Raw genomic sequence first — 72089 nt, 5'->3', positions numbered from 1 at the left:
GAGAAGAGGTCTGGGTTGGCTCTGGTCTAGACCTGGCCTCCTTGCTCCTCGCGTCCAGCTAGACGTAAATTTTAAATAACTCTGTAATCCTGTGCTACCCCAGCACAGGTTAATATTGATACTGCAGCAGGTCTTTTTCGGAACGATACCATTATTTGCTCAAACAAAGAAGTCGATCATTCAACAAATGCACCAATCACTTTGACCTTTTGGAAAGCTAAAGCTTAAAAACAAAATACTTTGTACTACGCCTCAAATGCAAAGGAAAATTGACAGCTTAACCCTGTCCACTCTGCCCCCTCATGGTTGAGTCATCAACGTCTCAAATTATTGTTGCGTTCATATTTATATCATAAAAAAAACATATGTTATGTGACATAACAAAACCATAATAAACCACAAAACAGTGATGCCAGATTGTTAAAAACACTCTCCACTAGTGAGAACAGCAACTTAGATGCTTATCAGCCTGTTATTTGCAAAACTCAACCCTGACCTCGCCACAGACTCAGACAATAAAAGGCATATTCTAACAATCCTTGATACCATTTCTCTACATTCCAATATAAGAACAAAAATTCAGAAGTTGCATGAATTATATTGTTCTCTTTTCTCTTAGCTCGCTTTTATTCCACATCTGGCCTACATATTTCCCATTTGGTAGAAATATGAGTTTGTTTAGCAAATTATTCAATTCATACATACTTATGGAACCAAACATTTTGGGCATGCTCTATAAGAACATACTCACATGTATATGAATAAAACACACATGAAGGTCTTTACATTTTGCAAATCTGTTTTAATAGAAAAATAAGATTTTCTGATCATTCATGTGTCTGGAAAAAACGATATGCAGATGTATTTGGAGAGATTTGGGGACACTTTCGGCACATCTGCTGGAAGTTTTGGGAAAGCTCATGTGGAATTTGAAAGCCTGTTGATATTTTTACCATCTTTTGTACACACGTTCATATTTGCGCACAAATATAAAGTTGGTACATCTGAATGGTAAAAGCCTCTTCTATAAGTTGTTAACCATGTATGTGTGTGCAGTAAATAGTTTTTGAGATATTGACACTTTTATAGGACTAGTAATAGGTGGAAATTGGCATCTAGGGGGGAAAAGTGGAAAGGGTTAAAGCATTAAAAGTTATATTTTACTCTCCTGAGAGGTGAGATTGGACAAAGAGACCTCAGCTTCACATGCAGGATCAAACAAATATGGAAAAAAAGGAAAAAGTCATTGTGACATTATACGGGCTTCATAAGGGCTTCTTTCACATCAATAAGCTCTGGTCCTCATGTTAACAAACACCAATAGTAATAGACTCCAAAGGCATTCATAAGCCTTGAATCAAGACTAGATGCTGAGAGTTTTAATATATCTGGGGGGACTATGTATAAAATGTTCTATATGGTGAACCCAAAGTGTATAAAAACACCCTTAATTAACTTAAAGCTGAGAATGAGCACTTTAACCACATGTCAACTGTTTGAGTGCAAACTGTGGAGTATGAAGCCAAATCAAGAAAGAATGTATTTGCCCCAAACATTTGGGGGCCCCTTGTGTAAGTATACTGTTAATCACAAAATATGGCTTTTAAGTGAAATGTTGCATTTGCAGAAAGCCACAAAAGACAGGCAATTAAATAAATCTTAACCAGTGCTCCTAGACCTCTGGAATTAAAACAGTCCCGAAACATCACTGACCCACCACCATATATGACTGTGGGTATAGGCCTTTCTTCTTTTATGCATCTCTGTTTTGACGCCAAACATGCCAATGCTGTATCAGACCAAAATGTTACATTTTGTTTGCTTAATATCAATGGTATACTGGATTCCAACAAGTATTAAGCAATAGGTGGACTGTAGGTGGACTTTCCACCAGGACCTGACATTCAAGATCCTCAATACAGTGCTAGCAAGGCAGTTCAGTGAAGCAACCTCCAATATTCCACTCAAAAAGCAGCTGCACACCAGCTGCACACCAAGGAGATATGATATGAGGAAAAACTGGGCCTCTACATGGCCCATGCTTTGTAGAACACTGTACATTCACACAGCTCACAGGCCTAGCTAGGTTTAGCCTAAACCTTTGAAGGCTTCACCCTACACACCTCCAGCAGCAGGTCTGCATCACTTGCTCAAGCAATCTGAACGAAGTGTTGGCCCACAAGAGGACAGTCCAGAAGGACCAGACACCATGCTGGTAGTGTGGGAAGAAGGGACAAAAGTGCAAGTGACGCGAGAGTGCAAACGGTTTGCTGGCTACAAGCAGACAAGTAGCAGGAAGCTGCTATCAGGAAATGGGAACAGCGGGGCACTGCCTGTCGGAGGGCAGATGCAGCCCGAAACAAGAAGGGTGGGGCACTTGGGGAGCAACAGTGAAAGCCTCTATGAGCAAGCTGAAGTGGCTAGGACCCCAGTGACACTCATAAATAAAAGTTCCACAATTACACCCCTTTATGCCTGGGTCCGGTCACCATCAAGCAAGAATTATTCCAAACTGACATCACTGACATCTTGTGCCTGGACACCCTGGCTAGAGCAGGTATGATTACCAACACTGATACATGGCTTGGCTTCCACGTAGGGGTCACAGCCTGCCCCAGCCCTCCCCCCGGCCACAACTGGTGTAACACTGGCATTGGTCCTGGGATGCACAGGCTGCAATAGAAGAGCTGGCATAACACAGTATTATGGGTTTGGGTGAGTACAGCCAGCTACACACTCTCCTGACTGATTTCTAAGATGACATTGTGGACAAAATGGCAACCCCCATCCGGAGGCTGCTTGTGCCATCTACCTGGATGGCATCTTGGCCCATGCCTCCACCTTTTATGCAACGCTGGCTAACCTTGCCTGATCTTAGCTTAAACTCAACTCTGTCCAGTGCCAGCTGTTTTAGAGGCAGACCTGCTTCTTGGGCCACATCATGGGGAGGGACACCAGGAACCCAGGCAAGGTAGAAGCAGTGAGGACCTGGCCCACACCATCCTACAGGAGGGAGGTCTGTAGCTTCCTTAGGCTGCCTTCTTACTATCGGCAGGTAATTAAGGGCGTCACCACCACAGCTGTACCTCTGCATACCGTCGTAGTTCCAATAGGCACAGGCGGGTGACCTGGGGATTGGCCCCATACTCCAAAAAGTGACAGGGTGTCAGAGGCCCCCCATCATTGATAGATCTCCTATCTCCAAATGAACAAAAGCATTGATGAGCCCATGGGACTGCCTAGCGGTGCACCAGGGGATGCTGTGTCAAAGGAGGAGGAAATCCTAGGGTGGGCATGGACTTCCTACAGCTTATTGTGCTCACCAGTTTCCAGCTCTGGGTCCTGTAATTGGTCCATGGTGCTCCAAGCTCCAGGCACTGCCTCCAGCAGAACTTCTACTGGGGGTGGTGCAGATGGGACATGGAAAGATACTGCCATCACTGGGATGCCTGCACTGCCCCAAGAAAGGACTGTGGGACCAGGCTACCCGCACCATTCCAGCAGTTGTGCAGTGGGGTACTGATGGAGAGGGTGGCAGTGTACATCATGGCCCCAATAAACAAGCAAATTGTAATCATGTTGTCCCCCACCCAAATGCACTGTCAACAACTCATGGGTTATGAGTTGTTGACTTTAATTTCATTGGGTGTGAGCCAATTACCCGAGGCCAGATGTTAGTAGTATAAGTACAGTTACAAGCTAATGTTTCGTTTTTCATGGATAAACATGTAGTTAGCTGAACTAAATTTTAAATAGGTGGCATACCCACAATATATTGCTTATAGATTGCATTGAAGGATACTAGTTTGGTGAAGACAATATGCAAGTTATCACTGGTTTAGGCAGATTCGCCATACAAAATAAATAAATATGTAAACATGATATAAATAAATGACTTGGTAACTACCGGTAACTTAGATTTGCAATGGAGACTCAATACTGAAAACAATTAGCTGTATGTCAAACCAAAACCACAAACCGAGTAATAAAAGCTTTATCGTCAGTTTGTGTCTGAAAAATAATGAAGTGAACAATCTGAGAGAAACTGGTCCATGGTTCCTGAAATCATTTATTCAAATCACATAATTGTTTAAACAGTACATGTACAGGATATACATGCACATGCATTGGGGTTTGCATGATATGAAAAAAAGAAAATTACATACAGTACTGTGCAGAACTCTTAGGCACCCTAGACTTTATCATATACATTTTTTTGTGTGTTAGTATAAAAGAACACATTTGAGATTTCCAAATATTCATTTTCCAAAAGATTTAATTTTACAGAGATATTTTTGTATTTAATTAAAAAAGTAACATATTACTGTAAGAAATTAACTACTTTTTTCATAAAAACTTAATCAAGGCTGTCTGAGATCAGAAGCAAGGAGCCAACCAAAGTCTGCAGAAGAACTGTGGCATGTTCTCCAACATGCTTGGAACAACCTCCCTGCTGATTGTCTTATAGAACTGCAGGACAGCTTTGGCTATCTCAGAGAAGTGATGCAGTTGTAATGCTGAAAAATATTGATTTGATTTAGCTTTTAACTATTCAGCAAAATTACTAAAATGTAATGTAAAATGTATAGTACGTTTATTTAGGACCTTTCATTGAAATATTTTTGAATGAATCTTATCTCTACAGGTGCCTAAGACTTTTGTACTGTACATCTGAGGTTCCTCAGTCCAGTAGCTCACTTTATTGAAAATTATCAACCACATCCCTTAGGGATGTAGCTGTTGAAACAAAAAGATCAGGAAAAGGGAATAAAAACCTTTCAACCATAGGATATCCCTTTGAGCATCGTCAAGTCAATAACTATGAGTTGGGGAGGTGTTTTGCACTACCCAGATACTGCCTACATTAGACTTTAAAACTGAGCAGCTGGAAAGGACAAAGCTGGTTAGGGAACCTGAGGACAATGGCTACTTTGACAGAGGTGGGTAAAAATATCCAGGTGGCAGCTACATCCTGTCACTACATAAAACTAAGCTGGTCCTGATGTATGTACTGGTCCTCGTGTACGTACTGAAATTGAGTGAAAGATTACATTTTGGCAAAAAACACATCTACTTCTGCTAGCAACCCCAGGGACTCATTCAGGCCTACAAAGACATGGTTCAGTAAACACCACATCAGTGTTTTTCACTGGCCATCCAAATCCCCGGGCCACAATGATGTCCGCCATTTCATAAAAGAAGTACATCATGTAAAATCAAGTGCTCAGAAGGGCCTGGAAGAATCCTGATGAGTAGTTAAAAACCTTCCTCAGAAACGCCTGAAAGGCACAAGAACCTCAGGCCACTGAAGAATCTGATGTCGCCTCAATTAAAAAAAAAACTGATTCTAGTCGTATGCATGAATATATTCAGCATGTTGTCTGGGAGGAAGAACATTACAATAACTCATACAATGAGCTGTTTGTACTGTTTATTATTAATGAGAAATACAGTACGTACTGGAGGTCAATCGAGTACTGTATGTATGCTATGATATTCATGTCTATTTGCTTTATAAACCCATTTCATTGTCCTCTAAATTTTTAAGACTGCAAGAATGATGCCCCTCAATTTAAATACCAATTTGCATATTTTCAGACCCAAGATGCAGAGTCAAGTAATTATGTTAAGAATCTGTATTTTTTTCAAGACTGATTTGCTTACTCGTCTGCTTTTATCACCCCTAAACATCTTTCATCGAATGCAGATGAGACAGGAAGTGACACAACTCCAGAATGTTCCAACATATCTACAGGAACCATCATAAATAAGGGCCTTCCTGACTTTGTTGCATAGACATGTGATTTATTCACAGAGATTAGAGCACAATACTTTAGGTTACAGTCTCTTTTAGGTTAATCTATAAATGGCAGGCTAAATATTCACAAAACATATTCCAAAAGAAAGAAAGACACATCATTTAATAGGTTATTAATATCACAATGTCATGCATTAAAGATGTCGTCCACTTTGCATATATTATGATAATGTATTTCATAATTTGCATGGAAAGATATGTGTCTGAACAAACCAGAATAGCAACAAAAGCATCACTTTACATAATAAAGACCTCTAATGTTCACTTAAAGATGTAGCTGGGAGTTCAGATTTTAACATTAAGTAGTACGATATCACACATTACTGCACTACTTCTTATTGCTAAACATTTACACATTATTTTTTTCATGAAGACTATAATTGCGGGTGAGATCCATTCACCATTTCGTCAACGATTTTCCAGTTTCTTCAGAGACATGAACCACGGTTGCTACATAATGTTGATATGACAGGACTGTGTGGTTCACATATTTTGAACAGCAGTATGGTGAGGTCAAAGGTCAATTCCTGCAGGATTTCCTGCTCAATATTAATTTCTTAAACATTAATGGCATTAAAATATTTAGGATATTTTATGCATAGGACTAAAATTATTTAACATGTTACATTTATTTATAATAAAATATTATGCACAATCTATATATCAATACTTGTGATACTATGCTTTACCAAGATAATAAAAGACAGACTGCACATTGCACCCATATTGCATTGGGGTAGACAATAGTGGGAATGTTAAAAAAAATAGCACATTTCTTTGTTCTGATTCATTTGTCTGGGGTAAAACAATGGAGATGTCATAAATAAGAACAACACAATGGGAAACAGAATTGGCAACCTTGATAAATATGCATAAAAAATGCTGTGAAGTAAAAAACTAATTCAGCTATTGACATAAGCTTTATTTTTATTTTTCATTTTCATTTTTCAAATAAAACGATGATTTCCCAAAAAAACAGGTTCCACAATTATTGGCACCCCTGGGTTAATACTTAGTGCAAACACCCCTGGCAAAGATGACAGCAATAAGTCTTTTCCTATAAATTGTGATAAGGCGAGAGAACACATTTGGAGGGATTTTTGCACATTCCTCCATGTAGAACTTTTCAGAATCATTTATATCCTTGAGATACACCCCTCTTCAGTTCAGACCACAGGTTTTTCATGGCCATTGCAAAACGTGGTTATTGTTTTTACTTAACCTTTTCTGTGTGGATTTCACGGTATGCTTGGAGTCATTATCCTGCTGGACAATCTACCTTCCCAACAGAGGCAACCTGATTTTCTGCCAAGATTTCCTGGTACTTTGTTGAATTAATTGTGCCATTTATCTTGTGCACCGCTGTCAGCAAAACATCTTCAAAACATCAATGACCCACCGTCATATTTGACAGTAGGTATGAGGTGCTTCTCCAGGTATGCATTCAATTTTTCCATGAAACATGTGATCAGGTGTGTTCACTTTTCGTCTCATCTGACCATAGTACTCTCTTCATAATTTCAACGAGGTTTGGCAAACTCAAGAAGTTTTGTTTATTGTGTCAGCCTTCCAAAGTGTGTTGGTATGGGGCTCTCATCCTCTTCCTCGCAAGTTTTCAACCATTCCATATGCTTTATGCCTTATTATTATTGCCCTCACAGTGCTATGCGGTATGTTTAACCATTTATGTATTTTTTTTTCTTATACACATACCCGACTTGTGATGGTCAATTATCATCTGTGTCTTCCGAATTGACAGTTCTTTGGCTTTTCCCATGCTGATGGTTGACAGGGATTTTGCATAACTTTTACCTCATTTCTATACTATAAGTGAAACAGCAAGTGATGGAATGACACAATATATTTTAGACTCAGATTAACTAAATTAAAGTGAAATTGTATTTATATCAGTTTGATTTTATTTTCAATCATTTTTAGGGGTGCCAATTTTGGCACCTGCGGTTTTCTGAAATAATGAGATAACTAAATAAAAAACATTGAAACGCAAATGAGTAAATGTATTGAAATAAAAGAGGAGTTTTCCCTATGATTAAGCATACCATATAGATCATTATTCACATTGTTTATTATATGCAGCTTTTATTTTTAGTTTATTTTTCTCCATTTTCATAAAGGGTGCCAATAATTCTGGAGCTCACTGTACACGTTCACACCAATGTGCACTGACTAGCATCAGTCAGGATTCACTAATAGACGCGTAAAATTACAAAAGATGTAGGTGTAGACATGAAGGCCCTTAGTCCACTTTCTGGCTCTGCTTTCAGGCACTTTAAATGGAGGGCCCCAACAGCTTTCCCGTCAGCTGACTAATGCTGCTTTTGTTTTTGTAGCGCACAACAGAGACCCAGGTATAATCAAGGGTGTTATTTTAATATATGGTTGAGATCGACTTGATAATGAGACACCCTGGTTATCATCTACCTCACGGAGCTGTAAAAAGGGAACATTAATAAATGGGTCTGCCGGACACACAGCACCGGCCACACATTTCAATTAATGAAGATGTAATTTTGTCCCGAGTCCCCCAGGATACGGATTAAATATGACTGGAGAGCCCAATCGCGCAGCACCACAGTGCAGGCAGCATTTCCCATTCTGGGCATGTCCGTTTCTCTCCCTGCTAGCCGTGCATTACTTATGCAGGGGTTTGTCAGCACGGAACATTATTAGCGCTCGGAGAGATAAAACTTTAAGTGTTGCACCCAATTAGCACAATAGTGACCATGCGCTGTGTTCTCCGCTTAATGCTCGCTCCTTCAGTGGAGATAGTTACGAAGGTCTGAGGAAGAGAGAGAGAGAAAGAGAGAGAGAGAGAGCAGGCAAAATGGCTTAAGCATTCATTGTGAGTAGAGAGACAGGTCCTATTAACATTTAACAGCATTTGTGCAACTTGGTGCGGAGGTTATGATGCAAATGAGGAAGAATTAAAAGTGGCCAGGGGTTTGTCATTGATGGATTGCAGTCTGGCAGTGCTCACACTTCCCTGTGTCCATCAGAGGCGATTACTGTGTAATTAAACCTTATTTCTGGACTCTCCAGCGCATAATTACTTTGTGAATGTAACCATCATCTAAAAGCTACCAAAATGCTTTAGCATTTCGTCTAGCAGTCATTTCCCGGGCTTGTGTCTGATACAGCCATCAGACCACGCAAAAATAACTGTCACGTTTAATAAGAGGCAAAAAAAAAAGGGGAAAAGAGAGAAAAAAAATTAAATGAAACAGTATGCTTATTACAGAAAAATTAGGCTTTAAAGTGGAAGAGTCATTCTGTTATTTGCATAATTTATTCTTTTTTTTTTTTTTTTCCCTTTCCCGCCGCAAGCTTTAGGCAATTTCCCTCACATTTAAATAGATCGCACATTTAAGGCTACTTAAGGAAAATTATCACTTTGCATATTTTAATTGTTGTGAAGAAAGTGGATGGAGAGAGGTCCGCGGCTCATCCTCTCCAAGCGGCGCGGATGCGTCGCCGTCTGGTTCGGCCGCGCGTTTCTGCGGTGCCGCAGATAACCCCGGAGTTCACACGCATCCACTCCAATTTCATCAGAATGCAAATGGAGCTCACAGCGCCGGAACAAGTGGATCTTTGATATTTACAAAATAGGCACTAATAACTTGAATGTAATTTGTTTGACATAACTTAAGTTCGCCTTATCTGCATTATTTCCCCCCCCCCCTCCCCCCCGAGCCGAACATTTCATCGCTGCGTTCAAAATAAAAGCGCAGGGGAAAATTTGTGCGGAAATTATACATTTCAGAGAGTGTGTATACGTGCGACTGTACGGACAGAAGCAAATGCAGGACAAACACGGGGGAAAATAGAAAATATGCATAAATATACAATATCCAGAATCTATAGAATATGTTAGGAGTAAACGTGGGAAGATTTTTTTGTTTTTGTTTATTGTGGCCCCTCAGTTTCCACACACATATGCACAAAACACACACGCACACATGCTCACACATGGTGTCTGATGGGAGTGGGCATGTTATGTGAAATCTGGGAGATTGCTGACACAGGCATTGCATCAGATATGGCACGGATGACCTGGGAAAAAAAGGCGTGAGGAGAAGAGCGTACAGTGGAGAAGAATACTTCACTGTAAATGTTTGTCTTGGAGTACTGGGTGATTTTTCACACTGAAGTCAACATCTACAACTGCAAATGTAGAAGTGAACTGCTTTAGAAAGGAAAATGAATAGGAAGTAACCGTGACACTCGTTGTGGACATATGAACATGGTGGTGTGTATGTTTATGCACACTTCGAACATAATTCCTGAACATGAAATACTACTGTATTTTGCATTTAAACAGTGGAAGTATAAACCAAAAATAAATGCCTTGTTGAGCTGTTAAACCAACATGTTTACAGTCAATTGCCCTTCATATTGAATAAGTGTTAAATTACTGACAGGACACCACAGTGCTGTATTTATACTTGACTCTAAAAAGTACAGAAATATTCAAAACCTAACAAATTCTAAAGTTCCTGTAACATCACATCAGAAGTGCTCTGCAACAAAACCAATATCGATAAACCATGCCGGAAATAAATACCACAGGATAATACTGGCTTGCACCAGATTGCAGAATTATTAAACACATCTTAACAATGCACATGATATCAGAATCTCTCCACCAGGTTCATATACAGCAGTTAAACTTCATCCCTGGTCTTGAGTTCATGAAGATGCAATTTGTGGTGTGACCAGGTTTAGCCACTAAGTGCCTACATAAGGTTCCTAAAAGTTAGCATAATACCAACATCAAGCCAGTAATGTGTTCATGCCATGTCTTGCAAGTAACCACCTTTGTGTAATAAAAATGCATTGAAATATAGGAAAAAAACAAAAAAAGTTACATGCAAAAAGTACATGCAAAAACCGCCGTATGTAGAATGTTCCAGTTCAGATCATAATCACTCGTTAATTCAAGCATTTCTATGCCATTTATGGGTCAAGATTGAATATTGTTGAAGGAAAATTGCATCTCTCTGTATTGCATAGTACACACACAGGACTCCAAAAATAGCATTTCTCCAATTTCAAAATCATGACATCCTAGTGTCTCATCGCCAAATGAACTCGAGATGAAAAATGACCAGTCAATTACATTCTCTTTATTCCTCTTGATTAGGAACTAAAAATCTATCAACAGATACAGGATTCTGCAAATACTGCGTTGTTGGCGTGGCAACCGAATCGTGCAAAGCTTCGAAGGGATAGGGCCTTTCAAACACTGGCTGGTGTGCAGTAAATCATTAATTAATTGCATTTTAATGAACCCTGAGAAGATGCTCTAAAAACATTTAGGCTGCAAGAAAAACAGGAACAATATAATGGATAATTAAGAAATGTCTTATGCATACACACATTTGTCGCAAGGAATATGCATGTCCCCATTTGTGTGTGCGCATGTGCAACACACACTCCACACTCGTAGAGTGTAAAATCCCTTCCACACACTCCACACACTCCACACACTCCACACACTCCACACACTCCACACACTCCACACACTCCACACACTCCACACACTCCACACACTCCACACACTCCACACACTCCACACACTCCACACACTCCACACACTCATCAAATGTAAATGCCTTGTTTTTGAAAGTGCAGTTTAATAACAGAAAATTTTAGGCTTCAGCTTTCAATTTTGAACATTTATTTGAGGTACACTTGTTCTGTAGATCCTCCATCTGTAACTCTGGAGACAACAGTTCATAAAAATACTTCAGAATATCTGTGAATGGTTTCCGCTTTAATTTTTTTTTTTTTTTTATTCTGAAATTTCAACCAAGTCAGTGCCCAAAGACAAGTTATTGTGTAAAGGAAAACAATTTAAAAATAAAAAAAACACAGAAAAACAAACAAAATAAATCCCCAATGGAGGTGCTTACATGAGGACTGATCTGATAGAACATTACAACACACACCAGAGGATGATGCAACAGAGTACAGCTGAGACTGCCATGAGAACCAAACATTCAGCGATGTTCTCACATGTCAAATTTCATCGTACAACAGCTTCCTATGCATATACCATCAACCATATAATAGTACCATGGAAAAAAAAAAAAAAAAAAAGAAAGGGAAAAAAAAAAAAAAAAAAGTCCAAAGTAGAAATATCTAATTTACATTAACAATGCTCACAAATTATGAGAGTTCATTATGTGAGTGATGGGTAATTTAAGCCTTCATAATTTGATGCTTGTCATTTTTTTTCAAAGGGAAATGGATTTTTATACTTTGAGTGCAGTAAAGCATTTGTCTTTTCAAAATGCAAAAAAAGCATAAATATTATTTTTAAGTTAAGTAGATATTCAACCAAAAGATAAAAGAAAGTGAAGAGCAAAATAATGAGGGACAAAGGTTTATATGTATTGTGCATTGTATAGGTCTTTTGATGCAACAATTTTTAAACAGTACACATTATTATTTTGTAGCATGCCACTTTGGCTAAGCTCCCAGCAATCATCTTTGGGAACACTGAAATTCAGTGTACAGGCACAGTAAACGTTGTACATAGGTGCCTATGCACCTCAGACCTAATGAAGTATTTGAACGGAAATACAAAAGAGATTCAGAGAGTTAAAGATTTCAAGAAAATGTCTTTAATGGATCTTTTGCTGTATTTTGTACCTCCGAATACATGAAAATACATTTAAGTTGACTGCAAGTATGGCGATATATACACACATATAAACATGGATGTGGTGCATTTAGTATGTATATATCAATAACAAATGTACATTAAGTAGGTTTGTGCAAGTGCGTTTTATATATATCATTTGTATATAAAATCCCACACATACACAATTAATTCTATATATTATATATGTGCACACACATACACATTCACACGCGCACTACTACAATTCACAAAAGAATAAAGCAACGCATTATATTTTCAAACTGAATTTGCATTAAGAGACCTTGCAGAAGACCTATACAGTCCACAATTTTCTTGCAGAAATTTTAGCATTGTGAGTATATCAAGAAGTTGGTAAATATCTGTAGTAAGTGTGAATTATCTTCACAGCCACACTCACTAATGTGTCATCAATTCTGCTGCTAATACTGTTCAGTGTAAAGACAGTCTGTGTGAGGTAGACTGTTCGAGTTCAAGGACAAGTCTTTTTTCATGTTTTTTTTTTTGTTTTTGTTACAAATGCATGACATTCAAAAAGACATAAAATAAATACTACATGTACAATATGTAGCAATGAGGTAGAAATGTTTATAAAGAACAATGCTTGAATATAAACATAAGATACAGACGTGAAAACATCATCCTTAGCAGTTTTGTATAAAACTGGAAGAAAAAAAAAAGAAAAAGGGCTAAATGTTAAAAAATAATTTTCAAGTGATTTGGTTGAATTGTATGAGAAGTTATGAATGTGCTTATAACCTTGGTGTACTGCCGGTGGATTTTTTTCTAGTTCTTTACTTTTGGACAGGCAGCAGTTAGCTACTCTCTGCTGTGCAGACCCATTGTGGTGTCTCTCAAATGTAAAACAGAAGAGCAATTTCTTGCTTGAGTGCCTACTCTCTTCTATGAAGTGATATACAGAATAAATATAGAACTACAATGGGAGATGAAGATGAATTAGCAAAGCACACATACCATTGCACCTAATTTAGGCAACATTCCTTGTTTTCTGGAATAATTACGTGTCCTCGGGTTTTTAAGAAAACTGGGCTTAGTTAATGAACAGACTGATAGCTATACGCATCTCCAATTTTGAGCTGAGTGTAAAGGAGTAAATAACCAAAAGGTGGGAGAAAAATAAACTGCCCTTAGTTAAGCCTGTCCATTGCCATCAAAGACTTGAAACACACAGACAGAAAAAGGAAAAAATGTGCATAGTCCCTGTCAGATAAACACCCAGCAGCATGGCTTAACATTTTCTAATTAAAGAAAAAGATTTCCAGTTTGAGCAAAATGAACTCATGTGGAAACAAAACGTATTGTTAAATTTGCCGTTCCTTCAAGGGTGATTGAAAATAGAGATTAGCATCAGATAAATCAAATATTTTAGAGAACATTTGATTAATTGCTCATTAGATTCAGGGGAGTTTTAAGCGATGTGATGAAACTGGTATTTCAAAAGTGGTTAAATAACAAGGGCAACAAATGTTAAATAACACTAATTCTTTTCACGCAGTAATGCATTTAAGTGCATATTCTCCAGTAGTTTACAGTGTTAATGTATAATGATTTCTGGAGAAGGCAGTATATATTTGAAAAGAAACCTCAGTGAAAGTTTTTAATTGGATGGAACAAACACATCAAGTTCATGAGCCAAACCAGGCGGATTTATGAATTCCCAATGAACACTTTTGCCGGGATTAGTTATTCTCTTTTTCAATCACCCAAATTATAAATTATTTGTGTGTGGCATCATAGCATATGACCTCTCAGGCAAATTTAAATGAGTGAGCTGTCATGAGGACATCATATTTCTTACCAGTTTAAGGCCGATTGAATGTCATATTGTGGGTCAAACAAGGGTAGTAGTCTTCAGGAACATGTTACATCAAAGGAAAAATAAATATGCTTTCCATTGTGAATATACATTCAAAAGAAGATAACTATCTCAATGGATGCTATAATGGCATGGGAAAAGCAATGGAAAACATAAAAGTTGAAAAGTAGTCACTTCATGAAAAATGAATATCAACAATTAAATAGCAACTGAAAAAAGCAATAAATATGACTTCTGAATTACTCGACGTCTCACACAATGAAAGGAAAAGAACCAAAACAAACTGGTGTGAGAAAGAAAACGATTAACGTTCAGTGCACCCGTTATAAACTGTTCTTAAAACCTTAAGTGGTATGACTATATACCACTGGACTAGTGCTTCGCAACAGTTTTCATAATGATACAAGATAAAAGAAAATGAAAATAAAAATACATTCAAATGCAAGGCTTCATTTTTCTCATGCAGGTAATGGACTTCCCCATATTTCCAAAGCTCTTACTTGCTCAAACCTGTTACCCAGTGCTCATTCATGACATTGCAAGGAGCTGCACTTTAAGCATAGCATCATTAAACAGAGAGAGCCAAACAGAGTGGCACGCAGACAGTGTGTCCAGATGGGAAAACTTCCCTTTGCCTGGGATTTGGAGAAGCAGAAGTATGAAAGAGCCCAAGAGGACTGCTTGGGGCCTGTGACTGACTTTAATCAAAGGCAACTTCCTTCATTCTTTTTGCTGAAAAAAGACAGATTTCGTTTACCAAAGGGTTTCTGATATCTAGCCATCCTAAAATGTTCTGCTTTCAGATAGAATTATCCTAAACTGAGGTAGAACAAAAAGTATGGCATACATCATCCTTAGCCGCTGCTATACAAGCGACAGCAGCAGAGTCGTCACTGGGCTCCACCGACAACCGTTACATTGTATGTTTTCGGAGAACAATTTATACTTTTCAACCCCCAGATGCTCAGCTTGTACAATATGAGCAGCAGATGCTTAATTTGGCTCCTGTTCCACCACATGCGCTCTAAAAGGAGAGCCATGAGTAACATGAGCTTTTACACTACAGGGGTTTTGTTTTAGTTTTTTTATAATTCATGTGGGTAGGGTTTAATAGAATTACCTCAACTTCGTTAACTACACCCACCTTACTTACAGGTAGGCCTACACTTGTCATGTACTGTGGTTGAAGTTCGGTATCAGGGTATTGATACACGACTTGGAATTTGAGAAGAAACACAAATAAAAAATAAAATGAAAATAAAAGATGGGCCCTAAATTCTCCCATTTCAAACAAAACAAAAAATGACAATACAATTCTTCACTTTAATTCAAGGAAAAAACAAAAACAACAACAAAAAAAAAAAACGTACTATTGACTATGTCCCATCTCTCCAGAATACATCTGGTACATTCATCGTCATGTTCTTGCCATTTCCTATTAAGCCTGTTGAGGTAAACCTACATTTTCAGATCATGTTTAAATCAGAAACCTAGCCTAATGCAGTACATAGTGCCTTCCACACAATCCTATGAGGTACTGTACAAATCACAATCACTTTCCTGAGTTTTTGCAGGCAGAACACTGAAATGACATATACAAATTAGGGTCCAGATTACCATTACCCTATCTGCTCCCATTCTCACATGGTAACTGCAGAACAGGCCCAATTGAGGAATACTGTTGCTCTTACAATGGCAAAAATCAAACTGTCTCCTATAACAGCACGTCTCTAGTTTTAGTCTTGTGTCAGAAGTTAAAGCTCTTAATATTAGCACATGCCACCAATGTAGATTGTGAGGCAAACAAATAATAATACAAAATGATAAAAGCACCACTTTAGGCACTTGATAGCAACTAAATCTCAAGAACAGCAGAATGATATATACAAACAGAGGGCCTTCATCGTCTCAAAGTCACCTTACTTGCACCTTTGTAAGTGACGCTGGCTTCAGCAGTATCAAGCATGAAATAAGATCTGTGTTTTTAACTCGTAGATTACCGGCTCCCGTCTTAAAGCGCAGTCATTTCAGGTCTGTCCTGGCGGTGTCTGCTTCCGCCCGCACTTCCAGGCCCCGGCTGGAGGACAGGGTCGTCCGTCTGTCTCGAACAGACCTGTTCGCTGGCTCGTCCGCCCATGCGGTTCCCGCCAACCTTCCCCCCTCACTGGCTGCACCCAAACATTTTGTTCCATTCCATATACATGTCCATTTCCTTTTGTGATATACTGGGCTGGACTTTGCAAAAAACATTCTCAAAGTCTTGGTATGTGACCGGCCTCAGCTGGCCGGGCAGGATGGCGGTGAGGTCGGCGCCCGGCATGGCGTGAAGCAGGCTCACCGCCGCCTCCTGGCACAACCGGGCCACGTCCAGGCCAGAGAAACCCTCCGTCCGCTGGACCAGCAGTGCAACCTCTTTGTCACTGAGGCAATAGTTGTGCTGTGAGAGCATCTGAGTGATTATCTGGTGCCTTGCTGTGCTGTCGGGTAACGGTATGAAGAGTCTCTTCATGAAGTACCTCCTCAGCGACTCGTCAAAGTCCTCGGGCTTGCTGGTGGAGCACACCACCAGGACCTGGTCCTCGGGCGAGTTGAGCAAGCCGTCGAGCTGCATCAGGAGCTCGCCCTTGATCCGGTTCACGGGGCTGTCCTCGCTCAGCTGGGTTGACAGCAGCATGTCCACCTCGCTGATGAACACGACTGCCGGCTGCCGGCACCGGGCCACCAGGAAGGTGGCCTGGACTATCTTGTCCCCCTCAACCAGCCACTTGGTCACCAGGGTGGAGCCGCTGAGCCGGAGGAAGGTGCCGCCCAGCTGGCTGGCCAGGCAGCGACCCAGCAACATCCTACCCGTTCCCTGAGGTCCGAACAGGAGGATGCTCCGGGGTAGCGCCTGGAGGCCGCTGAAAACATCCGGCCTCATCATGGGCCAGAGCACCTCCTCTTTAATGGTGGCTTTAGCCAGCTCCAAGCCGGCAATGTCACTCCAGTCCACTGGGGGGCCCTGCTGGACGATATCCGTGGTGACCATCTCCACCAGGTGCGGGTCGCTGCTCTTCAGCTGGTCCTCAGCGAGGTGGGCGGATGAGGTAGCTGCGCCAACCGCCGGTCCTGGCATGGTGTGGGGGAGGTGCGGCCGGTGCTCCCCGTCCCCGTGCTCGCTCATGACGGGCGACGCAAACTTCCCGAACGCCTCGCCGGACCTGGAGCCTCCCAGGGAGCCCTTCGGCGGGGCGAAGGACGGAGGGGTGTGCGCCCTGCCGGACTGACCGCTGAATTTCCTCTGCTGATCCGGGGCCATCAGCTGCTTCGTCGGCTTAAACGCCAAAGACGACGCCTCAGCACTTCTGTCAAATCCATTCCCCCTGCTCGCGCTTGAAATGCCGCTGTCTCCCGGCCTGTACATGGGGCTCTGAGTCGAACGCTGTTGGCTGTAGCTGAAATTTCCATAACTGGAGTCCATTTCTCCTTGCCCTGTCATATAGAAAGCTTTCCTTTTCAGAGAATTGGCTGAACTGCTGTTCAAAGGTGTCGGTGCAATTGGCGCAATGTTGTGGGACTGGTAGGTGTAGCCGGGGAGGGTGGAGGGAGGTAGGGGCGTGGGGGCGGCGATTCCCGACGGCAGGTAGGCAGACGGAGGGGGGGCTCCTCCGGGGCTGTACCCGGGTGCCACGGCAGTCTGGGGGGGGTACCCCGCGGGGGGGTAATTGTAGCCGGAGAGGTTGGGAGAGCCGGTATTGTAGCCGGGCACCAGAGTTGGCGGAGGGGGCGGGGGCGGGGGGGGCTGAAGGAGCCCAGCGCTGTGCAGGGGCGAGGGGTGAGGTGAGGGGAGGGCCGAGGTGGGCTGCCCGCTGTAGCTCGACTGCAGGTACGAGCCGTTGTAGCCCGTGACGTATTCCTGAGCCGGAAGCCCCGAGTGAAGGCTACCACAGTTGCTGTTGGAGTAGCTGGGCTCCACCCCGGGGGAGCTGCCCATGCTGGCCGAGACGTCGGCCGGGGGGAGCCCCGAAACCACCCCGGCCTTGCTCGCCGAAATGACGTCGGGGACGCAGTTCATGGGGTACACCGCCTCCTGCCAAGGCTCGCTCTCCGACTTCCTTCCGTTCAGGAGTCCCGGAGGCCCATCGGAGTAGGAGCTCAGCAGAGCCCGCTCGCTCGGGCCCTCCAAGATGCCGGAGTACTTCTCGGCGTACTTCTTCAGGAGGTTGGAGGCGGTCAGTGCAGAGATGTCGTCGTTGGCCCAGGCGTACTGGTAGGTTCGCTGCAGGTGCCCCCGGTATGCCTCAGCTTTGTGTGCTGGGGAGCGGGTGGTGGAGGTGATGTCAAAGTGCTGTTCTGCCCACTGGGCGTGCTCTGGGGTCCACTGCATTGTTATGCCTGCAATTATATCAACAAAAAAAAAAAAAAAACAGAAATTTCATTTTTTTTTTTTTACTGCCATACATATTTTTTTTATTGACCAGGGAAGCAGTGTCATTAATCAAATGCATCAAAAACTGAAAAGCAGCAAGCTCAGTAGTCTGATAATAGACCTGCAGAATACCACGCATGCAAATTAAATCAGCACCGCAAATTCATAGATAGAAGGCCATACCAATCATAAGCCCACCAGGCTCGTAAAAAGATCATTTGTATCAGATTTTCTTGGTTTGTCCAAACTCCACACTTTCCCTGGAGACCATCTTGCTAACTTAATTTTAAATTAACAGTAGACACATACATGAAATGCAACATGAGTACTGGGGGGTGAAGCACCAAGACATTTTTGGAGCAGAGCTCCTGGTGCCCTTTGAAGTTGTCGCTTAAATCTTCCCAATGTGACACTTTTGGCTCTGGTCCTCATCCCGGCTCTTCCTGCGAGACAACCCCGTGTATGAAAAATAGGAGACATCGCTGACAGATCGCGTCAAGGACCCCGCGAAAATTCGAGACCCAACACCCAGTTAGCACAGTATAATGCACCCTGCACAGAACAATATGACACAGACATCGCAGGTCACTCTATAATCCAACTCTCATCTAAAGCGGTCCAGGACGGGTTTCAAATCTGCTTCGTGGAGTGCAGCAAAGCAATCTCCCCGGCATCGCTCTGCTGCCTTCATCACACGAAAGGCAGAGCTCGGCATGAATTACAACGGCCTCCCCTCTACCTCCCGGCGCACCGACCGGGGGGCTCGGAGGTAAAACGCACGGCCCTCGTCTGTCTTTCAGCCTTTTCTCTTCCTCCTTCCTCCTCCTCCTCCTCCCTTCCGCAATTTCTGGGTCTCAAAAGGCACAATCCGATTTAATCCCACACACAGCCCCCCTCCCCCCATCTACAAATACTAGCGTTTACAGACGCCGTCATCGCAGACTCGGGTGCGTGATTATCGCGGATGTAGCACAAAGGCTTCGAAGGTAATGACAGATCGGGTGCCTTCCGCCCGCTTCCTTGAAGGCGTTTGCGTGAGCGAGGACACGCGCGCTCGAGGGCCGCCACATACGTCTGGCGTTTCTCAGCCTGTGATTTGTCGCGGATGCAGAGCAGTATCAACAGGTACTGTTCCTATGCAATTTTTCCCCACTAACGGTCAGGTTCCCAGCAGAGTTCCTGTGACGGAAGAAGAAACAGACGACACGTAGCACATCTGTCACTGTGTGCCTGGATGTGTTAGTAGTGATCCAGCCCACTCTCTGAGAGACACACACTTACAGACATACAAGCGCGCGTGCACACACACGCACACACGCACACACGCACACACGCACACACGCACACACGCACACACGCACACACGCACGCACGCACACACACCATGAATCATCTGTTATCAGGTCAGGCTTCCATACACACGTGTCCATACAACTACCACACACAAAACACAATCCCTCCCTTCTCCCTGCACACAAGTATAAATAAAACATAAATGAAATATATACTTCTTCCTGTAAAACCAAGCGCAAACACACAGAAAAATTCACGTCACTGACTCCCCCACAAAATATATGCACACACTCACACACCGAATTGTCCGGATACAACCGAGTACAAACACACGCAAAAATGCACAGATGTCAAAACATTAAAAACGGGGGGAAAATACACACCCATCCCCGTAAGCAAATACTAGCACACGCTCGCACACTCCAGTGCTCCGCCGTACCGCGCGCGAGGCTCGGATATGGCCGCCGCAGGTTTTACGGAGCTGCGGCCTGTTGAGGCGGGGTGTTTGTTTGGTAACAAAGCAGCATGTGGATTCCCACATGACTTTCCCCCAGACGTTTGCCGAGCTGCCGCACCAGACACTGGGAGCTAATTAGCAGGATGATGCCGCGCTAATTGTGTTAATTTACAAGGTTTTAGTCAAAGAGAATCTTGCTAGGGCTGGCATGGCTGTCACGTTTCCAAGCTAATGATTAAGAAATGCTGAAGACAAAGCGTGCCCTATGAACACGCCAGACATGCAAAAAAAAAAAAAAAATCATCAATTAATAAATAAATACAAATTTGATTCCCACACATGAGCGTTACGAGAGAGATATGCAAGCATTTTTAAGACCATTAATAAAATTCAATAAAATGGCACAGTTGACAATTTCTAGCTGATGTAAATATTAGGAAAAATATATCTTTTATTTTAGAACACTGGAGATTTTTCCTTTCTTATCCCGTTCACATTAAATTAATCTGCTACTGTTACAAAGTCAAATTGATGATATCACAGATGAGCACAGATGAGTATAACACAATTGACAATTCATAATAAACAAATAGAAATGGTTTCATGTTATTTTGCATTACAATACCGACAATTTCATGGCTAAAATATATCTTAAAATATTTTCTTTTTTTTTTTTTTATCTTCATTATTCCTTTTCATTAGTTCTAAAAGCCACAGACGGGTTTTTACAGTAGGCTCTAAAACTACAACAGCATTTAACACCTTTCAGCAAATATTTATTGCATTTAGAATATTATTTCTACTGTGCTTTGTAATGTAAGGTTTTGCCATTTATTCTAGAGAAAGTGACCAGCACTAGAAATCAGCATAGATTTGGTTTAAGGTTACTTAAGAGGCCTATAGACTAATACATCCTAATTATTTCATTTTAAACAGCACCAATGATGACTCCCCTTAAATCACACTTCCTCGGCTCACTTCTGCAAATTACAATATATTTCTGGCAAATGGCTTTCTTTTCTGGTCCGTCTCATCTGCATAAAGTGCCACTTTGAACAATGGCGTAGGTGCTACAGACGGAGTGTGCTTTACCATGTACAGTTCAGATCCCAACGCATCAAAAGCTTAATGAAATGGAAACCGACCAAGACGATGAAGAGGGGGGGAAAAAAAGCATTTAACGGAGAACAAGTGAGTCTGAAATCAGTGGGTTGCGGAGAGGACCTGCGAGACAATCAACCGCCCCCCCAAACTCAACCCAAACCACTTCCCTGGCAGAGGATAAGAACAACGGCTATGGACCTTCTTACTGGTCAAGCCAGCTGTACATATTAGCAGATTAGCTTAGCAAACAAGGTCGCCATCTTTGAGAGATGTGCCAAACCTCCACGGTCTGCAAATATTTACGATTCATAAAGCGCGGAAATCAGGACGTAATGCGCGGTATCGGAGGAAACGAGCACCGCTCCGCTCCCCTGCCGGTTGTGTCTGACTGACCGCTGCTTTCGACCGGAACGCGCGAGGACGCCGTGCGGTCAGTGCTCGGGCTGAATTCCCTCCTGAAATGCAATTACCGCCATATTGAAGACAATTAGTGAGGACCAGGGTTTGTGGCAAAAAATCCATTCGGCCCTCTCTACCCAGCAGCACACAGTCTATCATCTGTTAAAAACACTTCTCTGCCTGCACTAAAGAATCCACAAACTAACTCTTCATGTTATGTTGGTCTTGCTCAAGGGAGCAAGGTTCAGCTTTCAGCAGGGGGAGGAAAAAAAAAAAAAGTGCAGGCATGTTGGCAGTGAGAGGGAGAGGGGGAGAGAGAGAGAGAGAGAGACAAAGAGGGACAGAGAGAGAGAGAAGCCAGGATACAAGTGGGGGTTGGGGAAGTGGAGGGAAAGAAACGCATTGAGAGAAGCAGTCACCTCCCTGTGCACTGGCCTCTCACAAACACATGCGTGCACGCTCACTTGCCGACACATTCAAACGCACACACTCGAACGCACACACGTGCACACACCCCCCTAACCCCCCTCATCCCCCCCTCCCTCGCCCACACATTCAGACACACACACATACACACACACACACACACAGTTGGACACATGCACAAATCAACACGTGCAGAAACACAAAAGCATGCACGTATGTATGCACTCGCGCGCACACACACAAACAAATATACAATTTCCTTTCTTTACATTTCCCATGGCATAATTAGTGAATGTGCTATTAGTGGAGCCTTTTCTCATTGGCTCCAGGGCTTAAGCTCAAATTTCACCGACTCGTAACTTTCAGGCTAGTGAAAAGGTCTTTGTGTAACATGGCCTTGTCCAGTGGTCAACATTTCATCCCAAAAGCTCCCAGTACCTAAAGCAACAAACCAGAGACTCAGATAATCAAACACTGCCCCCCATCCATATTCATTATACAGGTAACTTTGGTGAGGGGTGTACAAGAGTAACACTGGGATCTTTATCAAATTTGATTCATTATGCAATTGTGATCACTAATGATATTTAGATGAATGCTGACCCTTGACCTTTGTGCTCTCCACCTAGAACAACATGCTATGATGCCTGAGGCATGAAAACACAAAGATTAAGCTCATTCAAAATGCTAGAATACTGCATTCTAGCTTTTACTGCTGCTATCAAGAGAGGTTACCCATTAAGGCTACCCAACATGAGGACATCAAAACCGTTTTTAAAAGAGGTGTAGGGTACTGTTCTTTTAGTTATAAGAGCAAGGCTGGTCACCTTTTAGCAGTGAAAACATATCAGGAATAATATATAGTCTCTCAAAACAACAAAATCCACTCATGATTTTTTTTTTCTTAACAATGATTCCATGCCTTCTCTGATATTTAAGTGCATAAGCATGAGGGGAAAAAAAATCTAATCAATTGTACAATCACGAAATAAATCAAAGCATATTAAACTATATAGCCTATTATTCTGATCCTCGTTAAAAAATAGGATATGGAAGGTCACAATATTTCAATATTTTTTGTCATTAAATTATGCTAAATATTTCGTTTGTTGATTGATCATTTATAAACAACTCAAATGAAAACTTTATTTCGTTCCATTTTATAATGATTAAAGTGACAAAGTTATATTTCTTAAGGCAATGGAAATTGTGACACTGATGCAGACCAACTTATAAACCTTACAAACTGCCAACTCGCCATCACTGCCTAGAAAAAAAACAAAACATCGTATTGTATTTAATTTATATTGCATTTAATTTCTGTTAGTGCAGTCATCACCAAAGAAGCAAGAGAAACAGAGACGCTGACCTTTTTGAGAACTATTAATCTCGGTAGCCTTTGCAGTTTTTAAGCAAACACGACTTCGCCTCCGCTCTGTCCATCCAATTTCCCAGTGCGTAAATTGGACTGCCGCTTGCACAATTCTCTATTCATTACTGTGCCGCTGAAAGGAAGCACAGAGGTGGCGGTGGGGTTTTTTGTGTGTAATGCCTTCCAGCAGGATTCCCAAGAATCAAGGCACAGATTTCCTTTTTTCTCTTTTTTTGGAGAAGGGGGGTGCTGAGCTGTCGTAATTGAAACGTGGCCTAATCAGACTCATTACTGTTTTCAGCAATTTGCACCACCAAAGATGCTTATTAGGTAACTGTGTTTAATAAACCGGTCTTTAGAAAAATAACTGTAATGAGCTCTTTAAAGTCAGTCTTCGCCGTGATTATGCGCTGGAAGTGTTTGCGGCACCGGAGCAGACTGCTACATTTAGTAATGTCATAATTAAGCCGCACACGCAGGGCTTTCCTATGCCCGCGAAATGCAGCAGGCTGAAGCAGGAAAAAGCCCCTGTCTGTCCTCAGAACGAGCCGAAAAATACATGTAATTACCGATCATTACAGCGCTGGGATTTTCATCAGTGGATGTAAACATTGGTATGAGAGCTTTTCATTTTAGATTGTACATATGTAGCCTATATTGGACGGCTTCTCTTTTGACAGCAGATTTGTCATTAAGAGAAAATGCAACACACACGAAAAAGGCTCGTTTTACGGATGAAAACCCACAAACACAAATTTATGCCGTAATTAACTAAATATTTTAAGGGAAAAAAAATCATTCAGGCGCAGCAGTAATCGCTCAGCGACAAAACTAAATTCATCTTCCATATCGAGTTAGAGCCATTTAAAGTTAATTTGAAATCCACGCAGTAGTCATTCAAATGGATCTTAAAGAACAGGAGCCACCATTTAACCCCTAATTTGGTAAAATACGGGAGCACGTGTCACTGTCTTTTTCGCTGTTCTGCTCCGTCCATCTAGCAGGCTCAACACAACGTCACCAAGACGCTGAAAAATGAGTTCAGCGGCAGTGGCTTGCCTATGCCAGGAGTTCAAATGAATGAACCATATACAACAGGTGACAAACCAGGGACCATTGCGTTAAATAATTAAACAAAAACAGCCACAGTAGCCTACTGTAGGATAACATTTTTAAATGAAAGACTTTATAAACACAATTAATTAACTAATTAGCCTTAAATGAGTGTCAGACTGCAATACAAATCATTTTAGTGTTGTGGTTAATTGACTGAAAGTAAGCACTTTCAAATATTTGCACTTTATCTTAATGTGCTGCAAAACATGCATAAATCCTGCAATGAAGATATTGTCACAGATTTTGGTTGGGCTTAAATTAGAATTTATTAAGCAACTGTAAACTATACAGTTCCTGCCAAACAGTGATTGTTCTGGGTTATATCTCAAAGGCAAAGGAACAAATGACAATAGATTTTGAAGTATTTGTTCAAAAATCAGTCACATGCAAATTAGACTTGAATGATACTTTTGATGAAGCAATCCACACATTTTAAACACCTGCTACACTGTCAATATTCACGTCAGACCATGCACTTCAAGGTCCCCTTCAGAATTTTATATTTATATATATTTTTTTACATTTTAACCATTAGCTGTCATTTCTGCTGACATTCTCAAAAATACACAAGGAAAAAAGAAAATTGCATGTGTCCCTAAACACAATTTTGACAAACTCATTTGTTTCTACTGTTCCTACATTTCCCCCTCTCACAGTCAACTACCCCTTTCTTTTCTGGAACTCGGAAATAAAAACAAGCACAGCTCGCCATTTGAAGTGAGCGATTTAAATCCACCCGCTGTCCACTTGCACATCAAGAGTACAAACTAGAACATTAAACAATGTTTGGAGCACTGACTGACTGTGGGCAGAGGCACTAATGGTGTTCAAAATAATCTTCACATAAACACAAGCTAATGTGCTGTAATAAACACAAAAAGCAGGTATAATTCTAGGTTTGAGTACAGAAAGACTTCATTTCAATCCAAAGGATGCCTTAAGTACTCAATAGAACTCGCTGGAACAAAAGTGGAGTGGTTGAGCTATTAGTAACCTTAGGAAGCTCTAAACTTGTAATTCAACCAATTATGTGAGGTTGTCTGACAACTCGCAGAGGGACAGTAATTAAAAATAACAGCTGTGTACAATAGACAATTATGTGCTGCCATCCATGGAATGATTTCTGTTATATTTTGAACATTATTGCAACTAAAATGTAATTCATAAAAAATAGATAAGACAAATCAACAGGGAAGCTTAAAAGAGCGAGGTAGTGTGATACTCTGATTTGCCATAGCTAACAAATGGGATTGCTTGGCTTGGAAGCCTGATTGAGCCTACAGTTAGGTCTCTTCAGAAAACGGTGGCTATTCCCCACCCATGGAAACCATCACAAGCTAGGACAAGTAGTATGTTATCCATATACAGTACGATTTTGTAGTATGTGGACCTCTGGTATAAATACAATGGTTTATGCACATGTTTGTGCACATAAGAATTATCCAAACTCAATCATTGAAAATGGATGGGTTCCTGTTCAGCTTACTATGAACTGCAATCTCCCACAATGCACTGTTTCTTGCTTTCCCACTATAATGGGAAAATGCATTTGATTCTGCGAAAATGAGGCAGTGGCGATGAAAATAGAGCCATTTTTGCATCTTGTGCAAAACTGAATGAAATAATGAACATTGTTGACATAAAATACTTCATTGAGGACATGCATTGCACCTGGGCTCACCAAACGTTCCGCAGAGAAGCTAAAAATAGAACCATTTAAATCCATAAAATTAATGTTTTTTTATTTTATTTAACTTTGCCAGAGCACTTTGATGGAAAAAACAAAAACAAAACATGAATTGTTTTTCAGTAAACTTACCTTTAAAGAAATCAATAGTTCTTATATTATCTTAGTATGGTAGGCTATCAATGATATTTAAGGATTCGTCCTCTGAATCCTACAGCAATACCCTATTCAAAAAGCACCTAAAGTGGTTCGATGAGAATAACAGAAAACAAGAAAAGTTGTTTTATGAACCAAACATTTAAAAATCCCTGTTATGAAGCCAATGACTTGGTGCCTGCATCTGGCTAAATGCTTGCTGAGGGTTAGGGTCAGGGTTAGCAGTTTAAACCGATTTACTGAAAAACGCATTTTAAGTCATATTCAGTATATATACTATATGTGGAGAGATGGCTGGGGTGAACGGATGTTCACGTCTCAGAGTCTGGAGCTGTGGTGTCCTTTAACGCAGGAGCCACAAGCCATGATGAAGAAAGCACGGGTTCATGGAGATGGGTATTGTTGCACGTCCAAACCATTCAACATACTCTGGCCGTCAATGAAGTGTTCAATATCCTGTGACAAGACTACGCTTTCTAATTGCAGTAATATTCATGTTACTGTTCTCAAAGAAGTCACACACGCCCATTACCTGCTCTGACAGAGCAACAATCACTTCAACAATCATTCAGTCACTTCTAGTAAAGACTGCTTATAGCAGCGGGCAGTGACCATTATTAAAGCAGGTCCATCTCGGACTGACGGAACAGTTGTCTAAAGCTCCTGGCAAATTCACTTTAATATTTCTGCTGAATTATTCAAGTAATACTTGAAATAATTCAATAAAAAAAATAAGTGTGTAAGAATGAATGCATTAGATGGAGGGGGAGGAGGTTCAGTGGGAAAGGTTATCAATTAATTGATATTAATAATAATTGATGTTAATTTCTTAATTTTTCATCACACTTAAAATATATGCGTACCCCTGCATGAATAAACTGTAAGTATGGTTCAACAGAAGTTGAATGCTAAAACGCGTGACTTTGATACCATCGGCACTGAAAATATCAACTGCATAAACTTGTCAGTAATTTTTTTTGTTATAGCTTGTGGAGGGTATGAATAATTTTGGAGATGAGTGCAAGCAGTCTGATATTGATATGAGAAATCACTTGATCTAAATATGTCCAAACATTTTTCTTCATTTCTTGACATTTTTGCATTTCTTAAACCTTGTTGTTACTGTGCATAAGTGTATGTGTATAATGGTTAGGGGATGGCTATAAGTAATAAAAAGCCGTGCCAACTTTATACTGCATTATATCTACGCATTTTATCTAGGTATCACAACCGCATCCAATATTATGAAATGACTGCCTAGAGAGATGACTGCAATATGACGGAGAACATATTATCACAGAGTGATGTACAAACAAATTAATCAGAAAAAGTCATTATAAACGGTAAACCTAAAACTATGGCCTACAAGTCGTACTTCAAGACATGCTCACCAAGAACAATTTTGACACCGATTAACCCTACAGTCCTGTTTATGATAAAGTTGAAATAAAAGGCTTCCATAATTAAATCCAAGGTGGTATCAGTTGAACAAACTACATCTGACTTTATAGTGGCATATGGTAGATTATTCACTAAAATAAAGCATGATCTATATTATACAAGTACAAAATGAAATGTGGCAGTTAAGTGAAATGTTGGTAACAGTTGAACCCTTTGACATAAGGCAGCCATAACATTGACATACACATTAAAATACAGCTATTGCAATACGGCATAGCAGATGCCAGTTTATGTCACCTTTATTGGTTGTTATGACGGCTGTTACCATCATAGCATTTGCAGTTAAAAGTTTCACCCCATTATCATTTGAGATAAGCGGACATCATCTGTTATGCCAACATGTTACAGTGGTTATGGTCATTTGTAATGCACACCAGTGTTGTCAGCCTCATGTTGAAGGGTTCAAGTAAAGTGTTAAGGAAAACTCAACCAAAGAAACTGGAAGATTCTACCAAGCGATGCAAAAAGAGCCACTTAATTATCTTCAAGAAGATATCCATGTCATACATGGCAAAATAGATGCATTAAAACTCAATTGGTTTATTTTGCTGGATAAAGGATTTGCAAAACATGTTGGTATTATACCATTAAATACAATTCATTTATGCCAATCAAACAACCAGTCTCACTAATACTCATAACTTTTTAACTTGCAACTTTATAACACACAGTATGCATACAATAGACCTAGTATCTATAGCATAAAATAAAGCAATATCAGATACAAGGAATTTTGCTCAACTTGACTGAGACCTGAAAAATGTCTGTTCCTCATTTAATATGAACTAATCTAAAGTTAATTAGAATGCAAATTCCAATTGTGAAACACTTTTTTCATGTTATGATGAGTTTCGAACCAACACATCTATGCCAAATGGAACTGCAGTATTTGTGGCTTTTTTCAGACTATTTGATGGAGCAGTTGTGTGTATTTAGTTTTTTATGCATACATGTGCGTATGCATGTATGAATTAGTGAATGTATGAGTGCTTATACACACAGACACGCAAATGCACATTTGCACAAACTAATGCACACACACAGCTCTGGTTCATGAAAAGTGTTGTGTTACTGTGAAAGGAAATGCTTTATTTAAACCTACACCGGGTAATATTACAAAGTAAGCCTTTTAATCTAATCCTCACACACTCAAATACATAAGTACTGAAGGCTACCAATGCGGTCTACAATGCATATTTTTATTGTGGCAATTATAAATCATTACTGCATGGCGCTTTTTTGATGTTAAGTGCCTGCTAAGTATGGTGGATGCATTGCGTTTCAGGAGCAGGCAATGCACATGAGCACAGACAGCAAGGAGAGCAACCCATTATCTTATAATGCTTGCAATAATAATTTGAGGGTCTCATTTTTGGGAAGAGTCATTTTTTTATATTTTGTTAGGTTGTTATGAGGGTTGAGGAGAACAGAAAAGATGGAGTGCGAGTGACCATTCTTTACAGTGTCAATTTCAAACTCGGCTAGTTCTGATTCTGATTCTCTACTAATGGGGCACAGACACGTAAAAACGTGAAAACCCCATCAACTGTTACATATATACTAGGCGGAGGGTGAATAAATACATCACACGTCATTTGTATCATGGTTAAAATTTTCTAGAACCTTCGAGAGTAGTTTACCGTTTCTTGAAATGAATACAATATAGAACAATAATATCGAACAAAAGGCTCTCCTGTAGTTAACACGCATCAAACACGCATCACACGCACGTACACAAAAACTCCCACTGGAGTGAAGGATTTCATTTATATAGCAACATTCAAGTGTTTTAGTCTAAAGCAATTCTGCAGGTTTGCTATAATATCCATAGTCACCATATTTTCCAAAGAGGGTTTACTATTGTGGATACATTATTCGCAGTGAGCTCCACTGGACTCTTGAATTGTGATAAATATAAGCAGCTGTCAATGAGAGGTTCTCCTGTCCATCACAAGACGCTCTCCATTCATTTCTTTACCATGGTGGAAACCAGAGGCTCAGAGCTGGACTAGCAGTAAGCCATCACACCTGCAAGTACATTCTCTGATGAGAATAAAACCCCTCTATTTGAACAGCAGAAATGGTTAAACTCCACCGACACGGTGAATGGCATTACGTGTACAGCCGGTAGCAGGAGTTCATGTGTTAAGAGTTGTGTTAGCACTAATGATGGCCACCGCATTAAAGTGACAAAATGGACAATTTTCCCAAAATTAAAAGGCAGAGGGGTCGGGAGGAGAGTCAACGAGGTACCCTCCAAACTGAAGTTGCCGGAGATTTGAGATTGGTTAAATATCCTTGTTGCTGGCAGAACCTGTCAGGATTGCTAAGCAGGGCCAATTGAAATACTCCACATAAATGCATTGTGAGGCTCCCTTTTTTGTTTTGATGACAAAAGAATGTCAAGTTGCTCGCTACTTCAGACTGGACACCAGTGCAATTGCCAAAGAATCGCCACCCCTTTACATTTCGACATCGTATTACATTTTTTTAAAACCTCTCGGAGACCTATATTGAATGCTTGAATATGAATATTGATAAATGTATATATTAATTTCACCCTCCTTCCACAGAAGTACAATGTGGTCAGGTTGGTGGGAGACTGCTTTTATTTTTTTATCATCTGGCTGATAATACGTCTTTCGTAAAGCCCTTGACCTTCTTACATATTTCTTCAAACCACTGAAACATTAGGAGCATTCCCACTTGGAATAATGAATACAGATATCAGTCTGTCTCAACTGGCTTGGAAGCACGGTGTGCAGGGTATGCCTGCTAAAGGGATTTCATCATTCAAACAATTACAAATATGCAGAATTTATGCATCCTGATTGGCTCATTTGGTGAAACAGTTGCCAAGCATAGACTCGACCGGACAGCCACGATTCTTCTGGTTAGATTGGATTAGCAACCCCTTTCCACATCACATATACCCTCTGGCATACAGTTGGTACCAGTAAGAAATATACTTTGAGTAGCAGATGTTTGTGGTACTGTATGGCCTACAGGATAAAAACAATCAGTCTTGTGGATGAATTAATCAGAGGCATATACGCAATGCTGACATAAGAGGAAGGATAGTAAATTACAACTGAGAACGTTTTCAAGCAAATAAATACATTAGCCTTCACAGAAAATATAGTGGTCTGCTTCCGTTAGCTAAAAGTATTTTATTTAAAATTCCCGGGACTCTATTTTGACCTGCAGTGGTGATGGTCATGACTTGTTTTTATCCATTCTTAAAAAATACAACTCTCCATTCATCTAGCTAAAAAACTGCAAGGATAAAATGAAGACGATATTACCGGTAAATAAAAAGCCCATCACTAGTGATTGCAGCTCCCTGAGGAACAAAGTGTGAACACAAAAACTTGAGTCTAATCTGATAAATAGCATTAGCATCAAACCCCCATTTTATTTATACTACACAATGGATGTGAAAAGCTCTGGAGGGGAACCACAAAGAAATATTCTCACAAGACATTGGCATCTGACTCTGATAGTACACGGCTACTTGCAAATTTATCTCTGTACTAGGCCTCAGTTCAATCGAGCCACAATGTGCTGTCCTTGACTTGACTCCCAATGAGTTTGCCCAAGTCTCAAAACATTGAAACTAAAAGCTAAATTTGCTGAAATTTGTTTCAAGAAGTCAAGGACAAAGAGCATGGTGGTTGGATAAAAGAGACCAGGCTTCTCCAGGCTGTGTCTGTTCCATGTTTTGGAGTGTACTTCACTACAGCTGTACTGCATAAATGAATCGCTGTCATGCATATCAATTGTACCAATTCCTCAAATGCATTTTTATCCTGTTGGGTACGAAGCATGATTCATGTGGTTAAGGACCAGTGTGAGTGTTTACAACCCGCTTTGACCAGACAGTTTTACATGGGAATGAGAATAGCATGTACAGCATACATCTCTTTCGGCCATCAGACACTGACCCCAAACTTAATCCATAATCTGTGGCCATGAGATTGAGACAAAATTAACAAGAAATCGAAAGAAAGCATCACATTAAAGCATTGTAATGCTAAATGCAATATTAGTACTTAAAACGTACTGTAAAACATTTGCCATCAAGCTGAAGAAATGTTTAAACGGCAATTAAAATAACATCAGAATAATGAATCTGCTTTTGCGGAAGAACAAAACAATTCTTTGCATAATTCATCTGGAGATTTTATGAGATGACCTCTGCTGCATTTATGTGGTCATTCTGGTCTTTATTTTCTGAAAGCGAGTATAGCCATCCACATATCCCATTTGGAAAAAAAAAATAAAAAAAAATAAAAAAAAAATCTTCTAAAACTGACACGGCATCCCCTGTCCACTGTCTACATGACAGGGAATCCTGGAGGGGCACTCTCTCACAGAATGTTGGACAGAATTTCCTAAAACATTTTGCATCCTTTAGGGGTATATATTATATATTATATATATATATATATATATATATATATATATATATACATACATACACATACATGCATATACACACACACACACACACACACACATATATATACACACAATTGTGTGTATATATATATATATATATATATATATATATATAAATATATTTAAATATACATTTCAAATTCTCAACTTGGTTGCCAATTGTACCCTATCTATACCAATTAGCCATGTTATCTAGGATACAGCACATACGAGCACGTCCCCCGGCAGCACGAATGGATCTAACGATACGGAGAGCGACACGCCTTCTCGAAGCCGCGTCGTCTCCAACCGTGGCTCTGACTCCGAAGCCATCGGGGCGCTGTTGTTGTATGCGGCAAGCCTCCCCCTGCTGAGTCCTCCCCCAGAGCGGCTAGCCAATTATGCTATCCACGTGCCAAACTCAGCCGGCCAATCGAACCCAGTCCTCGGTGTGCAACTACAACGATCTGAACTGCAACAGCAAGGTTCACTGCATCTTAGCCTGTTGCGCCACCACAGCTCATAGCAGATTCATATTTGCGAGCGCTGTTGTGCGTCTTGGTTGTTTTCAATGACCAACTTAGAGCTGTTGATGTGAAAACCAGATGACCATAACAACCCATGAAAAACATGTGCTCTTAGAAAAAAGATACATAAAGGAAACATGACATTGAACAGGGACAACTGGACACACCATCGCATGAGGCCCAACCAATATGGAATAAAGGCTGTCCTTACATTAACAAAGCAGCACCTGGGAACTGTTATTACAGCCAGTTCCATTGAATGAACATGAAAAACGATAGCATGCAATTATAACATTCCACCTGATAAGAATAACGAACAATCAATAATGTCCCTAACCTAGTTTGTGTACATGCCACAACGCAAACACCTATTGTTAGCATCCCTGCACCTATTCCAGGAGTTCTCATGACGACCGTAAATGAACTAGTATCCACTAGACTACACGGTGTATTATATCCACTAGAGTACACTGTGTATTACACTTGCATTGAGCCATAATTTTTAGTGATGGTGTAAGCCAAATGTCTGAGCAAATGATAAGGTTTAACCACGCTAATAAGAAAGCAGCAGGTTCTGTTTCCGCATCTTTGTGCACTGATCTTTATCAAATTTGCTAAACTGAATCATTTTAATTTCAATACATTCAATTGAAGCACATGCAGGACCCCCAAGATTTTGTTACAATTCAAAACCAAATAATAGTTCAGAATGTCCTGTGTGTTAGGGACCCAAGCCGCAAGTCTAATCTAAACTGGCCAGGGGAAGACATTTAAAGACCACAATATGGTGCCTAAAATCAATTTATACGCAAAGTATGCTTAAAGGCCATTTGAGGGCTTAGAGAACACCAACTGTCTTGTTTGACTTTTTCCACATTTGATACAGTTAACCCTGGGGGGGTTTGAGAGGCATTTGTGAGACATCATTGTCCTGGCCAAATGCTGATCATTAAGCCGTGACTCCAGAGGCCAGTAGAGACAGAAGCCAATCTCCTCTTTAAATGTGGATCTCTCGGTGGTGGCCCAGTTCCCTGTCCTGCTGTCACAGAGTGTTGAATTGAGCAGGGACCTGAAGCGGTTGGCCATGGAAGCCGACCTCCATAGGCTCAGACGACACTCGTAATGCGGATTCTTTGCTGTCATGCGTTTGAGCCGCAAGACGCACCAACGGCCACGGAAAGCTGACGATCGCTTGCAGTTCCCGAGGAGAGTTGGCCAACCTGTGTAGAGCAGGGGTGTCAAACTCCAGTCCTGGACAGGCGCAGTGTCAGATAGGTTTTTGGTGTGTTTCAGCACAAGAGATACATTTCTAAGTCTTTCATTGGCTAAAGAGTCCACACAGCTTGTTCTCAAGGCCTTAATTGGCTGCTGATTGAAAGGAAACCACAAATACTAGCAGCCATTGTAGCCCCGGTGAAGAGTAGCTTGTTGTGGTGTAGAGTAGCTTCTTGTGTAGTAGAGTAGCCTCAGTGTGGTGCACTGGAATTTGGGGGAGGGGGCAGCTCTGCAGGCATCGGTAAGCCCCTGTGAACGGGCGGCTCATTCCCCCTTGGGATCACTTACTCACTTCAAGGGAGAAGATGCCGGAGCCCGTGACCCGCAGGATGTTCTTCTCATTGACCAAAATCTGCCTCTTAAGATGTGCGTGCGGAGAAGCGCCCCCCACCCCCACGTCACCATGCTCGGATGTATCCTCTGAGAATAGGCAGAATACAAAAGGATAAAACATTTTCTAAAAGAGATAACTGGACCACGACAAGAGATCTAGGAAAGGACTGCGCCCCACAGCTTGGCAGTGGGGTTTCCAGAGCGGGCAAGCAGTCATTTGATTTGTAAACTGATAGGCCGTCGCCACTGTAAATTTGAAGATTACCTTGCTCACTGGTCCGACACGGAATTGCGATTACTTCGCACTTGCCTCCATTAGTTTACATTGGTGTAAAAAATAAAAAAAAACGGGTGAGGGGCTGGTTTGGGGTGGAAACTGTGATTCAAATTCCACGTCAACACATTTTGGATGTAATTACGACAAGTGTATGAATGCATGTGGTTTTGGCATTGCGCCTTTCTGCTTTGTCTGAACCCCGATACTGATTTTCACTAATCTCCAAGAAAGTTCAAGGAGCTTCCTTCTCCATTCAGCAGCCCCTGGAGATTGTAAACAGACAGACAAACAGGGTTGACATGGATCCTGAAATAAATTCCAGCATCCAAACCTCACAAATCCAAACCAAACCTCTTCTGCTGAGATACACTTGAAAAATGATACACCCCATCCTTAATACCTCACAGGTTTGGACTACATAGTTGGACTTGGGCCTCGATTTACTGTGATGCTTCAGTGTGGGTGAACATATGCACGTACTGTAAGAATAGCCTGCATGACAAGACATTCACAGTAAGACGTGTCCATTGTGTGTCCATTTGAGAAACCAACAAAGAAAAAGCACAAGCTAGAAGGACACATGGGCCAGTCTGAACAGAGGAAAGAAGGCTCTTGCGGTGACATCGGCCTTGTTGAAGGGATTGACTCGTGAGCAGGTAGCTTTAATCTAGCATAACTTAAAACTGCTTCTTGCACTGTTGAGAAATAAATGCATAACTGTAAATAATATATTTTGGTCAACAAGTAGTTTTCATATAATGAGGGGGAGGCATAGAACCGCTTTAAAACTTTTGCAGCATAATGCTAAGCTAGGGTGAGCACTTCCTTTACTAGGTGTGCCTGAATTTTGCATATGCTTGAAGCCAGTATTGTAAGTCTTGAAGTCCTGAACACTCCTGAAATGTTTGCAGCTCAGCCATTGGTTCCACACAACCCTGCCACAGCATATCGTCACACATTCACACAGAACGGCCTGTAGCGTAGTGGTTAAGGCGCATGACTGGGACACGCAAGGTCAGTGGTTCGATCCCCTGTGTAGCCACAATAAGATCCACACAGCCGTTGGGCCCTTGAACAAGGCGCTTAACCCTGCATTGCTCCATTGTCTCCTGCTTAGTCTAATCAACTGTACGTCGCACTGGATAAGAGCGTCAGCCAAATGCCATTAATATAATACATTAATATACATTCTGTCTGTTGGAGGGATACAATTAAAACTTTACTTCACTTGACTCCTCTTGTTCTCTGCATGAAATTATTCCACGGTGACTCTGTCATACAAAAAAATACATGCTTACTTAAATTCTGTTCTCTGTATACAAAATTTTTAAAAGACTCATCTGAGAGGGGAGTAACCCAAATGAGCTTGCGGACACATTTTGGATTGTTACAAAATGGAACTAATCTGCAATCAGAATTCAAACGGATGCTTTTTCCTGTTGTGGCTGACAGAACATACATTGTATATGAAATACGAGTAAATTAAATAAATAGGGACTGTATTAAACAGGAACAAATTTAAGATTACTGAACTCAAATTTAGGATATTTGATCATTTATGAGACTTCAACACAAACCAATTCAGAAGCAATAATTTAGTTCAGTAGAACCTTGATTTTAATTCCTTACATGGATTCTGCAAAACACAAATAGATCATACATCAACATCGTTAGGTTTGCAATTAAAAATAGCAAGCAACTGAATACAATAAAGGTGCATAACATTTAATTGGTTTCATGCAATTAAATCCTTTTATACTGCACTGAAAAGACACAACACATTTTCTTTCAGTCCAACTGCTAACAGCTAAAAACTATATGCATCCATTAAGCCAGTGACCTCTGTGCTACACGCTTTTGTTGTAAACTTTGTCCAGCCACACTATTAATCAAAAAAAGAGATAGAAATTGATGCCTTCTGTGCTAAACTAGCCCTGTCCATTGTTTTTTTAATTATATAGAATTAAATAGTAATTAAGAGTCTTTGCTTAAAGGACTTATTTAAAAAGACAGCAAGTGGATCAGAGTCACAAAATTAAATAACGTTGTCCACAGCTGAAAATAACACCTTGCTCAGACGCCTGGAGCATGCAGCAGTTCACTATTGACGGCAGCTGAAGAATAAGGTCATGTCGCAGACACAGGCTGGACAGAGGGGAATCTATGCAATGGAGACAATATGTGGTCAGAAAAATAGACGGGAAACTGTAAGCCATACTGTGATAAAGTTACTGAAATTAACCGAGGAAAGGGCATTATCGAGACAACTGGTCTGTCCAGAGGTTTTGCCCCCTGAAATTATCGGCAAATAAGCCTAGCACGAGTGGACCACAAGGAATAGGTCAAACATTTCTCAGAGTAATATTGGACGCCTCTTCTTAAAAAAAAAAAAAAAACCCCACAAGACCTTACAACCATTACCTGGAAAATCGAGGGATATTCATATTCATGCAGCATTTATTTAGCTATAGCTCTATTTTCAAAAATAGAGCTTTAGCGAAATATGCAAAATCTTTTTCATTTAATGCACCGATCTCATAGAAAAGGATCAAATGTGAAATGGATATTTATCAATGTCACCTAAACAACATATCGAACGATTCCCGAATTAATGCATAGCCGCTAGAGTGCATGTCCCTTAACTAGTAAGTGGAAAGAAAAGAGAAAAAAGCAGATGCCTACTTTCTCTTTATGCAGACTGATTCCAGAATCAGCTTGGGTAAACCTAACGCAGTTCTTCAAACAAGCATTCCAGGGCCTTTCCTGGCCCAAAATAGGGCTTAGGTGGTGACTTTGCACGACAGTGACTGCAACTGGTCTAGTTTTACTGCCGCTGTCAACTCGATGTATTACAAGCTGCAGTGTACAACTAGTTAGCATTAGCATGTTACAAGCTGCAGTGTAAAATAGTTAGCATTAGCATGTTACAATCTGCAGTGTAAAAATAGTTAGCATTAGCATGTTACAATCTGCAGTGTAAAACTAGTTAGCATTTGCCCAATAAGCTTCACTGTCAAACTAGATTGCCTGTAACAATAAACTGTACTCAAAAACAAATAAGGACTGCACTATAAGCAGCTTCACTTGCATGGTAAAATGTCTCTCAATAAAATAATAAAACTAGTGAAGATTCACTGCAACAAGTGGAGCTGTGATACTATATTAAGCAAGTAACAAGTGGTGCAGTCACACCAATGTGAGTTCAACTGCAACAGGCGGTGTGGTTATGTTCCACCATGAGCTACACTATGAGATTAAAGTAAGCATATAATTATTCTCATTTATCATGTTTTTTTTAAACAATGAAGTTCACTTTAGGCAAAAAATATACACTGATCAAATCCATTGCTTTTGGATATGTATCTAGACAGTCAAAATGCCACTCAGTGCAACATATAATGTGAAATTACTATCCAAAAAGCTCTGTGTTTTTGTCCAAAATGTTGACCCAATTTCAGCACTTATTTATTAAATATGAAAGAAACTGATATTTTGTCACAGAGTAACCCAACTGGTTCGACCATACATTTAAGGCACAAAGGAAACTACTTCCCTCTAGTCTTACTGTACAGAAATGTCATGAGCTGCCCTTGGTAAACAGAAATTAATTTGTGTAAGCCAAGAAGCAAGTTCACAAAATTAAATTCAAGTAGTAGAAATCACACATTGTATTAGCCTTCATATTTAAGTTAGAACCTCAGACTGTGTATTGATGCAATCCTTGATTGATTGAGGTAATTATGTGATGAATATTGTAATATATATTATATTCAGTTAATTTGTTAAACATATTGGTGTTATATTGTAGCATAATATTTAATTATCATGTCCATAAACAAGATCATCAACTGGTGCATAAGTGCTGTGAAATATCCACACTAGCATAAGTCCTAAAAAGAAAAAGGTTTAATATACAGTAATAACAATGTTGACTGGTTGTTTTAATAGCAAATAAAGATAATTATTTGTTAAATATGCATTATTAATACTCACTTGGCAGACATCCCATGGAAGTTACTGAAATTGAATTGTAGCCATGTACTCTTGTGATGTCAAGTCATGTTGTTTATTTCTTTTTCTTTTTTTGTTGAAGAAAATGTGAAGAAATGCCATCAATTTCAGTATACAAGTAAGTTGAACACATGCTTTTACTGAATACATTTTGAGTAAACGGCCAAGCCACATTTTTCATTTTGAGCTATATTTAATGTTCTCAGCCTTATTCAGGGACAATACACCTTTACATGCCTTCATGTGACAGTGTCACATACTCATGCCACTAAAATGTAAAATAAAAAATAAAAAAATAATTCCAACAATGACATGCATGATTAATGAATTCATCAATTCCACATGTAGACACCTGAATTAATGCATTTCACAGGACACAGCGGTTGACTAGTGCTCACTTCCATACGATTTCCAATTACAACATATTGGATCATCTCGGTCGCAACAAACTTCCATGCACATATCTGATGTGCACCTTCTGATTTAAAAAAAGACTACAGACATGAATGCACAACCCTGAACTTCGGCAAACTTGCGATTCACATTGCACGAGATGGTCTCAGGCACCGTAGTTGGCTCGACACAGACGAATCCTGGTTCAAAGCTAAAGATTTTTCATTGCCTGGGTTTAGCTGTCATCCCAGTATTGATTTTGAAACAGACAGAAGATACATCAACTCAGCATTAATGCGATTGCGAAGTCAAATGTTCAGCTGAGGGGTGGGGGGTGGGGGGGGGAAGAACCGGAAAGAACTGGCAGATTGACAAAAACGCTCTCCTCCCAAAAGCTGTGAATATGCAGAATCTTTACATTGCGATAGAGCGTTCCTCTATCCGCCGTGGAGATGGGCGCCGAACACAGGAGGAAACAACCTCAGATTGAGGACGGGTACTTCCAAGGCTGCTCACTTTCAGCACCTTGTCAGCATTAATACCACAGAGACAAGAACACAGTCAATCAATGTTGGTTACTAATCGAGTGGCCAAACAAAGCGCATACGGAGAGAGCACTTTTCAACCTCCGCGTCGTGAAATGAGAGCTAATAAATATTAATGGGCTCTGTTTGAACCCCACTTTTACACTCATTTAAGCGCTGTAAAGGAGGTGTCGGCAATTATTCATAGAAATCTAGGATCATAGCTTATTGGTGTGAAAGCAAGTCGGCAGGCCAAGAGAAGATCTAAGCTGCAGGATATTAAATTGAGATTCCCCTTCCTCTCTGATCCCCGAGAGTATTCATGTTTCCCTCTCGGTACGCGGCACCTCGGATGTGGCGGCGCGGGGCGAACGTACAGGGCTGTTGGTTTCGCTTTGTGCGTTTCCACGGCGTGCGGAGAGGCCTGCTAGTAGGCGTGTCCGACGCAGGTTTGTGATAAACGCCACGGTGGACTCCCGTTCGTCACCGGGCACGACGAGCTGAGATGGCAACCGTCTGCAACGAGGTGCCGTTTGAGGACCCGGACGAACCAGCAAGGGCCACACTGAGGAGGTTCTCCGTCAGGCAGAGAGGGCACACACACAGAGGATATAATACAGGGCCAGCGGAATGAGAACATTCCAGAAGAAAGCTTCACATGCTGTGTAACCACTAGAAAGACCTCCAGTTCATAAATTTACTATGTGTCTCTGCAATGTTTTCTGATAGAACAAAACTATGGCTTCATTCGCATTGACAGGTGGTGAAGGTAGACACTGGCTATCTTGCATTGCAGGGGCAGTGTATCACAACACTTGCATGCAGAGGTACAGTATAGACAGACAGCTGAGAAATAATAAGATTGAAAACAATCAGGCATTGGTTGCTTTAAGCAGACCCTGTGGTTTTTGTTGTGAATTTTAATAGTATCTTTTTATAGCACGTCTGTGTCCATTTATTTTTCCTGGTTATGAAAGAAATCCCCATTTGAGCAATGAGCAAAAAACGTTATTCATAATCAAAGAGTGGAAAATAGAAGAGAGCACAAATTTTAAACATGGTCACATTCACATTAAACAGCCACATTAATACAATTATTTATAAATAACGATTGAATTGGAATCTGCTGCATTTGCATGTTCTGCATTCGCCCAATTAAAAGCTAATTAATTAGATACAATTCTATTAAGAAACAAATCCCACTCATCAATACGTGCAACCTGAGGTCATTCACTGCTCAAGTGCAAATTGGCTTTAAGGTTTATACCAATCTAAAAAAGCACAAGAATACTGCACAAGAATAATGATTTGAAAACGGAACATGTACCCAGGTGATTAAATGGATAAACCGATCCCACGTCTGTGCACAGTTGCTGGCATTAGGGAGGAGGCCTCAAATTTAGGATACCCAAGTACTGGGTGTGGATACATCGCTTGCTGTAGGATCCGGCCCTGAGGAGGACTTGAAGGCAGACTTCAGCCAAATAAGTACAACCCCCATTTGAATCATCTAATGCGATGGTATGAAAATTTGTAATAAACTTGGATTAGGTACACACAGAAACAATTTTTTCTACTGCAATTTTATCATGTCCAAAGAAGCAAATTCCAAGCAAGTTCAACAACCCATTAATATACAACAAGATAAACATTTCTCAAAAAAAAAAAAGCTACCATAACAGGTCTCAAAAGATGCAGGCATATGAAATCGCTCATTGCACAGTGAACGAGAAACCAAGCAACCCTCAGCCAAATGGTTCAGATGTTCACTTGAATAATACATAAGCTTAACCAATTATTACAGAATAAGGCCTTAATGGAAAACTTTACAGTGAAAAAGTTCTTGTCCAATCCATTTTAACACGATACAAACAGTTTTTGAAAAGCAGTATCCTCTATTGAAGACTTTTCACATACTCTAGTCATGGAAAAACTAATTCAGACATTAAAAAGATAAACAATAACAAAAATGATGGAATATGTTATGGTGTGCGGAAATGGCAGTACAGTGAATCTCCTTGACAAGCCCTAAGAGACAATCTTGTTTCCTGAAAAATGAGCTGCATTCCCCATTGTGTTTAGTCCTTCCATTTTAAGGCCAGACCAGCTATATCACATGCTCCCCTCCCCCAAACATCCTTATGTTGCCTTCAGTGTCACAGAAAATTGGAAAAACACTTTTCTATTAGTCTCTTGTGATAATGCAATGCACAGACAGTCCTTTCAGTTCGGTCAAAAAACTTTACAAAAAAATAAATAAAATAAACAAATGTATAAGTGAAGCAATTCATTTTGGTTGAAGGCAACTGTTGCTGGAACCACAATTTTCACTCTACACATCAAATATGACCTGTCGTAAGAGTTATACGTAATTCTGCTCCCTGTCAATCTAAGTGCTTCCCGATTGTCGTCAGTGACAGTTATGGGTTCTGCTGATGAATAGATTGCAACCAATCAAATCAAATGAGAAATTCACACAGGTTACATGAATTTTATCTCGGAGGGAAGACATCATGTCACCCGCACACAAACATACATCTACGGCATGAATTCATGTATGTACACACATTAACACACATTTAGCCTGACGTCATAAAATGTATAAATTAAATGACTGTAAATGAGATTGATACTGCATGGTCAATAGTATACTATATTGATATTACACACTCATTTTCTTTCAAGTACAATACAGTTGGGCTGAACCGTCAATACCTGGGAATTACTGTCAAACACTACACAGTGAGCATTTTATTAGGTAATTATTATACATACATTATATGTTTTTTACAGTTATTGGTCTGCTGCTGCTGTAGCCTATCCACTTAAGAGGTTTGATGCGTTGTCAGAGATGCTCTTTTGCATACCACTGTTGTAATGTGTGATTATTTGTGTTAGACACCTTCCCGTCAGCTTTGACGAGTCTGGCACTTCTCCTCTGACCTCTCTCATTAACAACACATTTTTGCCCGCAGAACTGCTGCTCACTGGATGTTTTGTCACCATTCTCTGCAAAGTCTAGAGCCTGTTGTGCGTGAAAAAAAAGAAATTCAGGAAATCAGCAGTTTCTGAGATATTCAAACCACCCAGTCTGGCACCAGCAATCATTCCACAGTCAAAGTCATTTAGATCACATTTCTTTCCCACTGTGACATTTGGTCTGAAAAACAGTGTATATGCTACATTCATCATGTATCTGATGCTTCAAGATTGAGCAAAAACTACTTTACTGCAAACAATCTACATGTGTAATTATCATGCTAATGGATACTGGACACAGTAATTATCACATATCATACAATGTTTTGCTGCTGCTCTGAGCTATTTTTATACACAAAAAAAGCCAAGGACATGAGATTCATTCTTTTGAGTTTATCAGTATTAAAATTACTATATAAATTCAACCAGTTTTGAATAGCTTTATTATTATTCTTTTTTTTTTTTTAGGAAAGTGAGGGCCCGCATATAAATGTGTTGCAGCTTCAACAAACATGAAGGTGTCCAGTCATCCGCCACCAGTTTACACACATCCAATGACAGTATTGTTTTCCGTGGCGACCCATTGTCACCAGGAGGCCCGCGGTTGAATTCTGCTCGGTGCCGCGCGGGTCTTCCCCAGGTGCCCTCTGGGAAAGCGGTTAGGGCTCTCGGTGACAGAATGACAGCCACGGGCAGACAGCTGAAGGCCCCACGCCTCATCCCCCACTCATCGCGCCACGGGCCTCTCGCACAGACATGTCCTCCCAACGCCATGGGATTTTGTATAAAGCACTGTTCCGCAAAAATTTTTGGCTCATTGCAAATGCAAAATTACATTTAGGCCCTTCCTTTATCTCCCGCCTATGCATACCTTTGAAGGAGGCACGGAAGGTCAGCTTTGTAAACCCACAGAGGGTTTTTTGGGGCAGACTTCTAGGGCCAGAAAGTCCACATGCACTATTTATGACTTCAAGTTTTTGTCTATTCACAAGTTGTTTAAAATGTACTTCTTTATTTTTTTTGCGCACTACTTTGCCTTTGACAAAGAGTTGAACATTCCAGGGTGCGTAAATACAATTTGCCTGGAAAAAATTACAGTTGAGATTTGGAGGCATATCTGAAAAAATCTTCTAAAAACAAAACTGGTTAATGAATAGTAATCTCATTAGAAAGACTTGTTCATTTTCCTTTTGATTTAAATTCTGCTTTACCTGGTTTTCACATTGCATCAGAGAACAAAATCAATGGTAACTGTGAAACACTGAAGAAAAATGGAGCCACCGCACTGCTCATAGTGAGTAACTAGACACCTATTACTGTCCTGGACAGCAAACAGTACATTTTTCAGAAAGAAACACTGTAGCGATTAACACCTCAGCCACACACTGATTTAAAGTCCTGACATTATGGAAAGCAAGCTGCAATATGCTGCTGTTACACAGGGCTGCCTTTAAAGTATTTTGCCAACATTTTCTGAGGGTGCTTGGCTTGCCAAGGGTCATCTGAAAGTTTGCTTGCATAGATAGGGTCAGGTGTTTAACTTAATTTGGAACTGCAATACTATTAAAAACAGTATCTCATCTTTTAATTATTTTTAAAAAGACAGAAGTTTTCTTTCAAACTACTACCTGTTAAGGATTGCTCAACTGATTGCTCTAATGTTTCTACCATAAGACAAAATAGCTTTAGATGTTACAGTGTCCATTCTCCTCGTAGGGAATAGAAGTCCTAATCTGTAACCAGAAAACAGAAAGTCTCCAGCCCAGTCGACTTTTTACCACAGATACAATCTTTCTTTATCCCTTATACTTATACTGTACAAAGAGACAGATGAACATCAAAACAAAATTGAATAATGGCTGATTTTAAAACAGTCAAAGACAAAGAAGGAAATATCAAAGCAAATTTCAATTGGGTCACCAAGAGTTTTTCCAGTTATACCTGCATGTATGATCAAAGGGATTCAAGACAAGACCATACTCATTTATGATCTCAACCATAACTGAAATTGAAAACATGACAAACTGTCTATTTCTTTCCAGACCATAACAATGTAATTATGGCTTCACTTGGGAATTAGATGGGACAGACTTTCATGATTTTGCTATTAAAAACAACACAACAAATGTAACCTATTTAGAAGAACCCAACAAAAAATGAAAACATGCAATTATATTACAGTGGAATGCAGAGCCTTCTTTGGATAACATTAAGAATTACGAACGTGCATTGACATATACTACACATAAACATGAATCCTCCTTTTTTCTTTCCATTTTTACAGCCACTCAATGTACGCCACAATTTGTGCCTCCCAAGTCACCGTGGTGCCGCCGGAAAATGTACAGCAGTAGAAGAATGCACACCGCTCTGACACACTCACCTGTGAGCCAGCCACTACTTCACATAATACCGGTCACACAGTATGACAGGAGAGCTAGCCCGAAATGGAAGTACAGAGTTCTATGCCAACCAAAATATAGATACACATACACATTGATGCAACGCAGAATCACCTTGGAGCAAGACATTTCGGAACCAAATAAAAACCTGTACTCATCGTATGTGATCTACTTCACATCACACATGGACTTATACAAGTGTGTTACAATGTAACACATGCGCAAAAAGGTTTGACCCATTATTGTAAAGTATGAACATTGCGATGGTCACAATGCAAGCTGTTGCAGAGGAACTTGTGGGGTTTCCGATTTCATGTCACAAAGCAAGAGAATAAAGGTAGTATCCGCCACGTGATGTATAAGCACAATATCATATAAACAGTGAAAGAATTTGTACACACAAAGAAACCAAATACAAAGAGATATGTCTTCCCCACAAGCCTAATTTCTTTGAAATGTATACATTGCCAGTAAAGGTAGTCCCAATTAAATATTACTTTATTGTTCTTTTTTTTTCTAGGAAAAGGGATCCAAGTCAACAAGAGAGTGCAGCAAGTTGCTCTGTATCAGTTATTTTAGAATGTGCAATGACATCATTAATCCCTGAAGCGATTTCTTGATAATGAGCACAAAAGAGGTGTCAGCCCTCATAAAGCCCTGAAACCTCCAGGATAATGCTGAAGACAATCTTTTTTTCTTCGCTTTTAAATTAATCTTATTCCATGTGGACACCTGGTAGAGCCGTCAAATAGGCCACACACACAACACAAGCAAGCCCAGTGCCTTCCATTTCACAGCCAGGCAGTCAGTCACATGTATTTAGCGCATGCATCCCTAGGACAAAAACTCTGGGGGACGGGATAATGTCCATGGACAAAAACAGAGGGAGATCATGGACGCAATCGTGTAAGGCCCTAGCAGTGCAGCACAACTGCAACATGAGGTGATGGCATCCACACAAATTAAGTGGTGTCTACCTCTTGCTTTTATGCGAAACTGGCTATAACTACAAATTGCTGCAAAATTGTTTCATATGAAACACTGGGTTATTTTTAGAGGTCCAAAGATGGAAAGAAGACCTGGGCAATCACTTATGTATGGTGTTTGGCCAGGTTTGGTACGAATCCTGAATCAAGGAATAATTTAGGTAAACATGCTGCATTCAAATTCTGTGGGACAAAACATGGTACATTTCATTTTGTATGGGGGGGGGGGGCACAAAATCAAAACCAAAGGCATGTTTAAAACGATAGCACAAATGAACAATATTGTGAAGTGCACAGATAGGCAAGCACCGGCATTTGTTTAACTGTACAAAACTCATCCAACGAGTTTCAATTATCGTAGTTGCTGTAGCGAAGTTAAACAACTGTTAGCATTGATGATTATTATGACCTAAAGTGAGAATGTACCTTGTTGGATGGTGGGGCATGCTGCATCAAACAAACAGCACATTAACATCTGCCAGCCTATACTTGCCATGCTGAACCATGACAACTATGACAACTCCCGCAGAAATGAACAAACAGCAAGACACCAAACCCATTTGTCCATCCGTTTACCGTGGGTATCAATTAGTATGGACCAGGGCGTGCACATCTACTCATCTTTACACAACATGAAAGTGTCAGCGTAATCACTGGTGTCGTCCGTCAGCCAATCCAGATGATTTAAAGATCAGTAGATCAGTGTTGCAGCCACTCTGAACTAATGCTAATCAACAAGAAACATGTCTTTAGAAAGAATCTTCTTGTCACAAACTCAAGAAGGGAGATGCTCAGCAGAGACCGTTATCCCACACGACTGCGATATCGTGGTAACTGAGAATGACTACTGTCCCTGAAACTACCTTTAAACCATGCTGAATTGTACCAAGCATAAAACTGAGATATTAGAAACCGCACATTTAAAACAAATACTACCGTGTTGCAAGGCAAGGAAGCAAACTAAAGAGGAATCTCGTTATGTAGCAGCTCCAGGCTTAGTTTTAACCGAACTGGTGCTAGTTTTGCGGATAGAAATAGGGTCAGCCACGACGTACTTTCTGGGGGAGAAGACGGATTTGTTGCAGCACCCAAAAAGCAAAATCTGGCCCCAAACCTCTGGGGAATGATAATTAGAATGTATTTCTGCTGAACTTTGAAATACAAAAACATGATATATTCATCAAGTATCATTAGAGCACAATTACCTTTCAAAAGGCACACAGTTTTAGTCTGTCCTCCATGCAGAAAAGCGCTAATGAATATTACATACAAAAAACGCACACAGAAAAGCATTGGAACGATACTCTAATTTCTCAAAGGCATATAAGAGACTAAAAGTTAGACCGCTTACAAAATTCTCTCTAGAACAATTGTATTTTGTAACTCTATTTTTAAAACCTGGGCTTTACTCTTAACACACAAAAGCCACATTTGCCCAACTCACAAAATGCTGCTGCCCACAATCCCCCCTTTGTTTGAAAGCATTTATCATTGTTGAGGCAACAATATGGCATCTCGCTAATTCTCCTTTAACGTGAATGCTCCATTCAGTCATTTCAACGAGATCCATTGCCCACACTTTTTTTTCCATATTGACAACAATATTCAGCATGACTTTCTTGGCAGTTTCCCCAAAAGTAACAAAAGGAAGGGAAAAAACCTTTTGTCAGTGACACACTGACAGCCTGGAAAGCAGGCGATTTTGAAAACGCAACTTTCAGAAAACACACGTCTCTGCTCTGACATAAAGCGAAAATAAACCGAACCACACACAATCGGGTGTACTCCATGTCCAAGTAAATCCTTATGGTAAATTTGTCATCTACAGTACCACTGCATTTCCAAAGCCCCGTTTTGTGTGTACAAGTTTGGTAGATATGGAGTTGATAACTTGCAGACAATAAATGTGCAACACTAAAGGGTTTAAACACAAATCTAAACTTAGGCTTGTATATCACCGCTTGCTAATTATCAGCTCTCAAACTAAAACCAGTGTTCCCTCACTTTGAAGACAGTACCAGTCAAAACTGGAAAATATAATTTATTGTAATGTATTTGCCTCCTGAAATGTTATATACTGCCAGAATATAATTATGCAGTGTTTTTTTTTTTCATTATATGCAAGTGAATTTGGAAAGGAAGTCATGAATTCCTATTGAGCAGAACTATGCAAAAACAAGCCAAACTAGTTTGTATAAAACAGTCTTTGAATGCCACAGAAGTTCAGAAACGAACAAGAGAAACTCCTTCAAACAAATCTTCTAAATATAATGTATTTGATATTTGCTTTCAATGGGAAAAGAAGATAAATAGATGAGAAAGATGGATCAGAGTTTATCTTGCAAGCTATCAACTTCAACATAATTCAACATGTCCAAAATTGATAAGCACAGAACAAGCAAGCTAAAGTCGGATACATATAACTATCCCGAAATATCAATGCTTCAGACAACATTGACCATCATTGCCTGTAAGCTTCAAAGAGGATTTGATTGCATTCAATAAGGATACCAATGTAAGTCACCTTAAATCTGGGAATGCTTCAGAACTACTCAAGTCTGCCATTGACAATGATAAAAAAGCTCAAAGGGGAAACTAACAAGCCATTATTTCTAATATTAGAATACGAAGGCAAAAATACCTTTACTTTGATCTAACCAAATAAAATAAAAGTCACATAGATATTACATTTCAATATTTCAGTGTAGCAAATATTTGGCAACAAAATTGAACACGACAGCAAGGTTTCCTTCAGAATACAGAGAAGGAGTGTCACAACTGCGGTCTCAAACCACTGCTCCGGTGATCACAGGACGCAATAACAGTCCTGCGTCTCGTCATTAGCGGCCAATCCAGCCCGTCTGACAGCAAGCAGCCAACCAGCCCATGGAGCGCAGATCGCAGTTCGGCCGTTTCCAGATCACTGCCTCCCTGGTCAGCCCCGACTCGCATTCTCAACTGGATTACACCAACAGTTATTCCTAACACCTCGCAGCCCCGTGCCAGTTTACCAACACCCGACCCATTCTCAACACCCCCCCCCCCCCCCCCCCGCGCCCCCCTCCCCCACTTCGAGACAACTAACAGTCTGACGTTCTCCCAGGTACCAAGGGTTCTCCCTGTCGATCCCTGGCCGTCTGCCAGCTTGTCAAAATGCACAGCTCTGTGAAGGGAGAACGAAACATTGGGAATTTGTCATGGACCACCGATGCCATGCATCTTGTATGACTGTCCTCCTAATTAAGTTCCAACTTCTTTCATGTGATCTTTAGAAGTACATCAAAATATCAATTTGAGACAATTAGCCAGTGAACGTGATGACTCAATTCATCTTTCCAGAAGGGTTTTCAAGAAAAAAAAAAAGCAGCTACAAGGTTTCACAGCTTTCATATTCTGGTAAATGAATGCAAGCTGTCTCGCATATCAATGTGCAATTTTGCCCAGACACTAATTTCAATATTTTAATTAGAATTGTAAGGTCTCATTTGCCAATACAATATAGCAGTTAAGGAGCGTTCACATTCATTATGATCTTAAGAAGCAGCCTTTTTTTCAGTGTAAGCCAGACTTAATAGTATTTAACCTGTTGATATCTCAGAAAAGCCAGAAAAATCTTTTCTGTGGATGCTGTGCGCAAATATGAATTCCTTTCAAATTCCAGATGTGAGGTTCTCATTTGATATAAATTACTGGCAAGACGAGAAAGAATGTGAAGTGCCCTAGGAGGTAAGAAAATAATTAATTTTACAATTAAAAGATCATGGCAAACTGAATACAATTGCGCAGTGGATAGGCTTGCGAAGGGCAAGGTGTTATGGGGAGGCTACCATGTTGTCTGGTAAACCACTCTAGAGTACAGTATCTGGACAACAATAGCCTTGAAGCAAGCCTATGGATGCTGGCTACCAAGGACACACGCAGAGCACACAGATGGAATTACAATACAGACCAAAGTATAAGAGAAATGTCTCATCTACTACACAAGATGCTAAACTGTGCTAAAGCTAGTCAGAAGGAGAATTGATAATTCCTCGCACCCGAAACAGCAAACATCACCGACATTATATTCAATAGAACAGCTGTCAAAGACTATACATCTGCAGCACCCCTGCCTGTTTTCTCATTTTGCCTAAAAGTGCACCCTTTACTACGTATATTCCAAATCAAAAATCAAAAGAATATGTACACAAAGGCTTTTGAATGGGAGGTCAAAGTATATAATAATTTTAATATTTCACATCATTTAAAATATTTAGGAGATTTCATTAGACATGCTGTCTGTAAGAATAAACACTGCCTTCAACACTTTCAGTATTGCATGCACAGTGCACATCACCGTGTCTCCTTGAACTAAAAGTGAGAGTGAGAAATAAAATCCATCATTATAGCCAATAGGAATCAAAAGTTTAGAGCATCTAATTAAAATGTAAACATTGTAATGAAGACATCAGTGTTTTAGGCAAATGTCTCTCTCCCTCTGCCACTTGGGGTATGATAATTACTGAAGCAAATCTAGGAACGATCATGAATCCCCTACGAATCCAGATTAAAAGCATTACTGCAAACCTAGTTTTGTACACTAGGGGATTGTCTATTCTAACCAATCCCCCGTTGGCATTGAGCTTCCTTCTGGTCTTTAGTAGTACGAAGACGGCGATGGCGAAGGAGGAGACGGAACAAAACCTACAGTTCATTCTCGCAAATTGTGAGAAAAAAGGCCTTGCAGACACAAAGCAACACTCTTTTCAAATGATTTAGATTACTTGCGTGACACACACACACGTTTAACAACTACCTCCACTACATGCAATTCAAAAGCTTGCCAGGTTATGTTTCAGTCATGCGCTGCAGAAAGTGTCTTACATGAAACGTGTTTCACAGTCGAATTGTGTTTTACATACTTGTTTTAACTCATGTGACAGTTTAAATTAGAGCAATGTACATTTCTTATGTTCGTTATTTAAGCGATAGTGGCAGTTTGTACCTTCATATAGACCCTGTCTGCAATTAAAGAAATGTGTATACTGCAGCGTAAAAAAAAGAACCTTTGTGTGGCATTAATTTGACACTTTCACTTAAGAAAGTAATCTTGTCAAATTCAACCAATTGAAGAATTAACTCTTATCAAAGTATCATAGAATGTTTTCTTTTTAACGAACACATAACATTGCAAAAAGGCTGGTCTTTAAATATTTCTGTCAAAACTAATATGTTTCAATAAATAGAAACAAGAGTCATTAAGTCAAGTCATTGCACAATAAATGCATGTACACTACTCCACTATAATCACCGTTAAACAATCTGAAATGATAATCTTGAAAATACTATACCTGGAATACCATCTCTTTTTCTTTTCTTTTTTCAAAAAAGTTGTATTTTCTTCTTGCCACAATCCCCATCTGCTGCACAATTTCCACTTTACTACTATTCATATATTAATTTAATTTTGTCTAACAAACTTCTCCATTTTAAGACTGATGAATCTCCAAATGAATCAGACCATTAAATAAATGGCAAAATGAGAATTCTCAAGGCAAAACAAGCAGCCAAAAAAGGCGCTGCTGGCCTTGCTAATGATAAGTCATTTATTAAAACTGCTTTCTTTGCTAATAAACAGAAATATACACTCACAGAGCATTTTATTAGGAACACCTATACACCTACTTATTATGTGATCATCTAATGAGCCGATTGCATGGCAGCAGTACAATACATAAAATCAGGCAGATATGGGTCAGGAGCTTCAGTTAATGTTGACCATGGCATGATTGTTGGTGCCAGAAAGGCTGGTTTGAGTATTTCTGCAAATGCTGGTCTCCTGGGATTTTTCATTGTCTGTAGAGTTTACTCAGAATGGTGTGGAAAAAAATAAAAAAATAAAAATAAACATCCAGTGAGTGGCAGTTCTGCGGACGGAAATGCCTTGTCGATGAGAGGTCAAATTTAGAATGGCCAAATTGGTTCGAACAGGCAGAAAGGCTCCGGTAATTCGGATAACCACTCTGTACAATTGTGGTGAGCAGAAAGTTGTCAGAATGGACAACACGTCGAACCTTGAGGCAGCTGGGCTACAAAAGCAGAAGACCAGGTCGGGTTCCACTTCTGTCTGCCAAGAACAGAAAGCTGAGGCAGCAGTGGGCACAGGCTCACCAAAACTGGACAGTTGAAGACTAGGAACACGTTGCCTGGTCTGATGAATCTTGATTTCTGCTGAGGCATACAGGAGGCAGGGTCAGAATGTGGTGCCAACAGCATGAATCTATGAACCCAACCTGCCTTGTGCCAACAGTCCAGGCTGGTGGTGGTGGTGGTGTAATGGTGTGGGGAATGTTTTCTTGGCACACTTTGGGCCCATTAATAGCAATCAAGTATCCCTTCATGGCCACAATGTACCCATCTTCCAATGGATATTTCCAGCATGAAAATGCAATGTCACAAAGCAAAAGTTGTCTCAAACTGGTTTCATGAACATGACAATGAGTTCAATGTTCTTCAGTGGCCATCCCAGTCACCGGATCTGAATCCATAGAACACCTTATGGATGTGGTAGAACGGGGGATTTGCAGCATGAATGTGCAGCTGACAGATCTGCAGAAATTGCATAATGCAATCACGTCAACATGGAATAGAACCTAAATTAATGTTTTCAACATCTTGTGGAATCCATGCCACAAAGAATTGAGGCTGTTTTGAGAACAAAGGGAGGCCCTACCCAGTATTAGTATAGTGTTCCTAATAAAGTGCTCAGAGAGTGTATACATTTACACTCGGTGAGCACTTTATTAGGTATTTATTAGACTTATTTTTTAGACTTCTACTGCTGTAGCCTATACACTTCGAGTTATGATGCGTTGTGTGTTCAGAGATGCTCCTCTGCATACCACAGTTGTCATGTGTGTTTATTTGCGTTATGGTCACCTTCCCCAGTCTGGCCATTCTCCTCCGATGTCTCTCGTAAACAAGGCATTTCTGTCGGCAGAACTGCAGCTCACAGAATTTTGTATATTAATTGGGCAAATTGTTTGGCATGGCCTTCACATAAGTGGAAGACCATCTACTTGCATTTACATTATTGGCATTTGGCAGACACTCTTATCCAGCGCAACGTACAGTTGATTAGACTAAGCACGAGGCAATCCTCCCCTGGAGCAATGCAGGGTTAAGGGCCTTGCTCAAGGGGCAAACAGCTGTGTGGATCATATTGTGGCTACACCGGGATTAGAACCACCGACCTTGCATGTCCCAGTGATTTACCTTAACCACTACACTATAAGCCGGACCATACAGGCCGCTACTTGTTTACCATCTGAGATACTCTGAGCTACTCAAACCACCCTGTCTGCCACCAACAATCATTCTACGGTCAAAGTCACTTAGAACACATTTTTTCCCCATTCTGATGGTTGACGTGAACATTAACTGAAGCTCCTGACCCGTAGCTACACGATTGTATGCATTGCACTGCTGCCACACAATTGGCTGATTAGATAATCGCATGAATATGTAGGTGTAATAAAGTAAATATGTTCCTAATAAAGTGCACAGTGAGTGTATATATTTTATAGATACAAATAAAAGGCGAAATGGAGTTAAGTGCTCAGTAACACTCTTGTGGCAGTTGCCGAATGGCACATTTTAGCAGAGCTCATTTGTCAAGATTTTGTTCAAGTGAGCAGGAAGAGGGAAGTTCCATTGCTATATTCAGAGGGTCCGCTTATAACTGAATCATTCACGGCAGAGATGCATTTCTTGAAAACCAGAGATCTATAAATGAATTGGTAAATTAATTCACGTGATGGTATAATAGGTTTTGTCATTTTAATCATTAATATCTTTATCATTAAGAGGAATGGTATTCAGATAATGTAATGGACTTTAAGGTAGCATGTTCAAGACCATTTCTCCTTAATCCTTTTATTTTTCATTATTGTTCCTTTGTCCTTTTTTTATATTCATACATCTTTTCTGGGGGGTGAAAAAGTCTCATGAAAACATAATTACTTCAGATATGCCACACTTATGGTATGTGAATAACTGAATTAATACATAACACAATGGATAGATATTGTATTCCAGTGAACAACATACAAAAAATAATTAATATGCAACGCCTTGAAGTTGCAGGCATACACACATCTGATAACAAAGCAACAGGTAAACGGTAAACAAATAGATGCTCTTCTACATTATGTGACAGCCATGCCAAACAATTAGCCAAATTAATATACAAAAATTAAATATTGGCATATAGTAAATGTACCAGGAATTTGTGCCATTTGATTTCAAAGCAGTGATCTACAAAATTGCTAAAGAATATTCCGTACCTATTCAGTTCCTTGTCCCTGGTCCTGAGCATATCTAGAAAATGTACAGTCCATATTTTTTCACACCCTGAAACTAGTTGTGTTTTAAGTTCTAGCAGTGCTGTAACAAAACGTACTGGGTGCATGAATGGGTTTTATGGCACACAGTCCAGCTCTCATACCACCTACATTTACACAACCTGCATGTTGCAACCTATAGGACTCTGACAGGAGCCTGAACTGTGGTGCAGTCTATAATGTAAGTCAGCAGGACTTTTTTTTTATTTTTTATTTAAAAAAAAAAAAATTTAAAATCAAGTTTGTCTATTAAACAGATTTAGTGCCTTTTGTTAGATGTTTCCAGTTAAACGGTGTTCAAGTGCAGTTTTTGCATGAACAAACATTATGATCAGTGCAGGAAATGATGTGCTATTTTCTTCTAACCCTTGCCTCGCAGCTCAAAAATTAACGTTGTTGAGAGCAAAGAAAAGTATCGACAAGTAGAGTCCAGAGTCTCCAGAAAACATCATCGTCCCCACAGCCCACCAGAGAAAGTCATTTGAGTTACATACAGACTAGGTGGTTCAGATAACCAGTTCAGTGTACCCCAGTGCTATTAATGTTATAGTTGCTAAATAAGCCATACAAAAATACATTACAGTAAAACAATTGGTTAACAGATCTATTGGGAACCAAGCACTATTGTCAAAGCTCCCTTTCAGTCTCATCTTAAGCAAGCTATCATTAGCCTGTATAGTTAGCTCAGATATGTAAATGCATTTCTTTAGCCATTTCATACAAAGATTACAGAACAGAACGAACGCATTTGCAGCCACACATGTAAAATAATAACTGCAGTTAATATGCATTTTAAAAGGCTATACTCAGCATACATTTTGTTTTGTGTGCAAAACCTTTTCACAGCAGAACGCATGCTGTGAAAAGCTCTCTATGTGGACTCAAAGCTCAAATTTAAACTTGAAGAATGAGACATCAATGAAAGATAGAAATGCATCCATTTCAATGCTGGCCCTTCCTGTCTATTTACAAGCCAGGTGGGATTCTAAATAACTCAAGTCATTCAACTACCTCATCTTTTGAAGCATGGATTATTTCATAGATTACATTCCATTTACTGTTCACACAGTACCTGATTGGAGAGGCCAGTACACATTACGGCCTATCAAACTCAAATGGAAATAGGACCATTTAATCATTTTATATGCTGTTAACCTTAGTCTTATTTCCCTTTATAGATTCATGGCCATTCTGTTATTAAAAGCATTGTTATTTGCCCAACATACTGTAGGCACCTGTTAAATTGTGCCGTTACACAATAGTAGTTCCAGGTAAAGTTCTCAATGTTATAGCAAAATTCAGTCACCGTAGATCAATACCAAGAGTAATTCAGTGATCACAGAAAAGCATCTAATCCATAAGAGAGAACAGTTCCACAGCAAGGGAAATAACTATTTTGTTCTCATTATTAAGACATTCAGGTTGAGAATGTAAGTATTACACATTATTATTTGACAGTATTAGGTATTAGCAGGCACCATTAAACAACACAATTAATAAGAGAGCAAACTCTAGATTACTGGGTTTAGAAGACCCGCCTAGGAAAGACTTGCCTTTATAAAACATTTTTAAAAAACATTTCCAAAACCATCAGGTGGTAGCTAAAGATAGTCAGTTTTAGTGAGTTATACTTAAGACTCAAATAGCTTTTAAATAGTTCCTATTTTCAAACATCTCATTTTCATAAGAATGAAATCTAAACTATGGCTATTGTTACAAATATATATTTCCATGTTCACCGAGTGGCATTTCAACCTAAAACCTGGCCCCTGGTGCAGTGATCCATTCCACGGCCTGGAATGTAACCAGGACTGCGTTCATGCCAATTTTGGCCAAGGGTCACGGGGGGTGCATAACTGGCCTCGCGTCGCCCAGGAACAGAGCGTTTAATCCGGTACGGCATACGGCATCCACTGCCACATCACACCGCAGTGCCTCTGCCACACAGGCTACCTGTATTAGCAGTGCAGACCACCAGTGCAATAACTGGACGTCTTTGCTAGCGGGCCGCAGTGTGACAAGCAGCAGCAGCTGGCTGTGCGAGATTACGCTCTCCTGAACTGACAGAAGATGAAGCGGAAGGATCATAGCCGGACACTCTTAAGTTGAGAAGAAAAAAATGGCGGAAAACACGGAAACGTAACATTTAATCGGAAATGGTGAAACTGGATTTCATTGGCGATTAGTAAGCTGTAATTTATTGGGTTTACCGTGATGCAGGGCTGGCCAGCCGCTAAAGCAAAATTGTGATCGTCACGCTAACAGAATTTAAGCAATTTTCAGGTTTCGGATTTTCAACAGTCTTGTTTCTAAACGTGCCACATACTTCAAGTAATGGCTAATTAGCATGACACTATGAATTGGAAATTTCTGCAGCATCCACTTGATGCGTACACAATACAAGGGGCTGAGATCGTATCGGCCCCGAGCCCTCATCTCATGAAGCAAGCTTGGCTACATTCGATAAATTCCCCTCAGGTCAGTACATTTTTGCTCTGTGCAAAAAAGACCATCATAACCTGAAATATAACATTTGCAATATTGCAAAATGACTCCAGCATGACAACGCAAAATCCCCACTGAAATATTAGAAATGTAACTAAATTTAAGGAATCCCACATGAATTTCCAATTCATATCTTCAACTCAAATTTGTGGACTCAAACATCTATTTTCTCGGATTTCTTAAAACAAGACAGAACAGAAATACTTTATCACTAACTGCATAAGAAAAAAAAAATATGGCTTGGCTACTTCTGCTTTTGCCCAAAACAAACAAGAAAACACAGCAGAAAATGTGCATAACACATACAGTTTGTATATCTATGCATGAATATACACCATTAATAGCTACTATTCTAAGTATACACATTTTTTTTGGCAAATACAGCTCTATGGTGGCCTATTAAAATATCCTTGTTCTGAACTAAACCGGTCGTCATAATGTTAGACCCATTTTCAGAGCAGCAACCATATACGAGGACAGTAATCACAGAAGCACAAATGGTACATAGGAACCCCACACCAGAGGTGGATAATGGACATGTATGCATTGAGAAAGTGTGCCATATGCTGTCAGTCAGAACAAAAAAAACTGTCTAAGCAGACAGTCTCTGCGTCTAAATGAGATGGTGAAAGGGGGGAGGGGGGAGGGTGGTGTGTGTGTGTGTGTGGAGGGGTGTCAACGATTCACGGTCCTTCATCTCTGCAGTAGCGCAAATATGTCTCAGTATAGCAACAGACAGCTGCTTCCACTTTCAAATGCACCCCAACTTAGATCACTGAAAGAATTGTCAACGTGTAGAGAAACACACAAAGATAACACAGCCAGCTGCCATGAAGGGAGAGAGAGAGAGAGAGAGAGAGAGAGAGAGAGAGAGAGAGAGAGAGAGAGAGAGAGAGAGAGAGAGAGAGAGAGAGAGAGAGAGAGAGAGAGAGAGAGAGAGAGAGAGAGAGAGAGAGAGAGAGAGAGAGAGAGAGAGAGAGAGAGAGAAAATGGAGGGAAATGCAGCACTCAGAAGAAATGGGATTTGTTCTATTTGCATCTGCCTCCCTTGGGGTCTGGCGGACTTTTCAAATGGAAAGCACAAAAGACAACACTTAACATATTTGCTTTAAGATGACAACCTTGTGTTGATTTCATTTGAGCCCGTCTTTGTCAGGACCGGAGATATGACGATGAATAACATTCGCTACAGAGGCTGACAAATGTATCCATCTGTAATAGTTGCTTGCTTCATCCATTTAAACAGCATCACAGATCTCCCAGGAGTGTTCGCCCATAAGTAACTTTAGTTAGTATGAGGGTTTCTTTAATGCTCAACATTAAAACGTGATAAATTCTGTCAGTCTAATTTATTTCTATAATCCCAGTGGAAAATGTGCCGGTTCCCCCTCTCTTACCCCAGCCGGGTACATGCCTTTTTTAGCGATACAGACCAGTTACAGTATAAATAAATAAAGCGCACCAAGAAGACCGTTAAAACGTTTGTTTGTCAAAACAGGCATCATGTCCAAAACCGCTCTGCAGACTGCTTTCAATAATTGTAATTATCCCCTTCATTATCCCTTTGTCAGGGGCTATTAAAACCCGAAGCTAGATTAAGACAAAATGACACATTATGTACATAATGGATAACATCGCATACAACTGCCAATTAGGCGGACTGGGCTTCTCTGAAGGTGAGGTTCCGGCACAAACAGCGATAAGATCTCGCGACGTAATTATAATTCCATCAGAACGCGAGCCGTAAGCTCACCGCATTTCGCTCTTTATGACAGCAGCCAGGGAGCAACAGTGTATGACATGCTATATAATTCACTGACTGGCCCACTGGCCACAGGCACCATCACTCTTTCTACTATTGATTTACCAAGAGAGACATCAGGATTCCATGCCTTGTATTATGACAAGCCTGGGTAAATGTATTACAAATCAATTACTGCTGTTATTAAATTTGTAGCGCCACATTTCAAATTCTGTAAATCTTACGGTGTGCAAAAGTGGAGTTGGAAAGGGTTGCATGAATGCAAATACTTAAGCATTCTTAAATCTAGTAGAATATACTGTTCGTGCTGTATGATAAGTATATGCTATCAGGTACAGGTATGTTATAAGGTACCGCCGTTTATTCTATATATTTTTTGTGCATGGCTACACAATTTAATTTATTCTAGTGTTCATCATCATCAGAAGGCTGCAACTAACCATGGTGAATATGTATGAATATTATTTCATTATCTCAAATATACATCACAAAAACAAACAAGAGGTTTGAATAAAATACTGCCTAGTCACACACAGGGCTTAGTTTCCAGCACCCCAAACCAAGGCTTTGCAAAACAAGAAATATAAATCGGACTCCCTAGAATATTCTAGAAAAGCATTCATAATTTCAATTGTTCTTCAACATACTGGCAGGTTGCCATGATTTTTGTTTCTTCTATATTTAAATAAGAGGCCCTGCAACTAAACTTGCTTACTAAACAAAGAATGTACAACACAAGAACCATGCAGACATCTCCAACTGAAATCTCAATCTCACAAAGGCATTGGGACTCCATAGCCATTCTCTCTGGGTTTTTTGGTCCTGAATCACTGCAATGTAACAATGCAACAAAGGCAGAAAAAAAAAAATTCTGGGAATTTAAACTTTTTACAAGATCAACAATTAATATTATGTTCTGCTGATAAACAGTAGTCACTTTAGTTATTTTTAGCAGATCACTCTCAGATCAAATTGTTTTCAACAATTCACACTACCTTACACTTGTTGCAGTTATAACAGGCAATGCAACACGTACAATTAAAATACTGTATGTAAATAATAATATAAAACACAAATGTGTTCACTTGAAAGTCCATCCATTCAAAACCAGTGTCATGTTCAATAAAATAATCAAAAGCAGCTGACTTATAAAAAATACACATGGATATAGTAAGTGCAAACAGATAATCGAAATATGTATTAAAAGTAAACTTAAATTTTCCTCTTGGGTAAGAAAAGTATATTAGAAATATAAAATGTAGTACTATATTATATACAGTATATTTTCACACACACACAAACACACACACACACACACACACACACACACACGTTTATGTCAGCCATTTTCTTGAAGTAATGCTCTAATGATTGTAATCCATGTTACAGAATGGGGAAAAAACTCATGTATACTCATCCCACCTCATACAGTGCCAGGGAAGCAATACTGCTTCCATCTTGTAACTCTAAATGAATGAAATGCTCCCATCGCATGTCAAAATGTGTGACATCAAGTAAAGAGGGTGATGAAAAGGGGTGGGGTCACTGTCTGTCATCAAGGCTACCGTTGGACTCAACTCAGAAGGGCCTGCGTCAACTTTCCAGTTCCATGCTTATGGGGGAGAGCTGGAGGTTAAATCAGGACTAACAAAGATTTCACTCCCTGTAACACTGACATCATCCAACTATCACACGCATCCTAACCGTACAGTTAAATTAGGCCTATTTGCAGCTGCAACTCAATACAACCCCATCGGATAAATAATTAAGGTCAATATACAACCAAATTTACTATCAGCCTGCCATTGTGATTTATATTCCAAATTACACGGGAGAAATATTAACCAGAAAGCTATTTTAAACATACCCTTTCCCAAAAAATATTTTAAATCAGAATATCAAAAAGGAACCACTCATTCAGTGACCACCACAGCAAAGTAATCTTTAGTGTCCATTACAATCATTCAAAACCATATGAAAAGATAAATACTTACAACAGACATGGACGTGGACTACTTTGTAACAAATGTAACACTTGTAACTCGCACGGATGTTTAAGCCTACTGAACACATTTTTATACTGCTTCTCTGGCAAGGTGTGTGTACCAGTATGCAATTACTGTGGGAAAACCTAACTCAAGTAATGCAAGACAGTTCTATCACTTAAAGCAAATTGGTATATTTTTCTCTTCAAAGCAACATTTTACACAATACAGACAATATAAGAAGCAAACATTACCGCAACAAGTTAGTAAGTTAGAATTGATAAATCATACAAGAGGTGCAGCTACGACAGGTTTGAGCTTCAAGAACACACTTTTACATAAAGGTTAGACACGGGTGTGCATTTAAAATAAGCACATTAGACCTGAACAGCCAGAGATCTTTAAAGTCAAAGGTTAAAAAGGCAGTGCTGTGCATCGTTTTCAATATACCCATCTCCATGCAGACTCCAGCAACGACTGCTTACTTTAAAATATAGGCTTTAAATATAGGCTAGATTTATATAAATGTCTATGCTAAATAAGATGTAGAGGTAAGGAGTAAGTTTGGAACATATCAGTAGGCTGGGGGGTATTAGATTTAGAATTAAAATTTGTAAATCTTCAACATACCATTTACCATAGCCAGCACCGTGAACGCGAAACAAACACCATGTATGCATTCATCTAGCATCTTATTATTGAATCGTAAAAAATAAACAATTACTGCATTGTTACGAAATTCCATAATTATTTCGTATACAAAGAAGTATGGCACCAAATGAAAACATTCTAAAATCGTGTGTTGCTGCTGTGAAGGCAAGTCTCCAAATACATGTAACCTGTTGTAGCCTATAAAAATAAGAGACAAAAGTAACCAGTTTTATTTAGAAGCCAATATCATTAGCTGATCCACGTGAAGGGACAGACTTAACTTGATGTCCGATATATACGCAGCATGATTAACTATACAGAAATACAAAAAAAAAAAACGAATTAATCTGATTACTTGTATTCCTATCAAGCGAGGAAAAAAAATTATACCGCGAAATTACAGCACCAGAAACGTAGTTTAAGAACCACGCAGACATTTAGACGGGCTTACAGGAGATGCAAGTCTGTAAAATAACTATGCTGAAACTGGAAAACTGTGTTGACAACCCCTATGCCTATCGTGGGCCTAATTAATGTATACAGCGTACACTGCCAAGACCAAAACTTTTTGTTCCTTTGCTTGAGGAAGAGCTCTGCAATTTAACTGCCGAAATATATCGCAGTAAATAAATGAATTTCGCGCTCTGTGTAACATGTGCTTTTCTTCTAAACATAGGCCAAGGTATTGATTTACAACACTCGTAATGTCATTAAATCAATATTAACAAACAACGTAAAAACACAGTCGTATTAACCACGTAGGCTATAGGTACTACACGGTCACGATCTTAGTACTATCGAGCACTGGCCTACATGCGTCCATCGAATCTTTTTTTCCTGTCTTTGCTTTTTGCAATCACACCCTTAATGAGCATCAGTCTGTGGGAAACATCTCTCCCTCAGATATCGAGATCTTAGAAATGGTTCCTGCCCCCGATTTAAAATGTATGCGATATACTCATCAGAAGCAAGCTGACCAATCTGCTCTGAATATATATTAAAGCTTTAACATGAGGACGGGGAAATCTCCCATCTGGTAATCACATCCCTCAGAAAACCTCCGGGAGAGAGGCACCACGCTCATTCCGAAAACATTTCTGCACTAAAATTATGTGCATCTTAAAACAAACATCTAGGCTACACAAAGGTTTCTTTTTGAATTCAGTAGATTCAGATGCAAAAAATCCATCAATTCACATGGTGATTATTTGTTCTGCATGGAGAGGAAAACGGTTCTGCAGATAAATTAGAAAAATATTACTGCAACATGATTTTGTGTAGCAGCCTATTGGCAACTATTTTTAATACAAGCCGAGAAGATAGTAGAAGGCTACCATCATAGGAAAATAAGAACAATAACAAAAACGTTTTAACAATTGTTCTGCTAGAAATACACATGGAAATATAAAATTAGGCAGCACGTAGGTCATACATGTAAACTGATGTAATGAACAGGCCTATGCAATGAGTCATGCTTGAAAATGTTTTAAAACCCACACAACTGCTACTAGTACCATTTGTACTACTATTAGTATGTTTAGTTACTATTGTAATTAACGATTAAAATTTAGCAATACACAAGTTGAAAATTGACACTCGCATACTTAAATCTTGAAAAAACTACAGAAGTAATTTCACAATGTCAAGTCTCAAGCACAAATAGTATGGCAAACACTGACAGTCACATAATAAACACAAAACACGAATTTTACAATCATTCCGTTTTAACAAGTAACATAACACCGTACACACAGATGGAAAGCCAATCACGATGCAAGCGATTTTTATTTTCTATAGTTAGTGAAGTAGATCCCAAAATTGACATACCATAAACGCTGCTGCTACTGATCATTTCTTGCTGCGATAACAGGGGGAAAAAAGAAAGAAAGGGCTGAATCGGAATTTTCTCAAGGAGGGATTCCAAAGGTTGCTTTTCATTACAGCCACTCTTCCTCTCGGATATCGGATTTCACTGCCTTGAAACGTGGGCCATTTTTGTCAGGTATTCATTTAACCTACATGCATATAATTAAGAAAAACAACACCAACAAATGCTCTTTCGGATAACAAATGAGAACAGAGATGTGAAAAAACGCATGGCCACGAATGGAAGTCTATGTCAATTTCACTCGCTCTCGTTGAAACTACAGTGCTGTGGGGTAGAGGGGTACGAGGGGGGTCAGAGAATTGCGAATAGCATTAAAACGCACATTTTTGCCAGCTAGATTTCTGAGGAAACGATACACCCACCACGCCGTCCCCCTCTCTTTTAAAAATAGATGCTATGTCTGCAGTTGCCCCCACAACGAGCCAGTGACATTGTATCTAATTCCTGTTATATGCTTCAAGTGATCACGGGAACTTTTTTCAAACGATGATACATGCATGAACTTCTCGTCGCTGAAAAAGTTACTTTGAAACAATTTAAAACCGCACCCAATGTACTCTCACTTTCTCATTAAATACAGTACACAAGAATCGTAATAAAACACGCGTATAATATGTTTCCCAACCATATCGCATCGCAATTCGTCACCGCGCTTTGCGATAGGTTAACAAAGTCTATTAAAATATGTTGCACGAACTGGATTCTTGCATTTGAATGTAGATGTACGAGCTGAGGCATGCGAAGGTTTGGATAGGGTAGGTTAAAATAAGAGCGGTCGCTCTTTCGTGGCATTGCTTCGGCATTTTTTAATTGCCCAGATCTCACATATCCCCATTTAAGTCTTACCTGTATATGTGGCAGGGCAGCGTTAGAGGTTAGAGTAACATCGATCCGATGTGTTTGCTGATGAATGGGTTTTCGGGTTAATCGAGGATGCTTTCGATTTGAAACCATTCCAAGTTAGTAAAGGGAAGACTGACCACAGCCTCTGCCATGTTGGAATTTCAAACCCAAAACAGCTGCTTTGGAGAAGCCAGCATGCCGCGGAGTGCGCATGCGTTTTTTAAAGGAGCCAAATTCAAATCAATTCACTCTCACGTCAGAATTAATGCACACATTTTCTGTAATGTAGCACTATATATAATTAATTGCTATTAACTGTTGTTTAAAATAAAGCCTGTGTTTTGTTTTAAAAATCTAATAATAAACAATGCAACAAACTAGATTTTTTACAGACCGTTTTGTAACAGTACAGTTTTATTAATAACATATTGTTCTGGAAATAGCCTACAACAAATACGTTCATGTTGCTTCTAGATTGACATCACAAGTGTTCATCTATAAATCTATACATACATTTATGTATAAATCAAACGTGAATAATTTTGTGATGAGCTTTGTTTTTGTGTTGTTTTCTTTGTTAAAGAACCGCTTATACATAATTAATGAAATAACAGTGATATATGTCAATGTTTGTAAAATAAATATGTGATTTAAACCACTTGTCTAAACAAGTATGGTAAGTGTTCAGTTCATGCAAACTGGTAGAATCATGTGAATACTATATGTAGTTGCAAACTCTAGTTGTAAGCACATGTTACTGAAGCATTTTGAATAGTTTTCAGAATGTTGCTTTTAGACTACTTCATATAGGCCTATTGACTCTACAGGAGTATGCATGCAGTGTCTGTTTGCTTATGTATTGCTACAATGTGCTCATGTGCACATCTGCTCCGCGCCAAGAAGTCCTGCTTGTTGGCAGACCCAAGTCTTTCCCAATGATAATTATAGAGCAAGCGTAGAATTAATAATTTCAGTCCTAATTAGTGCGGATATGTCCCAGATAGCACGCTATTAGAGGATCAGTGGGGATACTTGATCTGAAGAAGACATCAAAGATGATGACTGCCAACTGAAGTTCATTGTTTAAATATAAATCAGACTTTGAACACTCAATCTACGATGCTGTCATTTATATTACATAATTAAAATGTTTAAATACGGACTCATATTAATTGATATATATATATATATATATATATATATATGTATATATATATATATATATATATATATATATATATATATATATACTCACTGAGCACTTTATTAGGTATTTATGAGAATATTTCTTTTACTTATTGGTCTTCTGCTGCTGTAGCCTATCCACTTAGAGGTTTGACGCATTGTATGTTCAGAGATGCTGTTCTACATACCATAGTTGTACTGTGTGGTTATTTGCATTACTATCACCTTCCTGTCAGCTTTTACCAGTCTGGCCCTTCTCCTCTGACCTCTCTCATTAACAATGCGTTTTTGCCCACAGAACTGTCGCTCACTGGATGTTTTTTGTTTATCGCACCATTCTCTGCAAACTCTAGAGAATGTTGTGTGTGAAAATCCCATGAGATCAGCAGTTTCTGACACTAAAACAACAAATTACAAGGTTCTAACTGACATTTTTTACATATTTTTAAAATATGTTGTTCATAGGGCACTAAATACATGCATTTTATGAAAAGAATACTGTTTAAAAGTCATATCTGTTTGGAACCCATTCACTTTGGAATCTCAATATGAAGCTCAATATCTCAAAACTACTCAGAACACAGATAGAATTTGTAATTCTCAGCACACAATTTCTTTAAGATTCTGTTCCATGTTGACATGATTGCATCGTGCAATTTCTGCAGATTTGTCAGCAGGACATTCATGCTGCAAATCTCCTGTTCTGCCGCATCCTAAAGTGTTGTATTGGATTCAGATCCGGTGAGTGGGAAGGGCAGTAAAGAACAGTGAACTCATTGTCATGTTCATGAAACCAGTTTGAGATGACTTCTTCTTTGTGACATTGCATTATCATGCTGGAAGTAGCCATTGATGGATACATTGTGGCCATGAAGGGATGCCCACAGTCAGCAACAATGCTCAAATAGGCTGTAGCATTCAGGTGATGATGGTATTAATGGGCCCAAAGTGTGCCAAGAAAATATTCCCCACACCATTGGGTCCATGGATACCTGCTGTTGGCATCATTTATTTGTAGCCCTGCCACCACAAGCATGTGTATTGCATTCTGAGATGATTTTCTACTCACCACAATTGTACTGAGTGGCTATTTGAGTTACAGTAGCCCTTCTGTCAGCTCAAACCATTGGCCATTCTCCGTCGTCCTCTCATCAATAGGGCATTTCCGTCCACAGAACTGCCACTCACTGGATTTTATTTTCACACCATTCTGAGTGAACTCTAGAGACTGCAGTGCGTGAAAAGTGCTCAGTGAGTGTATACACACACACACACACACACACACACACACACACAATGATTCAATGGAATCAACCAAAGTCTTAAATTGTTCAAATAAAAAATATACTTTACAAAAAACAGGTTTCACAATTATTGTCACCCCTGGTTTAATACTTTGTGCAAACACCCCCAAATATGGCTAAAATGTTCTTCCAATCATAATTTCAATAACATTTGGCTCCTGGTGCTTGGTTTTGTTTATTGTGCTCGGTAAGGGCCACCAGTCTTTGTGCCACCCTTCCAAAGAGTTTGTAGGTATTGAGGTGCCATTTTATGGTTCTTTCTGAGACTCGGTGACCCAAGATGCAACCAATATCTGTAATTATTAAACTGTAATCCTCGGGTTCTGTATGGCCTCCCGCACCATCTTCCTCACAGTCCACAGGGACAAGTTGCACTAGTGTCCTCTTCATGGCAAGTTTGCTACCATTCAATTCCATATGTTTAGCATTTTCTTATTATTGCCCTTGTGGTGCAATGTTATGTTTGTGGTATGTTTATGTATTGGTTTATGCCCATTACCAGACTTGTGATGGTCAATTACCATCTGTCTCTACTGAATTTACTGTTCTTTGGCTTTTCCCATGCTGATGGATAACAAAGGGATTTTTATATTCTCCTGAAAGTGAAGTGATGTAATTACACAATGCAGTTCCTTCAGAGTGAGATTAACAAAAATGTTAAAAAACTATTTCACTTAGATTTTATGGGTGTTAGGGCTGCCAATAATTTTGACACCTATGGGTTTCAGAGATTACTTAATAAAACCATTGAAAAATGAGAGGAAATATATTGAAATAAAAGTATATAGTTTCCCCATGTTTTAACATAACATATAGATTATTATCTGTGTTTTTATTTACATGCAGCCTTTAAAAAAAAATTTAATTAAGGGTGCCAATAATTCTGGAACCCACTGTATGTGAAGTGTATAATATCTATTATGTGTATCGTGTAGCACAAATGAAATAAAGCAAAAACAGCAATCACATTTTAGGCAAAAGACCCCTTTGTTCCTTATCTTTTTCATGTTCAGTGGGGTGTCCCCCCTACCCCCGTCTGTTGGGACTGGAGACAGAGCCTCGGTTTGACATGTGATCTGAAAGTTGACACCCTCAGTCTCAGAATGCTTCTCTCAGCCTCGTGTGCAGGGACCTCGCTATGATGCATTGATTCAGCCCAGAGCTCTCCCCGCAGGCCGCCTGTGCTGTTTCTCGCAGATCTGCTGCTCTTTGGAGATTTCCTACCCAAAGGCAACACTCAAACGCTCAGCCGCTCTAACAAATGATGGCGCACACATTCCAAGGTAATAATTACTGCGCTAGGACAGCTTCGTGCAGCTGATACCAGTGGCTGGCGAGTGAGGCTGTCTCTCCTTTCTCTTTTTGCCCGTTCGCTTCATCTTAAAAAGAAATTGGGGGTAAATAAATCGATGAAGAAACAACCGGAAAAAAAACATTGCCCGGCTTTAGCGCCGCGGTATAATGTGCGAAAACACACCCGACAGGAGAGCAGGGAGCACAGACAGTACTGTAGATGTAATCAGGATTGCTATTAATCTCCTGGTCCAGACATGGCCAAGGATTCATGGGAGAATCCTCATCACGGCCGGGGTTGCTCTGCCTATAAGAGCCGGGGGAGGGGGGGGGGGTGACACCGCACACGGTCCCCGCCCGCTGTCCGGCGATGGTTCCTCACGCGCTTCCTACCGACTGGAGGTCATTTAGAAAACACGGCATGTGCATTTCCGGATGTGCGTGCGCGTCCGCGTCGCCTCTCCCGGACACAAGGCTTCCAGGGCTTTATGCTATTTGTCCTTGTGTCAGCAGACAGGGCGTTCTGAATTACTCCTCTCAGCTGCCCGGGCTGATCTCTACCTACAGCATGTCAACGCGTCGGCCAGACAATCCAGGAAGAACCCACGTCTCAGGACGGTCTTCCTTCCCGTGACCTTTAAAAAACCCGCCACTGTCTGAATCCTTGCAAAAAAAATACAAGTAAAAAAATAAGCTAGGGTAAGCGTAAAATGAACATAACCTTGTACACAACAATTTGTAATGTACACCATGAATGTTTCTTTATTATTTCTGTTGCTTCAGATGTTGCTCAGGTGGTTGGATTTAATTCAATAGAAATGCCTGCAGAACTGGAAATACAATAAACGAATGACTTACCCTCTGGAATCTTTTTGACAAACTTGCCTGTTTCAGAGATGTCAGATACATCCATTGAGATTATGTAGTAATGCTTAGAAGTCTCAAGGCCAGTTATGATAGTTTGGCAGATTGTTCTTATCAAAGCTAAACCTTCCACCATTCAGACATTATTCCCATTAGTAAACATATTCAGTACAACCAGAGACACTTCTATGACCCTTACTACTGAGGCTGGAAAATCTGAAACTAGTTATGGCAATGATTCATTTTCCAGACATAAATATTTGATATTTTGGTCTGCTTTGATTGAATAAGGCATTGAAAAGGGTTGGGGATTGTAGCTAAAGACAGAATGCCTGGGGGCGTTATTTTCTTTCTATTTTGGTGGTTCAAATATGTTTACTTCTGAAAACAACAAATATCACTATTGGAGAATATCACACCTGTTTCAGAATATGGTAGCATGGCCCATATTTGAATAAAATGTTTTTAGTAATAGGGGAGACCTAACACTTTTTGGTTTTAGCTTAATTAAAAAAGATATACATATCTTTTAATATCAAAGCAAATAGCAAATATTTTTAATCCAGAAAGAAGATGCATGTCTTTGCTATGACTATAGACCATCGGTACAGTCCTAGGACATTCCTAGTGATTACAGTTCAGTCGAAAGTAGTGAAACTGTTGTAGCATGCCCTGAGTATGGGGCAAGTTTAAGCAGCGTCCAAAATGTCGGAAAATGGACTGTAAAATGCTTTGTTTTAATTCAAGTCAAAGGTTAGTGAATCCAGCATTTCTTACTGTTGACATTTTTTCATCTGATAATAGTCTGGTAGAAATGGTCTATATTTTGTGTAGACTAACGCATAATGGAAACACAAATAGCAAGTATTCGGAATCTTTGGCGTTTGCACATAATCAGATACTTTTGGTGAAAAAAACATTAGTTTCAGGGTGCTAAAACACAGATTTGTTAATAACTCTTGAGGTTTTCAAATCACCCTGCCACTCACACACGAGAAGTGGGTTGCTCTAATACATAAGTGAAAACAAACCCATCATTCTTGCGCAAATGCAACTATGCAACATCCCCATGTTTCAACATGCCCCGTGTTGGTTTGTGCCAATCATTGTCCGGATTTTCATTGTATTTCATTAAGCTCAACACAGATGATTCATTAATGATTGAATGAACAATGAAATGCACATCTCAAACAAGTAATTTTATGTAGGGTTTGGAAATTTATATTACTATTCATAATAGCATCAGTTGAATAGATCCTCACAAGATGATTTGTCAATGTAATTTTGTTTTCAAGTGAACCACCATTTAATTACAAAATTGCATTTGCAATCATGCACAATACAATACACACATGACTACACAGATTATTAGATAGAGGAATAGATGCTCTTGTGCACAAGACTGGCTGTGGTATTTAAGCTAGTATAGCTTTGATTTAACTGCTACATTAATCTAAATAGATTTTAACTCATTAACTGTTTCAAAACTAATGGCCTGAGCCTCCATACGATATAATGAGTTCACTCTCCTGAATGAACGGGAATGTGCAGCTACTACTGGGTGTTTGTTGCAGAGAATTCTCCCCCCACAGTGAAATTGTTCATCTCCTCGGGATGGAGGTTACGGGGGTTTACTGAGTCACGTGACTGGCTGTATTTTAACCTTTTGCCTGCAGCCTCTGATGTCACCTCTGATCGCTTCAAGAGCAGGAGCGAGGGGTTCTCCTTGTTTTTCCCTGCAAAACGCTGGCTTCACAGAACGGCGTAAAGCAGCTTTCCTACCAAAGCATGCTTTTTATATGCTAAGTGTTTAATGCTATTGACTGCCATTAAATGGTTTTTAATTATCAGTATTTGGTTCGCATAAAGGGCCATCTTGGATTTAATTTATCTTTATTTCATCATTTATTTATCACAATTGATCTGTAGATCAAAAAAAAAATGTCCTGACGGTTTCCAGTTATGAATGTTCATCCACTGCCGTGACAATCAAATGCTTATTTAGTTTGTTTTTACGATAATAATTGCTTTATTTCTCACTCGTATTAAATGCAAAGGGTGCGCCCTTCAATATTTAGTGTCACATAACACTGTCAAAATCATTATATTGTGCGAGCAACATTGCTCCATAACATAATTCACACCTTTGCGGTGTTCTTTTTCTAGGGGAAGCACTTGTATAATGTGTGCTAATATCCCTATAAACCTTTGCAGTTGTCCTCTCACACATCCAAGCAGAAAACAAACCTAAGCAAATTACCAAGGTCCATAAATGAAAAAAAAGAATGTCCAAGCAAGACAATCCATGGGGTGGAAACTGCAACGTAAAAATAAATAAATATATATATATATATATATATATATATATATATATATATATATATATATATATATATATATGTGTGTGTGTGTGTGTGTGTGTGTGTGTGTTATATATACACTCAACGAGCATTTTATTAGGCATTTATTAGACTTATTTGTTAACTTCTTCTACTGCTGTAGCCTGTCCACCAGAATTATGATGCTTTGTGTGTTCAGAGATGCTCTTCTGCATACCACTGTTGTAATGTGTGGTTATTTGGATTACTGTCACTTTCCTGTCAGCTTTGACCAGTCAGGCCATTCTCCTCTGACGTCTCTCATTAACAAGGCGTTTCTGTCTGCAGAACTGCTGCTCACTTGATTTGTATTTTTTTATTTTTTGCACTATTCTTTGCAAGCTCTAGAGACTAGTGTGCGTGAAAATCCCAGGAGATCAGAATTTTCTGAGATACTCACATTAAATTACATTAATGGCATTTGGCAGACGCTCTTATCCAGAGCAACGTACAACAAAGTGCATACCCATAACCAGAGATAAACACCACCCTGTCTGCCACCACACCACACCACCCTGTCTGGCACCAACAATCATTCCACGGTCAAAGTCACTTAGATCACATTTTTTCCCCATTCTGGTGGTTGGTGTGAACATTAACTGAAGCTCCTGACCTGTATCTACATCATTCTATGCACTGCACTGCTGCCACACGATTGGCTGATTAGATAATCGCGTGAATAAG

General features: G+C 39.9%; 1 protein-coding gene across 1 annotated transcript; it reads right to left on the bottom strand.

The window, feature by feature from the left end:
* Positions 1-16501: 16501 nt before the first annotated feature.
* On the bottom strand, positions 16502-64559 carry LOC133125218 (fidgetin-like). Its single transcript, XM_061236973.1, has 2 exons — positions 64385-64559; positions 16502-18714 (listed from the first exon to the last, which is right to left on the bottom strand). Exon 2 carries the CDS (start codon positions 18704-18706, stop codon positions 16502-16504), a length of 2205 nt encoding a protein of 734 aa, XP_061092957.1. The 5' UTR covers positions 18707-18714; positions 64385-64559.
* Between the last annotated feature and the right edge of the window lie 7530 nt (positions 64560-72089).

The sequence above is a fragment of the Conger conger genome, chromosome 3 (genome assembly GCF_963514075.1).
Source record: "Conger conger chromosome 3, fConCon1.1, whole genome shotgun sequence".
In the NCBI taxonomy this organism is placed as follows: domain Eukaryota; kingdom Metazoa; phylum Chordata; class Actinopteri; order Anguilliformes; family Congridae; genus Conger; species Conger conger.
This window is presented reverse-complemented; position numbering and strand designations above follow the sequence as displayed.

Excerpts from the sequence above, each read along its gene's own strand:
- LOC133125218 (XM_061236973.1), bottom strand. The coding sequence starts at position 18,706 with ATGCAGTGGACCCCAGAGCACGCCCAGTGGGCAGAACAGCACTTTGAC.